The sequence below is a fragment of the Rhinichthys klamathensis genome, unplaced genomic scaffold (assembly GCF_029890125.1).
Source record: "Rhinichthys klamathensis goyatoka isolate OS25496 unplaced genomic scaffold, OSU_Roscu_1.1 h1tg000412l_1, whole genome shotgun sequence".
Taxonomy (NCBI): Eukaryota; Metazoa; Chordata; class Actinopteri; order Cypriniformes; family Leuciscidae; genus Rhinichthys; species Rhinichthys klamathensis.
In genome coordinates this window covers 3,541,573-3,613,661 of record NW_026606912.1, presented here as the reverse complement: position 1 = coordinate 3,613,661, position 72,089 = coordinate 3,541,573, and the positions used below count along the sequence as shown (strand labels likewise).

General features: G+C 38.6%; 3 protein-coding genes across 3 annotated transcripts; 2 read left to right on the top strand and 1 right to left on the bottom strand.

The window, feature by feature from the left end:
• Nucleotides 1-30,318: 30,318 nt before the first annotated feature.
• Nucleotides 30,319-45,232, bottom strand: vrk1 (VRK serine/threonine kinase 1). The gene is made up of 13 exons (XM_056234984.1): nucleotides 45,124-45,232; nucleotides 41,942-42,111; nucleotides 41,794-41,849; nucleotides 41,193-41,262; nucleotides 40,546-40,633; nucleotides 40,256-40,364; nucleotides 39,705-39,797; nucleotides 36,613-36,745; nucleotides 34,866-34,986; nucleotides 34,579-34,637; nucleotides 32,826-32,998; nucleotides 30,697-30,790; nucleotides 30,319-30,600 (listed from the first exon to the last, which is right to left on the bottom strand). The coding sequence occupies exons 2-13, from the start codon at nucleotides 42,105-42,107 to the stop codon at nucleotides 30,482-30,484; spliced, it is 1,281 nt and encodes a 426-aa protein (XP_056090959.1). The 5' UTR covers nucleotides 42,108-42,111; nucleotides 45,124-45,232; the 3' UTR covers nucleotides 30,319-30,481.
• A 739-nt stretch (nucleotides 45,233-45,971) lies between these two features.
• LOC130070573 (protein phosphatase 1 regulatory subunit 37-like) lies at nucleotides 45,972-52,689 on the top strand. The gene is made up of 5 exons (XM_056234995.1): nucleotides 45,972-46,375; nucleotides 46,982-47,079; nucleotides 50,326-50,371; nucleotides 52,421-52,521; nucleotides 52,609-52,689. Exons 1-5 carry the CDS (start codon nucleotides 46,246-46,248, stop codon nucleotides 52,687-52,689), a joined length of 456 nt encoding a protein of 151 aa, XP_056090970.1. The 5' UTR covers nucleotides 45,972-46,245.
• Nucleotides 52,690-56,798: 4,109 nt separating this feature from the next.
• si:dkey-288a3.2 (protein phosphatase 1 regulatory subunit 37) lies at nucleotides 56,799-64,169 on the top strand. The gene is made up of 6 exons (XM_056234994.1): nucleotides 56,799-56,835; nucleotides 58,493-58,648; nucleotides 58,771-58,883; nucleotides 61,663-61,804; nucleotides 61,938-62,104; nucleotides 64,131-64,169. Exons 1-6 carry the CDS (start codon nucleotides 56,799-56,801, stop codon nucleotides 64,167-64,169), a joined length of 654 nt encoding a protein of 217 aa, XP_056090969.1.
• Nucleotides 64,170-72,089: the final 7,920 nt, after the last annotated feature.

The following is a 72,089-nucleotide window of genomic DNA, read 5'->3' as shown; positions in this document are numbered from 1 at the left end:
TATTGGATATGATCGGTTATGATTGGATATGATCACCGTGAATTATGTATGGGCGCGATAAGTCCATCCTCTTTTTTTCGTGCGTGTTCTCGAATCGGCCTGAATGAAGACAATGATGACGTTAATGGGAAGACTAATTAAAAAGTAAATAAACAACTCACCCATTTAGATATCAACACTGTCACGTCAAAATCAAACTTGAAATGGCCTGAAAACATGAATGTGGGTTTTTTTAGTGAGCAATCAGCTTGGGGAACAATAAAATTGTGATTTTTTACAAATACATTTGTTGCCTAGAATCAAGTATTGTGATCTGTGGAGGGCTACTCCTGCCTTAAAGGAACACTCCGACGTTTTGGGACTTTAGCCTATTCACCTTATCCCCCAGAGTTAGATAAGTCCATACATACCTTTTTCATCTCCGTGCGTGCTATAAGTCTGTTTGACGCACCCACCGCTAGCCTAGCTTAGCACAAAGACTGGATGTAAATGGTTGCAGCTAGCATACTAATCCAAATAAGTGACAAAATAACGCAAACATTTTCCTATTTACATGTTGTGATTTGTATAGTCACAGAGTGTACAAAAAACTAAGTCACATGAGACACAGACATATTTTAACCGTATAAATACTGGGAACTATATTCTCTGAAGGCGAAGCACTGCTACTTGGACGGAGTGATAACCGCAGCACCTGAGACGCGCTCTCTGCTCCTCACCACGGCTCGTCTCAGGTGCTGCGGTTATCACTCCGCCCAAGTAGCAGTGCTTCGCCTTCAGAGAATATAGTTCCCAGTATTTATACAGTTAAAATATGTCTGTGTCTCATATGACCTTGTTATTTTTACACTCCGTGACTATACAAATCACAACATGTAAATAGGAAAATGTTTGCGTTATTTTGTCACTTATTTGGATTAGTATGCTAGCTGCAACCATTTACATCCAGTCTTTGTGCTAAGCTAGGCTAGCGGTGGGTGCGTCAAACAGACTTATAGCACGCACGGAGATGAAAAAGGTATGTATGGACTTATCTAACTCTGGGGGATAGGGTGAATAGGCTAAAGTCCCAAAAAGTCGGAGTGTTCCTTTAAATAAAGTGGCGGCGTAGTCAGCTTATATTTCCTACATACACTTCTTTTAGCGTTAGGTATGTGCCTATTACCAACATAATCCAATCTGAATTTAATTAATACATCGTTCGACCGGACCTAACCGTTTAATATATAAAAAATATAGGTTATGTGTGTTTGCGCACATGATAAGCAACGTAATACGCACACGACGACAGGAAGGTGACGTGACGGCAGTGCGTAAATCGAGTTACCCCTCCCACTTCTGATAGTTTTACTATCCCACGTCCTTATTACGACGTCCTGTGGTAAAATTACTTTACTCCATCTACCCTTGTAAAACTAATCCCGTCCGAAATACGAATAGGGCTAAATGCAAACAGATAGATGTGAATAAACACTTATACATAGTTTCATAGTACAATTAAATACAGGAAAATTATTATTGTAATTATTATTTAAAGAGTTTTACCTAAACAGGAATATCAAATAAAAGTAAAACACTGCTGATGATTTGATTTGGCATTAGTGCCATAAACAGACACCTTGAATGACATATCGAGAGAGGAATATAATTCTGTCTGATGTCACATGATCAGTCAATCACACCAGTGGATGGTTCCAGCAGCAGCACATCATGTATGGAATAACATTATAATTGCACCAGGTGTAGGAGCATGTACCCGTTTGTTAAATATATATGCATGATTGCATGCACTTTTGGTCTCCAAAGCAGTATATCAAATCGACCATTAATTTTTGAACAAATTAATCCACTTCACTGTTACATAATTATTGGAGATAACAGTCAAGGCTGTTAACATATCAGTCATGACCATATACTGACTCATGGATAATGACACATATTATTAGTGCTAGACTCAGGGGAATGAAGCATAGATTAGTGCACTGGGATAAAAAAAATATATATATGTGCGATTACGCAGAGTCTTTTGTTTTGGAGCCATTGTGTTGTGGTCTGTTGTTTCTCTCCATGCAATTCCCCCCAAAAAGAAAAAGAACAACACATTTGTTTCTTCTATTGAAGTAGAAAAAGCAAAGTAACTGAATGGAAACAAACACATTCCTCCCAAAAGTCAGTGATGAAAAAATGCTTTTCTCGTTTGTCTATGCCTCATGCACTTATAATAGCCCAATTAAGGAAAGAAAATGCTTGTTTTCTTTAGGTGTGTCAGAAATTGATTATCTCACCATGCACAGACACCCCAATGTTCAAAGATTACTGCTGTTAAGCCAAATCAGGCCGTTTATTCACACTGTCAAGGACTCTCGAGCCTAAATTGCTCTAATAAGTGATCGTTTTCACACTTGTTTAGTTTTTAAAGTGCTCATGCAAAATACAATAAAAGGGAAAAAAAAGGAATTGGGGGGTTGGTTATGGAGAGCATGCTGCTGTTCCTTTTAATAAGGGTGAACATGTCATCCATGGCAGTCATTTTTCTGATGGTGTTCCTTCTCAAACGTGCCTATGCAGCTCTGCATGAGCTCTAACGTCATTTAAAAAGATTAGCAGATTTGTCCCTCACTGCCGTCTGATGATGCATCAGCCAATCGCAGCCTTGAAAAGATAAGCCCGACAGGGTGTGTGGAGCACTTGTTCGCCCATTACGCATAAAAAGAAGTTAAGGAGAGGAAAGGAACTGACCAGAAAAGGAGAAAGTAGCTCATATATGAGGATCCCAGAAAAGGTCATCTCCGATGCTGGCCCATCATGCCCTGTCTGCATCCGAGTCTCTGACAGATGAGCAACAAAAGGGTCCCTGCGTTTCTGATTGACAGCTTCTCTAATTGTATCCAGTCATTCATGACAATTTGATTAAAATATTACGCCAAAGTCTCGCCCCCTGTTTGTTCCGTTGCTCCAAATCTAATTTTGATTTAAAAAAAGAGAGATTAGCACCACAAGCGTGACTGAGGATGCTGTTCACTTCTATGATCTTTGTCACCGATGTGATTTTAACATATGTATAACTTTCGTTTCGCTCTCTTTGTTTTTTTGTTTTTTTTTCCACCTATGAAATTTTCTGGGAGTAGAAAAAGGCAGAACAAAGATCTATTTTCAGAAAAAATGCAAAGAATATGACATCACTATAAGTTCAAATCACTAATATAGAGTGGTCATTCTATCAAGATCCTGCTCATACCATCAAAACTTTGTCTAGTTAGGGACCTAAAATAGAGGTACAACCAGCTGAGGTGTGACCGTTAACACCGCAGTGACCTTTTCTCCAGGAAACTTGAATCATCGTGTTGAAAACCACATTAAGGTCATATCCATTTTTGCCCAATCTAGATTTTATTGCAATTAGGTGCACTGAGTAAGGCATCAAAAAGAGAAGGGATCCTTGGATCAGTAACTCAATGTTTTACCTCAACCCCAGTGCTAACCTATGGTACGATGAATGAAATATGGCTCTCAATCTTTCTGATAGAGTGATCTCAGCAAAATAGAAATTGTTCGTCCTTGTTTTAGGTCATCAATTCAATTAGTTCATCCACCGCTAAGACTACAATAAATCTGAGCAATTCAACCTCTTCCTCCAGTTAGAACACCTCCTATTACCCTCCCTCAGCCCTTGTGGCTCCTGCCCTTCCCCTGAAAGAAAAATAAATCCATTGTAATATGATAGCAGTGAGCGGGGGCTGATTGGGGGGGGGTTAGGCTAACAGCTAGGAGGATTTCGGAGAGGAAAAAATACATGTATCATTCACCTGATTTGAATTGTAGCTCCCTTTTTTGAACCTCTGCCAATTCATTTTGTACATTAAAAATTGGTCAGGGTTGATAAGATTCCATTTTCACGGTTGGCAATGCAGAACTGGAGAAAGAATACAATTACAGACCCCAGAGTAAACTCTCCGAATGTCAACTTGATGTAAATGATCAAGAGCGGCTGCACAAAAGAACAGGCTTCAACTTCCACGTCAACCCCCCCCCCCCAAACTCTCCCTTTCTCTCTTTTCTCTCACAGGGACCTTTTCACCCCAGTGATCTTGCCCCCGCATAGCCAGTTATGTAAACCAAAGCTCTAGTTCAGTCTGTTCTGGAAACGTTGATAGAAAAACAGCCATTTTAAAGTAGGTTAATTGACTTACAATGTTGACACCAAAAATCAGGGGTTCCCAAACTTTTTGTCAGCTGAACCCCATAGGTGTAAAGTTTTTACTTGAAGTACCCCCTGAAATTTTAAGTTAATATTTCAATCATTTCACGATGATGTCTGTTAATGGTCACATGATATGGAAGTAAAGAGATGCGTCATGCCCTGTTCCCATTCCCCCAGTACTTTCTTGTTCCCTATATCAATAAAAAGCAATTAAGAAATATTCACTCATTGCATTTATTTTGCATTTCAACAGTAAAAAAAAAAAGTCAATGTGAACTCTTTGTGTGTTGTCTGAAAGTACAGCCAAGGATAAATGTCTGGTAATGAGAGCAGTATGTAAATGTCTCTGGGCACATCAGAATTCAAATGTCAACCCCTTTGACACTAAGGCTGTTTGGAGAGACCTCCGTGCTATATTTCGCTCTGGTGTCATCACCCAATGCCAGCCAGGGCGGAAGCAGCTGCATGGGGCGACACCTCATAATTACAGAGCCGTGCTACCGCCATATTATCAGACAATATTGGCCTTTCTCTACAGTCATCTCCATCTAACCTTTACAGACAGCTGCCCTCTTTCTTTATCACGATTTATGCATATGTCCCCTCAACCAAACAGATTAGATTTCGATAATGACCGGCATGGCCCCATTAACAGGAGCTACATGTGCGGACATCGAGAAATAGGATGGAAATCAAAAGCAGGTCAGTCGTGCACAACCTGTGTACAAAGCAAGCATTATCATAGGTGGTCCTGATGAATAAATGCACAAACTACATGATAATGCCTAAATGGCACAGATTTCTGCCCCATGGATCATTGTCATACTGCTGACATAGTGCTTTGGCAACACAAATGTAATCTAATAAACGTACTGTAAGTGTTGTTTTGTCTGTAAGAGTATAATTCATGCAAATTTATTTAGCAGTTCACTATTACTGTTCACTTTTTGTAATCAGAACAACAAATATGTTATTTACTCGCCCTCATGTTGTTCCAAATTTGTATCTTACTTTCTTCAGTGGAACACGAGGAGAAGATTTGTAATGGTTGTTCTTTCCATTTAACGAATATTTTTTTTAAGCTTCAAAAGAACACAAAAATACCATTACATACCAAGTATACAAACCAAGTATCAGAAAAGTGGTCCATACAGTTTTTCCATTAACCTTTAAATGCATGAATGTTTCGCCAATCATTATTACATATTCGGGTCTTTAGCAACCCGATCTATCTCTAACACGGATGGATCTAACTGCCGCAATAGTATAAAATTCTTCAAATTTTTTTTAATAACAATTACAAAATAATAAAATAAGGCATATTTTGTTACCTTTCGAAACATGGAAGGGTTCATTTTGAGCAGATGCTTTTTATCGTCATAATTTTCAGATGTCATTTCCCCAGTACATTCAGCATCTGGCTAATGTTCACGATCTTAACCACATTCACAAAACATCTCATTATTATTGTGTATCAGACATTGCCACCTTGAGGAATAAAGGTGAATTCTGCTAACTGAGTCATCAGAGATTCAATTATTAATGCGGAGACAAAAATATACTTACATTATTACATACCTCGGGTCTCTAGGGACCCTATAAACTTAGAAAACAGACATTCTTTTATACTTTTTTCTTGTTATATTGTTTATAATGAATAGATTGAGGAATACTAAGAAGTTTGATGTCTAACTTAAAAAAAAATGAATGAGGGAGAGGGTAGTGAATGACATCCTGGGTCACTAAAGACCCGAGGTATGCGTTTAAGTGTTAAATTTAGTGAGTTATAGTTATTTACTGATTTTTTTTTAATCTGCTGTGACTGAATCATTGAATCAGTGAGTAGAACTTGAGAACTGGATCGGTTTAATTTGTAAATAATTCATTAAGATCAGTTTGATGAACCAGATCATCCGATTTATTGAAAAGATCAAACTCAAAAGAACACTGTAAAAAGTGATCAGTTGACTTAACTTAAAAAAAATTTGGAAACCTGTTGCCTTAATTTTTTTCGATTAAGCATGATGTTTATTTACTTAATAATTTTAAGTAATGTGGAATTGTCAAGTTCACATAAGTTATTTTTTTCAATTAAGCATTAAGTTTATTTACTTAATTTTAAGGCAACGGGTTTAGTAAAAAAAATTAATTAAGTGAACTGAACACTTTTTACAGTGAATAATTCATTATTGCAAATCAGATATTGCTACTTCTTAACTCTCATGAAGATGCCAAGGGGAACTAGTGTGGACATTACTTTTTTGTGTGTGTGTGAATAACTACTTCGTGAATAATGTCTGTTCCTCACATAAAGCCATCACATTGAAATATAGTGCTTGAGTCAATGGACCACTTTTGTTATACTTTTAAAGTGCTTCTGCATCATTTATTAAGTTTGATAGCCTCAAGTCCCCATTATTGCATGACAAACAGTGACCTGTAGAAATCTTTAAAACTTCTCTGATGTTCAACAGAATGAAAAAAGTCATACAGGTTTAGAACGACACAAAGGTGAGTAAGTATTTTTGGGTGAAATATCCCTTTAAGCATCACAATCAATTGAACACAAGGAGAATGCATATTTCGTAATTGTGCATGGTGCAGCATGGACATGAATACAGCAAAACATACCCCTGCGGACCCACTATCAAAGTCACAAGGAGACTAGATTAGAGGAAATAGACCCTATATCTGTTTGACTGCAGTAAAAGCACTGAAAAAGTGAGATTCAGAGGCGGCAAAATGGAAATATTGAGGAAAAACTGAGTCCAAACAATTGGCACACTCAGAGGACTCGTTTTCTAGTTATAGTCGTATCATCGTATCATAGTTTGGTGACTCACATCTGTTGCATTGCCAACAGAAAACATAAACAGCACTATAGAATACAAATTTTGCTGTTTGACAGGTGGTTTGGCAAGATGGAAAGTACTGAGATTTCTTCTTGTGTGGAGGAGAGGCAGACGGCTAATGGTCAAGCTCCCTATGAGCTTTGTTTCTATAAAGTTGGTGGCTTAGATCCTATAAACAGCCTAAATGTTTTCCCTAAAAAAGGAATAAGAATAAAACAAGATATTTAAAGAATGATTTAAGACAGTTCCCATCGCTCTATCCCATGCAATGTGGACTGAAGCTTTAAAGCTTAAAAACGGACACAAAAGCATCATAAAGTTATCATTAAAGTGGCCCATAATACTTGTGCTCTATATTCAAAGTCTTCTGAAGCCATACAATTGTTTTGTGTGAGAAGAAACCCAAAAATGTTATTATTTTTATGTTGTGAACAAATCATTCATATCAGTTTTGTGAACCAAATCAACTTTTTATTGACATGAACTGACTCAAAATAATGATTCGTTCACTGGAAATCAGCATGCGTGAATAAGTTTTCCTTCTGAAAAGAGACTTGGAACAACATGAACATTTTTGGGTAATCTATTGCTTTAAGTGTTGGCTCAAGCGTTTAACATGTCCACTCGTCCCTGACTGTATTTTAAAAGATTATCTGTCAAACAACAGAACCCTAAAACTTTAGCATAAAAGTTCCAAAGTGCCTCAGCGTGCGATGTGGCTTTGATGTGCTTTAAGTGGGCTGATGAATTTCAAGCATAACATCCTGCTTTCATGATGCTTAAGATCATCAATATTCATTCTGTTCTGACAGCCCCAGTCGACTTTGTGTAACAGTAAATGCTTTAAAGACCGCACGGAAAACATTTGAGGACGTCAGTACGTCTTTGAGATGTGCTCATCAACGAACGCTCATACGCAGTGTACACAACTCGTGCTGGACACAGGTCCTGAGTCTCTTCTGGAGTGGCTCGATGGAAATGGGAGTTGACACCACTTGCAAAGTGGAAATGAGGATAGGCATTGCGCATAGCTGGAGCGGATGCCAGGGAACTGACGATCTCTCACCCCGACTGGAGAAACAGCCTTTGACACCCGCGTGGCACCGCCATCTCTAATGACCACATGGCCATTTCAAAGAGATAAAGAAACACGCTCCGACAACCATCTGATGGGCCTAAAGCTGCATCGCAGGAAGAGGAAATGGATCGGAAGGGGTTACTTCATTATGCAGTAAATTAGAAAAATTCATAATTTATCATTACACCCAGCCGAAATGCCACCCGACTGAGCCTCACCCTGTGAAAAACATCACGCGGAAAGGGGGGAAAAAAAATTACTGTCAGAGGCCTGCAGCAGCCAACGGGCAAAATTAATATGCAAATGTATGCAAGAAATTAAAAAGCAGAATTACACAGGCAAATGAGGTAGCTACACTTGAATTGTTAGGATTATGAATAATTACTGCGAATTTCCTGCTCCTAATATAACTTGTTTTTTGATAAACAAAGACTTAATTATCGAGATGCGCTGGAGAATTTCCGCGGCACTCATTAATCTTGCAGAAAAAACAAGTCCCTGGTGGCCGGCGGTAATGAAGAGAGCGTGCCCTGAATCGGCAGAAAGATCAGAGGCACCAGGGTGCCAGGGTAGCAGGAATGAGATGACAGTGCCACTGTCCCTCACGCGTACCCAAGAGTGTCATAACTTCTTCCCCTAACTATCAAAGGGACTTATTTATGCTGGCAACCGAGCCATAAGTCCAATTTTACGAGGCCTGAAGCGCTTGAGGGATAGTATGTTGATGCGCTCTGGAAATGCCACTTTTGTCGGCTCTCCCAGCTTGGTCCCTACTGATAGCGAACGGTAATGGACCTGAAGGTTGCTGGCAGAGGAAGGGAGTTGGCACACCGTGGCGCCAACCTATGGGGGCCATCGGGGCCAGGCACTTTGGGGACACGTGCCATAGGTCTTTGGTAAGAAGCTGGAGTCCAGTGGAGCGGCGGGGGGAGGTTGGGGGGGGGGGGTAGGTCTTCCCCAAGGATGGGTGAGCAGATAAACATGGACGCACGCTACAGATGGCTTTAATGGGGCCTGCAGGTATCGTTTGTTCTTCAGGGAAATCAGCAATTTTCCAACCTTTCCAACCAGTCTAAGACAGACAGGACGTACACACAAAGCGGAACCTCCACATGATAAACAGAGGATGAGAGAGATGGAGAGAAACACACACACTAAAAAAAGGCACGAACAGAAGTCAAGGGCACACTCCTCCTTGGCTCACTTGGTGTCATCTGATCTGCTGCACTGGTCCCAAAAGTGAAATCTGAACCCAAAATGAAGATGAATCAAGGGCCCAAGTCTGGCAACAATATTTCATTTATTTATTTATTTATTTGACTGCTCGCTCTGAAATATATACCTACTTTATGTTTCTAAAGGCATATATGAGGCACTTCATGTGCAGAGTCAGGTGGGATGGTTGTCCATCTCCAAGACATCAAAACAAACCCAGAACAGCCTGAACAGTTAATAAAGGACAATGGATGATATAGGAAGATTGTGAAAATATTCTTGCTCTGTGGATCTGCTTCCGGCATGAAATATTGATATATTATAAAACAAATAGTTCTGGTCTTTGATCATAATTGGTTAACACAGTGGTCCACCAGTCATGCTTGAATAAACACTACAGTAACAGCTATAATTTGAAACACTTCATTTTCTGGTGTTCGCGCGGCAATTAACGAATTTGCTTTTAAGAGTAAAATAAAAAAATTTCTTTAATATTTAAATTTGTTGAAAAAAGTAAGCAAGAAGTTATTGTCAATATAGTAATGGCTGAATCAAGTGTGCCGCACATGTCCTAAAAAAAAAAGTGAAGCCAAACCATTTTGATTGCCCCCACTAGTAGTTGGTTGCAGTATAGGTCATAAACTCCGCCCTCTCAATGTAATCGAATGGGATATGAGCCAAACCAAAAAAAAAATTAAATTTCGGGAGCGGGAGAATGGGCAGGACCTTGATACCGCGTGGCTCCACATCAGGGTCGCTACTGCGCAGAATCGGGCTGCAAATGACGCAATTTGCACAAGATCTCAATTTCTTCTACTACAATGGAAGGACAGTTTCTCTAGAGTGGAAGGAAGTGGAGACACGTCGTCTATCTTTTTTACAGTCTATAGGCTGAATGGGCCCTTTAGTTGTGACTATATTATTTCTTACTTAATGTAGCTACATCAACATGACCAAACTACATTAAACATACTTATGCACTTAAAGGTGCAGTATATAATATTGACAGCTAGTGGTTGATATGGGTACTGCCATTCGAATTCGAAATATTGGAGAAGCTTGTTTCTCCTGCCCCCTCCTCCTCAGACTAGACACTTACGCTGGTTACCAGATTAAAGACACGCAATAGGAATGAGCGCAATGGACATGCGATCACTGACCTAGTTTTTTTTTTTTTTGGCTTCTGTGGCTACAATACGTTGTGTTTTCCGCCAAATGGCGAAATGGTGTCGAAATACTATTGTGTAAATTGTGGTGGGGATCAATCAATCAATCAAAATGTATTTATAGAGCACGTTCAAATCCAAAATGGACACAAAGTGCTGTACACTAAATACAACAAATGAATACATAACAAAACCCCTCTAAAATACAAAACTCACACGACCCATAAAAAACAAATAAAAACAATAACAACCATACAAAGAATGAATGAAATCAATATAACCAAAGCTGAATTGTCAATTTCAGTTATCAAAGGCCAAAGAATAAAGGTGGGTTTTAAGAAGAAGCCTGTCTAATGTGCAGAGGTAGATCGTTCCACAGTTTTGGAGCTGCTACAGCAAAGGCACGGTCCCCTTTTAGCTTGCGCTTTGTTTTGGGCACACTTAGGAGCAGTTGATCGGCTGACCTGAGAGAACGGGTGGGTCTATAGGGGTGTAGCAGCTCGGAGATGTAGGGTGGGGCAAGACCATTTTGGCCTTTAAAGGCAAATACAATAATCTTAAAATGGATCCTTTGATATATAGCCAGCCAATGGAGTGAGGATAAAGTTGGGAAATGTGCTCGTATTTACGTGTTCCAGTTAAAAGACGTGCAGCAGCGTTTTGCACCATCTGGAGACGAGCAATAGAGGACCCACTGACCCCCACGTACAGTGCATTACAGTAATCCAACCGAGTGGTAACAAAGCCGTGGATTACTGTCTCAAAGTGCTGCCTAGAAAGAAATGGCTTTATTTTGGCCAATTGCCTCAATTGAAAAAAACTAGTTTTAACCACTGACCTTATCTGTCTTTCAAGCTTAAGTTCAGGGTCAATTTTAACTACATTGACTCAAGGAACCCAGATCGGCACGGGGGGGGGGGGGGGGGGGGACTGGGTGTTCCCAGTGGTGCCACCAAAAAACATCCCTTCTGTCTTATTTTCATTAAAACTTAAAAAGTTAAGAGCCATCCAGGCCTTTATGTCATCAAGACACTTAAAGGTATTGTAGGTAGGATTTTTTTTTAAAACTTTTTGCCAAATTGGTTTAAACTTTCTATATATATCAATGCATAATTAAAATGTAAGTACTCTGGAAAAGAGAGTATAAAAATCGAGTGTCTGTAGTCCTCTCAGGGCTGTAATAAACACAGCTACTTATCTCCATTCACTTCCACCCCCTCCATTCTGGGCTCCTTCCAAAACCACGCCCCCAAAACACATGAACGCGCGATGCCGACAGCTCACAGCTGGAGGACGCGCTTACCAGCGCCCAGCGGAGAGGAGCAGTGCATGTAGTGACATCATGTCAGACTCACATGTAATAAAATACCTAACTTTATCATTATGAATATAAACAACTAACATGGCTGTTAGTACTCACTATCAAGCTAGCATATCGATACTGGTAAAGTTTAAAATATATTGAGTTTGATTCGTTAACGAGCTAGTAACATAAAGCAAAGCTAAAAACAGGTTGCATTGATACACGTTTTCCCATTACAATCAGTTACACTGTGATGAAGGTGAATTTCGTGCAAGATTCATTATATATACGCCGTGTTTTGCATGTAATTGTGTCTCTTACTAGTCTCTTACCCTCCTCGAGTCAAACGAGTGCGCGCATGTGGGCAGCGCATGTAGCAGCGGGGGTGTTGCCATGGTTGCGAGAGAGTGACAGTCGCCTAAGCCAATCCATTGTTTCGTCCCGGAAGGAAATAATGAGCTGTGTTTAGTGCAGATTAAACGGTCTAGAGTCACTCGATTTTTATACTCTTTTTATCAGAGTACTTACATTTTAATTATGCATTGATATATATAGAAAGTGTAAACAAATTTGGGAAAAAGTTTTTTAGACCAAAAACGACCTACCCTACCTTTAAGTAATGGACCAACATTTTCATTCTTTTTAAGATCACACAGATAAAAAAACAAACAAAAAAAAACGACATTCCATTTTCAGAGAACTTAGCATGTTTCCTAAATCTTTGCAAACATATTATGGTATTATTTATTTTATTTTTTTGCTTTAAGACAGTCAAAAAAATACATACAGCACCTTTAAAATACATTTAGAGGAAATATTATTAATTATATTAATATAAATATTATAAAAATAAACATAACTGGTGAAAAAAAAGGTAAAAGGCTAAAGATAGGAAAAGTATATGTGACCAAGGGAAAGGAAAGAAAGGAAATAAATAAAATAAATTTAAATAAAACAATTAAAATATAATAAAAATTAAAGAAAATTAAAAAAAAGAATAATGAAAAATAAAACATATACACTCACTCTTTACATGCCATAAGGTCTATCTACAAATATAAATATGTATAAAAAATAAAAATAAACATTCCCAGAAATTTTGTAGGTCAACATCAGATACGTTTGTATCAATTAGCCAACACTGCTGTCACACTGGCAGCTCCTGTCTGTTGTTTCAAAACAAAACCATCTATCCCAGTGATGTCTAGCTTTAAGCTGACAGGGGGCTTTGATGCTGCAATGCAGCTCTCCAATGGAACACTTCCACCCAACACTCACCTCTCACCACATAGCCAGCGCTGTCTGGAGCTGGCCTGATCGACATGAAAAGCAAAATATATCCTTTAAGGAAGCCCTGCCATGCCCAATAAATTACCTCTGAAAAATATGAAAACAAGCCTTTTGACACTTGTCAAAAGTATCATTTCAGAAAAAGGGAGTATGAAAATTAATAGGCAACAGTTCCTCACAGGAGATGGAGAGCAGGATGCAGACGAAAAAGAGTAGAGGTGGTTTTAATCTTCAAAGGCTGTTCTACCAACAAGCACTCCATAGGTGCTGTTAAATCCATCTAAAATCAGCACAGTGGACAATTTGACTACATAATTGTCAAGTCCTACTTCCTTAAAATGATCAAAACCTTTAATGCACCAGAGGACCAAAAGTTAGCCAGTGAGATCCCTCTTGTTTTGCAGAGCCTCGTGAACAATGAGAGTATATTGACTACAAAGTGGCCACAGGAGGTCATGGAACCTCAAACATTAAGAGACCACTAAGACCCAATTAGAAGAATGGCGACCCAGAGCAACACGGCCTTTTCCCTTCAACCGCCCTCTGTGGAGTTTCATTACAGGAAAGATGCATGGATCTGATCTCTAAGGACATTCTGGACAAACCAACAGGGCTCATCTTCCTCTAAACACATGCACACAAACACACCATTAATACAACACCCAAAAAAACGACAAAAAAACAACAACAACAAAGCAGGGTTTATGTCCACGATGAGTTGAGCATGCATGCAATTAGGCGCAGTGGGAAAAAGAAAAGACAACAGATGGTGAAGTGTTGAACATGCCATGATCTGGTCAAGCAAGGACATGGCAAGCTGGTGATTACACCAGCACCCAAAAACAACAACTGCATTAGAGCTGAAAATGAGGTGATAACTGTCGTGATATATGACAGGGTACAAGACCAGCTAGCGGGGAACAGATTACTGAACAACATGTTTTATCCTGGTCTATAATCAAAAAGGCACAATACTTGAGAGCAATTACTCACCCTTATGTTGTTCCAAACCCGTATGGCTTTCTTTCTTCTATTAGGGAGGACTGGGCAAAACACAAATTATGTGCAACACTTCATGTTTTCTTCAATCATATGATGGTTCTGTTTGAGAAACGAAACGAAACGAAATTTACATTGTTTTGTTTTGTTTTTTCACAGAAAATCGTGGCAAGAGGGGATTCAGATAAGAGAAGTGATTCATATTTACAGATTCACTCTTTTTGGTTGGATGTTTGCAAAACTGGTACAATTCAGTGTTTCAGTCTTGAAAGCTACAGTCCCCATTTATTGTAGCAGCAATTCAAAATTTAAACAAACTTTGTATGTTTTAAGGAGAAAAATTAATTCATACAAGTTTAAAACGAAAAGGGGAAGTAAATGATGCCATTTTTTGGGTGAATGAATTCTTTAAAAACAGCAAAATGGTATGTGTAAAATAGTACAGTACTTACCCATTGCATAAGTTAAGAGTCTTTAAAAGCGTTTCTGAGGCTGTATGAATAAATGTCGGCAGAATGCACTACTTTTGCCCAGGGCTTGCCAATAATGTCCATTTGTCCCTCAGCGTCTTATAGAAAGAACTGCCTTCTAACAGCTCGGGAGCCCTAAAGACATGGCTCTGGATGTCCTGGCAGAGAGATGGCAGTTAATGTGTTTGACCAAAGATCTGAGTCCCACAAGCCAGAAGTATCTTGTTTTAATTGAAACCCAGTCCAAACCAAAGCACCAGGATTTCTAACACATGGTTGGGAGTTATAAATGCAAATTTATAGCCCTCGTCTTGCCAGAAATGTGCCCCTCTTGATTTTTAAAAAGCAAAGATTTATATCCATGGTGCAGTGGACACTGTCTGATGCGATGCCAGTTACTGCAGGGCACAGGGGCATGTTTTTGGCACACACAGGAGGCAGGGGTGGGTTCTTGCGGGTTGGAGTCGTGCTCCATTTGCACAGAGAGCGTGAGGGTGGCTGTTAACGGATGTGATTGCGCTGTGAAGCGAGCGGTTTGTGTGAAGAGGTGATTAACATAGGTGGGAGATCGCACGTATACGTGTCATCAAGAGGAGCTGTTGATTCTAGCCTGGGGACCAGAGGCAGAGGTTTCTTAACTCATGTACTATATGTGTGCCAGAGAGAGAGAGAAAGGGTGTGTTTGATTGTTCTCAGCAGGCTAAGTAAAGAGCAAGAGTGCAAAATGCTTAGCCAGCCTTTCGGTTATCATTTGAAGCTGGCAACATTCTGATTTGTGCCTCATTATTCAAAGAATCAAAACAATTTAGCTCTTTCATGCTAAGCTTGTGCATGTCATCACACCAATTGAGCGGTGCAGGGATGATGTCAGGACCAAGAAGCCTAATTCGCCGCTGGTTCCTTCGAGATTTTCCTCTGGGTTTTTTCGATTTAGACTTCTGGGTTCTGACGTCATCTCTGCACTACTCTATTACGACGGAAAATAACTGACTCATCCCTTAAATTGTAAAAACAAAAACTATGTACTAACATCTATTTTTTACATTTAGATGACCTTTTCCGGTCATCTAATGCTTACTTACAGTTAATCTTCAAAAAGATAAGTAATTTAATAACACTTTTAAATGTAATCTTAAGCAAATACCAAAATTAATATCCATTTTTCAAATTGTATATTATAATAATGTGATGCCTAAATTCTCTTATACTGTAGCATTGGTTGATGAGAATTTTTAGTGTTTTACTTACAAAATGGTATGAAATGTTAATATCATTCATTTATCGGTACTTGGCCATAACATTAAAATAATTACTGGCTTATCAGTAAAAGGCTTTACAAAAATACAAGCTGCAAAGTGTCATTTTATTTATATATTTAACTTTTTTATATATTTTTTTAAATATGTCCAGTGTAAATAAGCTTTTATTTTTAGATTTTCATAAATTTTAGCACTTCATCATTTAGTACTTTCCATTTAAGTTTAAGTTCACATTCTCATTTAATATTATATTTTATTTCAGCTTTATTACAAAAAAAGACAATTATTTTCAATAGTTTTAGTTAACAATAACAAACCTGTTTTACCCATGCAGAACGCCCTGCCAATAGACTTCCAATGTTCTCTATAAATGCATAACTATTAATGCAATTGTCTGTTTTTACAGACTGCGGGACGAGTCAAAATTATATTCTGTGGTGATAAACAGCATGCTACCGATGTTGCTGACATCTTAACTTGTTTTGAACTTGAACAATCCTTTAAAATCTAAAAGGATAATGCGGTTAACTATTCCCCTTCCTTTGTGAAAATGTGCTTTCCGGCATTTTCACTTCATTAAAATTAAAACTGAGCCAATACACCCACTCGTATTTCTACCTACATTTCAGTGAAACGTCTTCCAAAGTGGTTAGCCAGGCTTGCGTAGTTGCTGGAAGCCGATTGGCTGATGTGGGGTGAAGGGAGGGAAGTTCAGTAGGCTCATGGCCTCCTCTGAGGAGTTCCCCTTAAGGCAGTCTTCAGGCAAGCTTCAGGACAACACCAACATGCTATCACCACCCTGTGGAAAAACAGTCTGGAGAAGACAGCACTATCCACAGCTAAGAACCCATTTAATTGTAAATTTATAGGTGCATTAAAAGTTAACGTTACCCTGATAACCATTTTCATGCCAACCACAGGGAACAACAACCATTCTGTTAATAGACATTTCAATACCCGTATAAAAGAGACTAAATAAGAGGAGGTTACCTCTCTGAGCATAGCACACATGGCTTTCCATCATTCAGTGAGGAATTTAACATTGCTATACACACAAACACAAAATTAAAATCTAGCAAGCTCTGATTCGCTTCACGCACACTGCCATCACTTTTAGCTGAAGCTTCCAGTCAAAATAAATAGCAACTGATTGGGGGGGTGGGCTGGTCTTTGTGATTAGCCTGTCTTTTATCCTGTGTGGCAGGAACATTAAAAAATCAACTTCATTACAGTATACAGCATGCTGTTTTGCGGCGGTGTCCGTGTCCTACTATCCCTAAAATGAAAAGACACTCGAGTCACAAATTGTTACGTGCAAACCTTGCGCCTGATGAATTTATGAGTAAACTACAACCCCGTTCTTGTGGAAAGAGACGGAGGGGGATGAGCGGTAAACAGGCGGACTGGTTTGAGGCCATCCACAGAGGGCAAATTCAAACATGCATTTAAAGGGATAGTTAACCTAAAAATGAAAATCCTGTCATCGTTTACTCAACCTCATGTCGTTTCAAACTTGTAGCACTTTCTTTCTTCTATGGATCACAAATACATTTTGATTAACGTTCCGTTTGCTCTTTTCCATGTAACAATGAATCTGCTTTAGAAATGATGTAAAGCACCAGAAAATACCCCATGCTACTTAAACTACATATTTATGTTAGAAATATCTTTGCAATGTTCCTCTTTCCATTCAGTAATTGCAACCAGATCAGTGAATCTGTGAGAACCATATCCACAAACGAAACAGGATCAAGTGAATCACTAAAAAGATCATTCAAATTTTAAACCATTTAAATTTTAGTTTTGTTCCTAATAGATGTTATTCGATCTGCGTCATCAATGTTTGCGGCGGCCATATTGTTGACATAGAAATCACGGCAACTGTCAGTCTGTCAATTGACAGGCGAGGCAGTGTCGGTATTATCCATGGTATTATCACTGTATTTTTTTTTTTTAAACAGCGTGATGGTGTGTTGTGTAATACACGTCTGTTCTAACAACAGCAATAAGAACCCCGGAGTTAGTTTTTATGATTTCGATAAGTTACCGACTGTCAGAAAACGTGAAGGGAAGGAGACAGAGTTGAGCCAGCGCAGGAGAGGCTAGCTAGGATAAATAGGCTAAACTTTCAGCCAACTCACCACAGAAAAGTCTGTTCCCATCCTTTTACCACAGGTTTCACACATAATCCGTGTGCAATGCGTGTGCGGTGCGTTGCGTATACGGTACAGAAGCAGGACGCGCTACAGTGCTTTAGTGCTATATGCTGCGTTTGCAGTGCGTATAGCTAACTGATCCGCGGCTGTAACGTTACCACAAACACCCCGTTACTCACTATTTTTATTTTAACACATACTCACTATTTCAACAACGTAAGCCAATTATTCCATGCATTACTTCTATATATTAAGTTGTTCAAGCAATTGGTCAAATATGTAACCATGTTAAACATTTACATGGAACGCACAAACATTTTAAATGAAAACTTAAAATTGACAAAAACAACCGACTCTCATGCCTTTTCTTTTGCATTTACATTTTAATACAACAAATCTTGCATGTCACAAAGAACTTGTTTTTCCACCTCCACGAATGAGACGAGTGTCGTTCATTATGTTGCCTTGTTGAGGTGCATTGTAGTTTGTATACGGATACTGTATGAACGAGATCGTTATAAATATCCGGATAAGTTACGGCTGGCAAAGTGGCAATAAGGACGGATCTTTACTTAAGCTTGATTGGTGTGGACCCACATCAAATAATAGCATTATCTTCTCTTGATACCGACGAGATGAAGCCAGGCTACTGCTCCCCTCAACTCAAATCTGCGCGCGGTTAGGGGCAGCAGGACAGATGTCATGTCAACAATATGGCCGCGGTTAGCTACTTCCGGTGTTTGCGAATAAGGTCTATACAAAGCAAATCATGTGACTTCTGAATACTTAGAACATGCAACACATTCTCATACATATATATATAGCCTATATATATATATAGTGTGGAGACATTTTTGAAAGAAATGGCATTCCTAGTTCTTTCGATATAGCAACACCTTCAAAGTGAGAATGGGTTGCAACATAGCAGAGTCATGTGAACCACTATTATATCATTAGGGTTGGGTATCGTTTGAATTTGAACGATTCCAATTCCGATTCCGATTCCTTGTTTAGATTCCGGTTCCTAACGATTCTCGATTCCGATTCTTTTAAGAGGCGGGGTCAAAAAAGTTAAGTAAATTTTAAATGAGCTAGCTAACCAACAGTCTTTCTGAAGGAAATAGTCTGACCTTCTCCATCAATTTTAATGAACTTTAACTATGAACTTTTTACTTTTTATGAACTTCACTATGAATTTCTCACAGGGCTGTTTTCAACTACAATATAAATATCAAATCTATAAACTTGAATATAAATATTATAAATTATTAATATATTATCACAGGGGTACACTTTCCTCAAGAGAGCTTTATTTTTGAAAACCTCATGAAAACACATTTACACATGAGTGTATGATGCTGCAGGTACTTGAACATGTTACCATGCTCCCACTGAAGGGCTAACCTAGGGCTGTCAAAATTGCGCTGACGTATTGCGCATTACGTCAATAACAGGACAAATTAATACAAAGAGACATAACTACTTGTATAGGTAGTTTAAGTTTAAACATATTTGACAACGTATTAACTTACACAAAAACAAGTAAATCAACTAATGGCGAAGACCGCAGACCTCACTCTCGCTCAACCGCAGGCTCTCTCTCTCTCTCTCGCCCTCACGCTCTCTGCGCATAACGGTTTAAATGAACAACAATAAACAAATGTTGAGTGCTGGATCAAGAGTTTTGTGCAAGCAATTTAAGATCACGACTCTTGTCCTAAATATAGCAGGCTTCATTCAGTGATTGAAACAAATATTATTAACATTAATTGAAGTTTTACAGTATATATAACCGACATTGATCGCTCCGAGCGAGCTGTGGTAAACTGCTGCTATAATGGCTATTTTTTAGGGGGCGTCGGGCCACGCCCCCTTGGCGGGCTCTGACGTGTATGATGTAATGCTAGCTCATTGGCACACACGTTGGAGGCGCCCGCACCATTGGATGTGCAGTTGCCGCAGCACAGCCAATGAGTGAGCCAGACACTCACAGTGCTAGCTGTGCAGCTGGAAAATGCGTTTTGCCACTCGCAAAGCAGACAGCCGCGCTTCTGCTACCGCGGGCGTGTCCGGTCGGCGGACTGTGAATCGAAACTTAAACTTTTGAACGATTCCGGGAAAATCGAAAAGCTTGTCCCGGTTCCAATCGATACTCGATACCCAAGCCTAATTATCATTGCCTATTATTATGTCTTTTATGGTCCATTTTGGTGCTTTAAAAAGTTATCCAGTCCTCATTCACTTGCATTATATTGAAAATAGTAAAAAATATCACTTGTGTTCCACAGAGGATAGAAAGTCTTCGAAGGTAATGAGGGTGCATGAGTAAACGATTCAAATCTTTGTATTTATTCGAACAACACATACTCTATGTTTCTGCGTGGATATCGAATGCATATTGATTTTGCTAATGAATTCCAAATATTTCAGGCGAGTGAGAAACACACAGTGTGTGTAATTAACTTCTCTCCAGCCTCACTCTCCCAACGCTCCAGCCCCTTCACTCCAGCTTTGTCATCGGGCTATTGTGTTTACCGTGCGAGAGTGTGTGCGTGCGTACGACACTGTCCTCTCTCTCTCCCTAAGGATGTTGCAGCAGTAGCCGTCTAATGAAGTCCCACAGAAGGGAGCTAAACCTGTCTTGTTTTTTCATGCTCTCCTTTTGGGCCAAGAACTTAATTGGGGACTGAGTAACCAATTAACGCTGAACGATTGAGGGGACTCATGTGGAGAGCATAAGGTGGCTCGGCTAATATTGTTTGGTGCTGCCTTGTACCGGAGCAGAAGACGGTGGAGGCGGGGGCTTTAAGTGGGTAGGAGGGAGCTTTGGGGAGGGTCTAAATGGAACCATCGTTTAGCCTAGTGGCCGGAGGGACGTTTAATATCGAGGGACACTGATCGTTTACTGTAAGTGCTCGCTCCTTCTCCACCCCTGTCCAGCTGCCGCTGTGAAAAACCCATTAGTGTGTTTATGAGCAAGGAGGACACTGGATGTTCACGCAAACAAAGCCGGATGTCCTTTCCGGAGACCAGCACAACTAGGTCACAAACAAATGCGAGGACAGGCAAGCGCTTCTTTGGAGGGGGGGGGAATCACATTAATGCCACCGGGACAGGGAGTCCCTCAATCCCTTCTTCATTAAAACTAAATAAAAAAGCCAGGTCATTTATCTCTTTTCCTCTAAAGCCATAAACACAAATAGGTTCACTCTCCTATTTTTCTCTCACTCAGTTCTACGACATATATCATTGACAATAAAAGTCCGCTTCTCAGGATTTACTGTACTAAATTGGAATGTAAAGAAAGAGAGAGATAACAGGGGTAATTGGAAGAAATATGGTAAGGATAATAACACCAGGGTTGCCATTAAGTTGTCCCCTTTGAAGAAGTGAGACGCACTGAGGGCCACTGGCATTGCAGCCTAGCATTGGCCGCTAGTCAATGGATTTAATCAAAACTAGCCTTGCATACTGAGTAAGCCAACAATGGTGGGCGAACCCTGGGGGGCATGAACCCTCAAAAGCGTTTCAGCTGGGTCCTCAAATAACAAACGGATGCTAGATCATTGTGTCTGTTATTAATTGGATTACAATTAGCCAGATTTAACCCTTATTAATGGGGCTCCCATATAGATGACGTGGCAGTCTCCGCTGGTACAGCCCAGCCAGAGAGGGGACCAGCGCTGGTCTCAGGATACAGCGGGAACCTGGAGGATGACAGTGACAAATCATCACTAAATTACAATAACTTCACGCCATCCCATGCAAGGTGCAGAGAGAGGGAGGAAGAGGAGGAAAGAGAGAGCATGACTACATAAATCATGACAATCATCCACAAAAGGAGCATATAAGGTGGAGGTACTTATGTAAAGAAAACATATTAAAGAATGGGAAAACGGCTATTTTAAAGAGGGGAAAAAAACTTTTGGCATTATAAAATAAATCATACCATTAATTGTTCATGTTTGTGAACTAAAATTGGGAAGGTCAGTAAATTTTTTTTTTTTTTAAATGCTAGGGTACATTTCTAAGGAAGCCAGTTTATGTCTTAAGAGTAAAATATCAAAATTTATTTTTTGTTTTTTAAACAAGTTTTCTTAGAAGCGATATCTTTATGAACACTCAATAAAAGTTATATCTTTCACATTACAATAATCAGATTGATTTTCCATTGCGATAATGAGAAGTGGGGAGTAAATGCTGCCATGAAAAAAGCACAGTCCATCATTTTTATGGTCCAAAAAGCTTCTTTTATTTTTTTATTGATATTGGTGTGAAACAAGAACTGGAGATTCACTCATGTGTATATCATGACACAATATTCTGTATACATTTATCTTATAAACAAAACTTTTGATATTATTTAATTAGTTGCTTCTTACCAACACGAGTGCAAGTGTGTATGAAAGGTTTTCTAAATGTGTGCATGTTACCAAGGGGACAGTAACCAGGGCACGCTCAGGAGCACCATGGGAGAAGGGGAACATTATTACTGTGTATTCGGCTCAAAGCCACCACAGGAGGCCACCGTACCACATGCGGGCAGTCTTATCATCAAAAGTGTTCGAAATGGCTCATTCATTACATTTGGTGATGGGGTTAGTCGATCACACAAAGCAATTTTTCCTTTATGTTTTTTTTTGTTGCACAATACCTTTACAAACTCCAGATAGCAAATGGACAGCAATGAGACGAGACATATGAATGGCTTTGTAGCTTATCTTACTCGCTCTCGACCCACATACGACAGGAAAAACCTTTGAAACCGAATCTATTCGCTGACACTGCTCATGTTCCCAAAGCAAGCCTCTTCCGACCTCCGGCCTCTCCCACCGTGCCCCCGGTATGTATAAATGGTTTACGTCTTCACCCTCAGCAGCGCACCATATGTTTAACTGCTCTTTTGCTTCCACTTTTTGTCCTCCCAGCAAAGAACCAGTAATGTTAAGGACGTCCTATTTGAATGACACCTCTATTGTATCAGCGGAGGCAGGGACAGCGGTCCTTTGGACTTGAACTTCAACTTGACCTTCTCGCCTGGATCGGATATCAAAACACGGTGCCATCTGGCCCAAGTTCTGCCCCCAGTGTGGGCTCAGGAGCGCAAGGTTAATATCATACGGTTAGGGAGCGGAATAGAGACTGCAATTATCTTCAATTCCAGGACAGAAAATCCTATTATTTGATCCTCGGTCTGACAGATGGAGCGGCAGACACATCCTCTCCCATTCCTGAGCAAACCAATCTGGTGGCTGGAGCCACAGCAACAGAGAAAGAACACAATGGTGGGAGAGGGCAGAGGGTCAGAAAGGTTGGCCCTTTTTTGTGTCAAGGAGGAGTGGTGCTTCATGAAACCTGAGCTGCTCGTTTCTTCTCCTCCCCACAAGCCGGACATCACAATAGAACCCGCAGGGCTGTTTGAAGCCCTCAAGCATTAGCTCTGCTGCTGGGAGCTGGAGAAGCTGATGACGTTATCTTATGGGAACCACTCTCTCAGAGGGGTCTCGCAACCTCATGGTTCATCATCATCATCATCATCATGCTGCTGCAAAAATGTAGTTTTTATAATTGCAAAAGATTATAAAATATTTGCACTATATATTAGGGCTGTCAGCATTAATGTGTGCGATTAATTCAAAATCCTTAACGCGTTCAAATAATTTAACACAAATAAATGACTGGAGCATGTGAAATTGCGTCATTAACGTTCTATGATCTTAGAAGTCTGGAGATTATCACCTTGAGCATCTACAAAGCACCTGTGACCCTCGTAGGTGGAAATTTCTATCCTTTTTCTATCTATTTTGCTTCTTTATTTGCGATAAGATCATTTTAAGTTGCTAAACTCAGGGAAAGTTTTCAGTCCTATGATCCAGTAGGCCTAAGTGAATTCATTCTGATCGCAAATTATATTCATATTTCAACACTCAGGATAATGTTTTGATTTGTCATGTGTATGTTGTTTCTGTGTTTGAATGGCTTCGTATAGGTTACTGTATTAGGTACATTCAGGTCAAGGGTGGCGGTTGATTTGTTGTTTTTTTGGCATCTCCATGTGGTCCGGTTCGGTGTCGCAACTTGACTTGTCTAAAATGTAAACAAGCTCTTTGGCTGTTGTACTGTACTCACGACAGACTGTGAATTCTTTACTTTTTTCTGTAATGTTAGTTTTTTTTCGTGTGTGCTTTGGTGTGCATAAATGTATGAATTATGCTATCGATTCCTTATATCATTTGGTTAATTGGTGTCCTTTTGGAGTCTCCAAGTGTTCTTATTTGGAAAGAAACCTAAATTTACTTTGAAAAAAGCTTGCAGAAAACAGTTATGTGAGAATCACCTTATAAATCTGATGGTTTACTTTGCTAGATAGCTGTGGCGAGCAGGACGAGGGCCTTGAGAGCGGCGCGAGGCCGGTGGCGTGATTACTAATGAAGAACGAGAGAGATTTATGTTGTGTTTTATTTTGTTATATGTGACAGCAGTCGTCCGGGAGAGGCTGCTGTCTTTACTTTTGTTTAGTATTTGTTTCATTTATTGTATTAAAGTCTGTGAACGTTCGCCGGTTCCCGCCGCCTCCTTCCCACAACAACGAACTGCGTTACATTGGTGCCGAAACCCGGGAGGAAGGAGGGACACGCTGTCGGAGAGCCTTCGCTGCTGAGGGGGATCGCGGTGCTGAGGAGGTCAGGCAGCCCGAAGGAGCAGTGACCGCTGATGGCTGCCCGAGGCGGTGGTGCTGGAGCGATTGAACAGCAGGTGGGACGGAGAGCTCACTGCCGTGCTCCTGGGTCGAGGAGGGGTGGCTGCCGTCCGAGAGGGAGCGGAGTCGCCGCTCCCATTCGCCGTGGGCCGGAGCCTGCTGCGGTATGCCAGGATGGGGGCGGAGCAGGGAACGGACGACTCGCTGATGGCTGCCCTTGACCGGAGGAGCCATCGCCGTCCGCCAGGAGGCGGAGGGGCGTCGAGCTGTCCCCCAACGGATGTCCAGTACTATCACATGGCACCACGAGTGAGTCTCTCAGCTGGCTGAGGACCGAGCGGCAGTGTGTCCGGGAACCGGACCAATAATTTTTTTCCCTCTCTCCCCTCTCGTCTCTGTCGTTCCTCATGCTTCCATCTCCTTTTCTCTCGCCTCGTCTATCTGTACCCCCAGGTGCCGCAGCCGCTGTGTCCCGTCCCCCCGGAGGAGGGGTGTGTGTGTGGGGAGGGCTTAGAGCACATTCTCGGGTGTACCCCCCGGCCTGCGAGGGGCGATGGGGGTATGTGGCGAGCAGGACGAGGACGTGATTACTAGTGAGCGACATCAGCGCGACGCACTAGTCTCATATCTCTCACGGAGGGGCGAAAGGATAAAAGGAGGAGGGACGACAGTGAAGAACGAGAGAGGCCAGGCCTGGATTTATGTTGCGTTTTATTTTGTTATATTTGTCAGCAGTCGCCCGTGAGGGGCTGCTCTCTTTACTTTCGTTTTGTATTTGTTTAATTTATTGTATTTAAGTCTGTGAACGTTTGCCGGTTCCCGCCTCCTCCTTCCCACATCGACGAACTGCGTTACAATAGCAAATAATGACTAAATTAACGTTAAACAAGATAAATGGTGTATGTTTAATTTCACGACAAAGATGAAAAAGGCGATTAACCGTGAATCTATTGACAGCCCTAATATATATTAAGATAGATAGATAGATAGATGATAGATGGTTAGCATATCCTTGCAAAAAATAATTAAAACAATTATTGCTGCTTCTTTCCTTAGCCATGATTCTAAGAAGGGCATTTTCTTATTTTAACAACTGAAAATGACAATCTTGATAAGGGGCTGCAAAAGTCATTCAAGAGAGTTACTAAAATGCCATGACAAATCTAGCCACAAAATGACCACAATAGTGGTGTTCGATTGCCCCCAAATAGGCACGCCATGTTCCATAAGCCACATGCAAGACCTTGCCCCGGGCATCCCATGGGCCTTGTGTTCAAGGAAAGATCTCAGCTCCCTGCTGAACGTTGCCTACAGTTACTGTAGCAACACTGATGGTCCAGGACAAAACTACTAAGGTGGACTGAACGCATTAATTGCACTTGGGCAACCAAACCCTATCACTGAGCATTGATAGTATCATAGCAAACATTTCCATCAGTGCAGCCATCTATCAAGAAAGATAATTGACTCCCTGTTAATAAAATTATGTTCAGTGTCCCATAAATTGCTTAGATAAATTCATTTTGTTTCTTTAAACGACACACCCAGCGTGAAGACCATTAGACAGTGAGACCTAATCGAAGACCCGTAGCTCACAAGCAAGCATCCAGGCATATTTTTTTAAGCAGTGTGATTTTGATATCGCTGAGAGACAGCGATCACGGGCTAACGGGGCGGAACGCAAGTTTGAACATCCTCTTTAGGACCCCTTCAGAGTTCATTAGAACATCTACCAGCACTTCATTAGAAATCTTTCAGTGGGCATGAGATACGTGTCCATGTCACATTAATTAAGTCTCCTGCCTCTTCTATTTTCTCGCCGATGTCACCAGCAGTTATTGGGCCTGGGCTTGGCACTCGTCACTTGTCTGAGACATGGAGAGGTTGAGGGAGTCGTCTGAGAGAGCCCTGATGAACGCCACGGACAGTTCGGAGTAAGAGAGCTCGCCTCACGCTGATGAACATGTCTTTTTGATGACCACTAAACCCACTCAATGCCGCTGCCAAGGGTAAATCGAATTAAAGATTGCAATTTGGCCCGCAGACTTGGACTTGGCACTTTCGTTTTGGACAAGTCTTTCGCCTGGAGGATCAACGGCTTACGAGGCACAGCTTTTTCAACTTACAAAGAGTAAAAGCACACACTACACTGGCTGAATCCAGCTCATATATGGAAAAGAAAGAGAAAAATCTGTTCATTTTTTTAGTTTCTCTCCTGTTTCCTCAAAAACAGAAATTAAGCGTGTATCTACATTTTATCATGTGTAGTATCACCTTTGAAAATTGCAGGTAGTGGAGTGTTTAACATTCTCTTGTCAAGCATACCCCTGCTGGGACAATAAATGCCTGTCCAGTTTTGCTCACAGCGGCGGCGGCAGATTAGAAACAGCAGGAGGACGGTGTAGTGTGAATACAATACCGATAAGAACGCGCGTCTTAGCCCCATTGCTATGCCTTTCCTCGGTGAATGTGAGAACCTGCTGTTTTCTAATATTTACACACAACTAGAATAGCAAATGTACCATAACTGCATTGAAAGAGCTCTATCTCTCTCTGCCATGTAAAATCAGTATATTTCTTTTTTCCATGTGTGGGTATTTTGGAATGGGGGCACATGGGGACGGGAATAAATACAAAACACAATAACAGTGAAATTTATTTCATCTTAAGGAGGAGAGAAAGATAGAAAAAAAAAACAGAGGTGGTGTTGATAAATCACACATAAGAATCTATTCTTTTATGCCCCCAAAACACAAATGAAGATACGAGATGGATACATTTATCAGATGCCCTAACAGAGAAGAAATGACCACAACAAAGTAAAAAGAATGAAGTCTGTGATTATAATTAGCTTGGAACCATCATTGAAGACCTTTAATTTTTACATTCTATCCCTGCCAACTACCCCCTCCCCTTATTCTGATACTAACCTGTGGCTCTGAATGTTGGAATTGCAGGACAGAAAATGCCACTGTCCCTAAAAATATAAAATAAGCATGAATGTAGTTTGTATTCCAACATGCAGTCAAAAGCTCCCAAAATCTCTTGGCAACAGAATAATTTACATGCTTCCGTAAAAACACTCCCATTCAAGAGTTTGGAGTCGGCAATTTTTAGAGTATCTTATGCTCACCAAGGCTACTTTGGTTTTTAGTTAAAAAAAAAATAATCCAGTTAAAACATTAATATTGTGAAATATTGTTACACTTTTTTTTTATATATAGTTTATTTTTTAATGGAAAAGCTGAATTTTCAGCAGTCATTAACTCTAGTCCTTAGTGTCACATGATCCTTTTATAACATTATAAACGTATTTTGATAAAGTTAATGCCACCTTGCTGAATAACATTTTTAAAAATACAAATACATATCTTAATGACCACAAACTTTTGAACAGTAGTGTAGCCCTAATAATGAATTAAAATAATTTCCCTCTTTTAGAGTATGGAGAACCATCTTGCCATTCCCTAATTCACAAAGTTTCATGAGTGCAGCAAGTCGATAAAAGCCAAAGTTTCGAAACAAGAACACTAGTTACCGTTAATAACAACCAACCCCCTTCCGAAACATTGAGGAAAGCAGAGAGCCAGTGAAACCTCTGTGAGGAGAAATTATTTTCCAGCATGCAGCCCTCCAGCAAACCCCAACAGCCCAAGACAAACTCTTAGAAACTAAGAGAGTGGATATAAACACAGGTCAATCAATGGCCACAGTCAGGACCATCAGAGCAGCATGTCCTCCGGTGAGGTACAGGTGGTAATGTTGCGTTTAAGGTTTGCCTCACCCACCCTCCTCCCCCCAGCTGTGCAATCATTATGTACTACTGCCCCCTACTGCGGAGCAATGGCTGTGCGCCCTGAAGGTCAGTGGTGAGGAAGGGGAAGAAAGCGCACAGGGGTGCACTTTAGTCCTCACTGTTGGAACAATCGATGCCGGCATCAGCTCAGGGCTCACGCGGTTCCGCTCTGAAAACAAACATTAGGAGAAACATCTTCCCCCTTCACTGTTCTTGCTGGGCCAACTGAGTCTAACTAGAGTTAACAAGGCAACCAAGGCCGTGGTCCCCCCTCAGCAAGGAAACCAGAGAGGGCGAAAGGTGGGAGATTGGCCTCAGAGGAGCTATGAAATGGGCAAATTGGGTATAACAGCATCAACGATGGTTTTTGTGTACATGAGAGAGAATCGCTAAATCTGCCCTAGGGTAGATGATGATGGACAACTGCAATCAGTTTAGTGTTGAAAGAAAACACAACTCAGGGTTTTTGGGAACTACACAAGTTGCAATGGTTTGGAAACTTAAGTGCATCAATTTACCGTGGCTTACCCAGGTTTTGTATACTTTGTGTTTTGACTTTACACGTCTAATTTCATAGAACACGCTGGAGCATTGAGAAATCAAATTCAAAATTTCAGATTCATCTAGGGCTAGGTAAAACTATCCTTTTTTCCAATTAACAATACAATTTACACTTCATTTCTAATTAATTGGGATCTTCATTCCATAATAACATCACCTCTTATTTAAAAGGGTATATCTTTTGCTTAATGCCTATTTTCAGTAACACACAAAACAAAAATGCAACGTGACTAATGTAGTCCAACTCAAAAACAAATGGCTCTTGTGAGCCTGTTTTTAAATCAATAGTTCAAAACAAAAGTTACCTGTTTGAATCAGTCTGAAATGCATTAACAGAATGACAATTTCTATTTGTATGCAAAATGGACATTCTAACTGAAAGGTAACCAAATAAATCAGAATTTGAAAATCAAATCAGTATTAAATATAAACCAGACCCTGTGAATCAGAATTGAATCAGCAGATCTGTTTTGATACAGTGCATTGATTCTTTCTTAGATTGTGGCAGCAACATTCTTGTGCCCCCAAAAAATACACGCCTGAGTTTGGTTTTATTACAAGTGCATTTCCCCAAACTCCTGGAAAACATAACTCTGCTCTTCCAGTCACGACCCTGTATACATGGCATATCTATTATTCATGTATTCTAACCTGTCCTCATCAAATTATTCCTGTCCCCTCAATGTCATATCAAATTTACTGCGATTACAAAGCAAACAATTCAAGATGACATTTGGACCTAAAAATACGCCTGCGAATGCTGCCGTGCTTTATCAAAACCAGCGATAAAGTTACAATGCATAACAAGTGGTGCAGCCACAACTAACTTTTAATGATAGCTCTTTGAAGCCATTTCCTAGCGGAGAACAGGAAGTTAAGAAAGACTCAAGTGAGAGTGACATGGAAAGTAGGACCCAAGTGCTAGTCTTTTGTCTCCACCTGATCAAATGGCAGCCGAGCAGAAAGACGCAGAGCCCCCTTCTCCAAACGCACGTACGGGGCTCAGTGGCGTCTGCCACACGTTCGCCTGCCTCGATGCAGGTATCAAAGACCAGCTCGCCTCTCCCACAGATGTCGAAGTGCCAGCCGCATGGTGGCTTTCATAGCACAACAACAAGGGGAAAATGTGGCGGGGGAAGAGTCGGGACTCTGAGCTCCTTCAGGGATTTCCTTATCGGGGGCAAAGCAATCCCCTCTGGACCTCATCCGCATAGGCTTGATTATTCAAGGCGTTACAAAGGAATGAAAATAACTCACAACTCAAAGCCACTGTCGTTTTTTTTTTTTACCTCTTATTTATTATCATTTCACTGCGAGAGAGTGTGCCCAACACCCTGCTAAAGTTTAAGAAAATGAAACCACAGAGAACAAATACAGACCAGACAATTTAAAAGATACAAAAAAGGAAACAACTTGAACTAGAGTTCGAAGAGGATTAAGAGTTCTTCTTGGGCCTTCCTCTGGTTTTCTTCACCGCTGGCTCAGAGGAGGCCTGAGCTTCTTTTCTCGCCGGCCGCTTTGCAGGAGTCGCCGCCTTTTTAGCTCCATTCACGTCTAAACAGGTTACATGTTCATATTGTTACTAAATTTGATGAAGATTGCAAAAGGGTAAAGCTAGAGATTACTCTAATGTCCATTAACATGGCTTACCCTTTTTCTGTGGAGCTCGCCTCTTCTTTGCAGGGGCGCCTTCGGTTTCATCAGCAGACTGGCCTTTTTCCTCTGCTTTCTTTCGCTTCGGAGTCTTTCCATCAAAAATAAAGATACGAACATGAGGATGGAAAAGATGGAAGAACAGTGGTCAATTCACTTGCCAACAGCAACCTTGGAGGAAGTTCAAATCAAATATTAAGCAGGGACCCTTTGCTCTATATTCACATGGAAACCATTGCATGCACCTTCAGCGTTGTGAACGCTTGAGGAAATGTGATTATGATTCAGCTATCCAGTAAATCCGGAAAGAACAAATAAAATCATTTGAATTTCAAACGCAATACATGTATACTACCATTCACAAATCGATGGTCAGTTAATAATAAATGTTTCTTGAGCACAAAATCAGCATATCAGAATGATTTCTGTAAGATCATGTGACACTGAAGACTGGAGTAATAGTGCTGAAAATTCAGCTGTCCCATCACAGGAATACATTAAACATTAAAATATATTAAAACAGAAAATGTATTTGTAATAATATAAAAATTGTAATAATATTTTATCAAATAAATGCAGCCTAGGTGAGCATAAAAGACTTCTTTCAAAAACCTACCGAACCCAAACTTTTGAATTCAATATTGAGAATTTTTCTCAGAACTCCAAACAATAAACTTACTATGAGTTAATCTATTTTAACAATTTCATCAATCAAAAATCCTTGGGTTTTTTTCCTCCTCAAATGAAAACTCTAGCATTGAAGCTCAAGTCCTCAATTCAAGGAAATCGTGCTAACCGAACCAGGGGTTATGAAGAAGATGCACTTAACGACAGCAATCAAATTCTCCCTTTTCTTCACTCAGACTGCATAATGAATGCTCGCCCCTCTCTCGGACTTGAACTATCATCCTTACTAGCCCCCCCACACCCCCTCACATTTCCCTTCCATTTTGCCAATTGCTGCCTCATGATTACCATCCAGACCCTGCTGAGCTGAACAGATTGGCTCGATAATTACATACAATAACGGCAGTGGGCAGGTAACCCTCAGCTGGCATGGGCCAGCTCCCTGGTGGCACCTTCCATATGCAAACTGCATTGTGGGAAGTGAGGAGAGTCCGTCCCCTCCCGTTGTAAGTGCGGCTCGCTGATTGCCGGCCCGCGCCGACTCCAAGGTTACCGTGTCAGCAAATTTGTGATACATTAGCAGGGAATAAACACAGGCACTCAGGACCTGTCTGTGGGAGGAAGAGGAGGGGCCACTGGGATAAACACCCGGGCGCTGGAGAGAACCTGAGATGCAGACGGCTTTGTTGCCAAGAGCTCTTTGTGCCGGACCCCATGAATGAAGCCACAGTCTTATCATTTTCACAAAGTATATGCCATCAAGGGCATCTTTGCGGGCTCGGACAGTTTGTTTTACACAAAATACACATGACGGCTGCAGAATTCACTTCTAAAGATCATATCGCTTGAAATCCAGATAAAACGATTCAGTGATTAACAAGATCTTTTGCAAGTATTCAGAGATGAGGTATTCAGAGTGAGCTCTCATACCAGCTGACACCTTGAGGGTGTTGACTGCAATATAGGATAAGAAACTAAGGTCAAATTACGTTCTTCCATTTGAAATGCAGAGATAAATACTAAAAATTAAGATATTAAACAAACCATTCATAAAAATATTAACATCATGACACCGAGTTAAAATGAGGTGCAGAGATAAATACTTAAAATTAAGATATTAAACAAACCATTCATAAAAATATTAACATCATGACACCGAGTTAAAATGAGGTGAGCAAAGAGCATGTTTGTGTGTCGGCTGCAAAATCCAAATAAGCTCAAGAAACGTTTGTTAAAAGCATTGCACGTTAATCGTATTTGAAAATCAATGCGCTCGACCGCATTTCCTACTAACCTGAGCAATTAGTCTTGGATCGTGTGTGAGCATTTTCAAATTTGAATCTGCTTTCAAAAGGTAAACAAATTATAGGATGTTGAATTGGCTTTTTTTTTTCAACGCCGGGCTTCAAAAAGGGACTGTCAGAGCATTTTCAATGTGCCGGGAATGAGGGAGTGCCACAGAGGTCGTTTTTTGATGTTCTACTGAAGGTGGCTCTCACCTTGACAGAGGGCGGACCCATGCCGTTAGTCGACACGGTGAAGTCCAGCTTTTTGTCATCCGTCACCCCGATGGTCTTCAGGCCTTGCAGCAAAATACCTCGCAATTTTGCATAATCTGGCTTGTCTGTGTATCCGAGAGCCTTGACCTCTTGCATGAACTTCCCCATTTCCTCTGGAAATGGAAAAAGACATTAAGCACAACATTTAAATCTTAATGCAGATGGATTTATTTATTCAGACATAGCGATACAGCTGCACAATGTTAAAGACACTTCTGGGTCAATAAACAAACGAAGAGCATTTATGTGTGTGATTAAGCGCAAATTACTTGGACCTCTGTCTCAAAGAAGTCCGACGTTAATAAGTTGCAAGTGCACGTATGTTTGTGCGTTTAGCATAGACAGAACAGTCCCTGTAGGGCAGTGTCTTCACAGCAGACGCTCACACTTTAACCTTCAGGCTAAGTTTAGAGGAGAGGGGCTGACATTTGTCACTTTGTTCCTTATACTTCTCCGCTCACAAACTGTTGTTTACTGTCGGCTGCTAAAATAGTCACACCAAACAGAATTAGTCGTGATGGCCGTGCTAACAGTGCCGCCTCCCATCACCTCGGTGTTGTGATGCGCCGTGTACGCACAAGACAACAGCCTGAGGAGGGATCTCGCCGTCTGCCGCGCGGCTGTCACACGGCTTAAGAACTGCCATCACATCAGCGACTGAGCAAAGGGAGCCAATGACATCTTTGATTTTTAAATGACACAAAGAAAGAACGCCCTAAAGTTCTGCAAAAGTACAGACTGCCACATACTGACTGCAAAACTAGGCAATGCAGGGGTCGAGAACGGAGAAGGGTGAAAAACAAGTTTGTTTAAAAACTTCATCTTTTATTTATGTCACTGCTTTTTGGTCGAGCGGGGTAGCTGACACAATGGTTATGTGCATTTTTTTTGTTAGATTTACTAAATATTTCACTAAAATATTTGTCAACAGAAAATGTGTATCTGCATATGTATAAAAAGTGGAAAGTGATCACACTCCAGTTTAAAGTTAGTGTGAGAAGTTGCGAGAATTAGCACTATATATGATAGATTAGCTCTAATTAAGGCTAAATCAGCAGGTCGACACTCATTATCACGAGAAGAGGCCCTCATGCTCTTGTTTGCGCATCAGAGCTCGAAAGTGCGTCTATCCAATTACCGCTTGGCAGACAAACAAAAAGTACTACTGCAGAATTCACAGGTGCTTCTGCGGTCGCGACCCAGTTAAAAAATAAATATGCTTAAATGCCATTTAGTTGCGAGAAACTGCTTAAAGGGGATGTCTAATGCTATTTCATGCATTCTGACTTATTTACACTGTTAAAGAGTTGGGATTCTCATGCTTAACATGGCCAAAGTTTCAAAAAACGAGTTGGACATATGACAAATACACCAAACACACTCCCTCAGGGTTTGTACAAGTTTCGAGTATGGCCCTGTATGACGCCATAAAGGGTGGAATTCCTTGTATGGGCACTTCTCCCAGAAGAGCGCGTGCACACATCAACCAAAGCGAGAGCAATAGAACGCCCATCAACGTGCTTCAATCGGGTTACGGAAGCCGTCAGCAGCGCTGTCATTTTGTTTTTAGACCACGGAATCAGTGTGTTTTGGTTGTGAGGGAAAGATAACCTTGTTCGGCTTCCCAAAGAACCCAGCATTAGGGGAACAGTGGATGCAGTTAGTTTTTCCAGGGCAGCACCTTTTTTCTCACCTGGTTTATTTTCGGAAGTGAAACAGCTTTTCAAGAACTCATCAATATTGTCTCTACACCTGAGGAGGAGAATATTTAAAAATGGATCATACAAAATCTTGAAAATGTATCTATTAAAATTTATTAAATCTAACCCATTATCATTTGTATCCAGAAATTAGTTTGAAGGCAAATTAAGGAATCAAATGAATTAGTCATATAGCATTTTTTTATGCATTAATATTCATTGGCCAATGGCAAAAAATAAGCATGGCCAAAATGCTACAAGTGAGGTTTAAGCTACTCACCTGAGTTTGGAGTCTTTGACATACAATGGGTCCTGAAGTTTGTCCTCCCACGGCAGACGGCCACAAAGCCACTGGATCATGCAGTAGCCCATGATTTCCAGGTCTGCTCTTCTTGAAGGGGCTGAAATGTAATATTTTCCCCCACACTTAATAAAACATTAACTTAAGAGGCCATTTTTAAGGGGTTGCCCACTTTTGTAGTATTTGATACAAAGTATCAATACATCAACATTTAAAAACATTATTTCCAGGGTTTTTCCTGCATTGAAAAATTTTTGGCGGCCGCCAAACCGAATTTTTGTCCAGCCAAAGCCTTATTTGATCGGTGAGTGACGTAGATGCGCACTCTCACCGTCTTCAAACTAAGCGCGTCTTGCTCTCTCTCTCTCCCTATTGACAGTTTTTTGACACTATGGTAACAGGTCGGAAGACCGAAGTTTCACATGGACGTTCAGAGATTGTTTTCCTGAATTACCGCTGGGTGTGAATTGTGCTAAAAAAACGTTGCCTTATCTTCGCTGAAAAGCGTTTCACACATTCAGCTGACATAAACCACACTTTCAATAAATGAAAAATGATGAATGATGAAATGTTTTCTGCATTGACACAAATCTTGTGCGATGTTCTAACTGTCGGATAATCACACAACGCGTGCCGTACACGTCCGCCAATGACACGTCCAATTCGCAAACTAATGACTCCTTTGAACCAATTCACTTTAATGAATGGTTAATGATCTGTCCAACACTGAACTCACGAGATGTCTGAATCGGTGTATAACAAATCGGTAAAACTTTACAATAAGGTTCTATTTATTAAACTCTAGTAAACTACATTAGTTAACATTTACTATTAACAAACTGCGCTTCTACAGCATTTATTAATCTTTGTTAATGTTAATTTCACCATTTACCAGTCGCCTACAAAAGTTGTGTTTGTTAACATTAGTTAATGCACTGTGAAGTAACATGAACAATCAATGAACAGCTGTATTTTGTATTAACTAAGATTAACAAAGATTAATAAATACAGTAAAAATTGCTCATGGTTAGTTCATGTTAGTTAGCCGAATACATTTACAATATGGTTTGATTTTAACATTAGTTAAGGGTTACAAACAAATAATTTACTCAGAACATCTAATAAAATTAGAATGTAAGTGTGCTTACCCCATTTTTTTAGTAAGAGTGGATACCAAGATTTAACCTTAATAAACTACAGTTTTTTTCAGGTCATTCATATGACAATGTGTAGAAACATTACCAAAAAAATCATTTAGTTTAGACTGGAGTGAGGTGAAACCAGAAAAAAAAGTGCAAAGCAAGTTGTTGTTAGCTAGCTGCTAATTTTATTCAATTATATATGATAGAAAATTAGACTATTAGTTAAAAATAAACTTTTTAATGCTACTTTTTTATTCTACTCTTTGATATTGATATGATTATATACCAAAATAATTATCAGTTCTAGCAAAGAAGGATTTTATCTTAAAAACCTAAGAAATCCAGTGGTAAAATCACAGCTTTTTTTTAAAGGAGGGCAAGAAAGGATGACAGTGTCTGTCGGCCACCACCGAAGACCCAGGAAAAACCCTGATTTCTCTTCATAATTTTGTCATCGCAAGCTTTACAAAAAACTTGTATGATGTCCTGCAGGGGTAAAAAAAAATATCTAGTTTTCAGGCCATAGGGATTCGCCTAGTCTAAACTTAAAAGTGACGATAGACCTGATTGTTCCAATTTCTTACCGACTCCTTTGTGCGCATCAATACTAGTGAACTCAATGGTCCCGTCATGACACCTCTTTGGGTCTTCTTTGTATTCCTTTGGCACTCCTTCAGGAGAGTATCTATAGGCCAATCCATAATCCACTAAATATACCTGGGTTAAAAAAAAAAATCAGAATCAAATTTTTCCTGTGCAACAAAAATGTAAATCACTGCTAAAATAATTACAGAAAATTAAAAAGACTTGTAAATGAAATAAGGTTACTACAAATAAATCACATATGCAGCTGCAAATAGACTGATTGCCAATTAGCAGTGTCACATATAAAAGAGGCCTGACAATTAGCACTTTGATAGAAGAGTTTTCAAAGCAACAGGAAGCAGCTAACAGGGTTCCAAAGATACTAAAACAGTCAGTGCACAAATTGCAGGTGCACCTATTACCCCCCCAAAAGTGCAAAATTATTTGATGTGTCCAGGTAAAGTGTCTCAAAAATAACTGTATACACCAATTTGCAACAGTAAAGATTAACAGCTCGACAGTGACAAACATCACTAACTTTTAAGAAAAACTACTTAAACTATAACTTTGTCATGCAGTGTACAAAACTGCATGACAAACGCACAGAAATATAATCAAGAACAAAAGTGTCCTCCCTAGGCACCTGAAAATGTATGTAGTCTGAAGAGTCACTTTTTACCCTGCGTTTTACACCTGGACATGTTTATGTTTAGAGATCAAAATGTCTTCAACCCACATTTGCCAACTGTTAAACAGTTTGTAGGATGGTCATCTATCTCAAAGTAGTCATTATTCCTCTACAAGTTTGTAGAAATGGTTGTACAAAAATAACACCATTTTACTAGACCATGTGAATGCTACAAGGTTAACATTCTTCCTTAATGATGTTCCAATACTGCACAAACAGCAAAACACATTAAAGAGCAGCTTGATTTATACTAAGATAGAGCTGTACGATTAATACGTAGCAACCATATTCGCATTAAAACTATGTAGCGTACGCCAATTTTAATCGCAATAAACAGGCATGTAAACACCTTAATCACATTATTACCACTCTGACCAAAGTACGCATGTGTTGTGCACGGATGTACACTAATGTCGTGTGTTGTTCACACAACTTCATGAATAAACTCCATGACATTATTCTGAATTTTTCTCTTCTCCAAATCACTAAACTCTGTCAACAACTTGCAGTGTATGCAAACCCGGCATTGCGATGTTCATCACAGCGCCGAATAATATCCAGTACGTCCATATAAATGTTTTTTGAATTTGATGCGAGTAGATTTAAACAATGGCCAGCAACATGCATACTGTATGCCTATCTGAGTGTGGTATAACCATACTTATAGCAGATCATAAGAATAATGAAAATTGCATGTTAACTGGAGTAAAGAGTTCTGTTCGTGTCTTACTGCGATTGACCTTGATTATTAGAAATAATCGCATTATTGGTGCACATGTAAACAGTCACTGATGTCTACGGTAGTGATCAAAACAGAGCAAATTACCTTATGAAAGTAACTTGGCGCTTCAAATAACGATTGTATCGATTGCATCGTTACATTGTTACAATCGGCACCTGGCGACTGTTAAAAAATTTATTTGTCATTGAATCATTCATTCAAGAGACTTGAAAAAACGCTGATTCATCCAGTAATGAAATAAGTGAAGAATTTATAATTCAGTCCTTGAATCATTCATTCAAAAAAGTTTTTTTTATTTTTTATTTTTATAATTTATTCAGATTAATTAAATGTTTTAAATAGACTGCAGCAATTAACATTTTGTCAGAATCTCTAGTAAATCATTTTTAGTTGCACGTACCAAATCGTGGTAACATTGAAAAAATATATATATTCTCATTTTAACCAGATTCATGCAGCTGTATACTAGGATGAGTCAAACCTTTTCATTTCCAGTCTAATCTAAAGATCTGCATTTGATTGATCTTTTCAGGATATTCTGGACAAAGTGAACTCAAAGTGAACTCAAAGTGAACTCAAAGTGAACTCAAAGTGAACAAAGTGAACAAAGTGAACAAAGTGAACAAAGTGAACAAAGTGAACAAAGTGAACAAAGTGAACAAAGTGAACAAAGTGAACAAAGTGAACTCTGTTTTTGCACCCTCGTCCATCCTTCACTTATAAAGTGTATGCATAATACATTTACAAAATTACATTTATTTTTTTTAAAAGCTGCAAATGTGTCTTTAACTACACGTTTACTTTGTAAAAGAAACTTGAATCCATTCAAGCGGTTACTGATTGATCACCTTACTAAAATGTATGTTAACATTACTTTCAGATGTTAATATAGTAACCACTAGCTTGTGATTTTACTCTGTAAAAGATTTGTCCGACTGATTTTAACTGGAACTCATGAGTTTGAGTCTTTTGGAATCATTTGTTATAAGAACCAGTTCATAAGAGTAATTTACGTTCAGTTCAGAAAGCATTCTTATGTTCCTATCATACAATAACACTTCAAATCATTCCTATATCTGATTGAAATGAAAATATAACTAGGCATTTGTCTTATTTAGTTTACAACCGGTGCATTTCAGTGTCTGTGTACTTAACACACATTTATAAAACACAGAAATACATATATTCAGAAGCAAAGAAAAGACCCAAGTAATTTAAAAAAAAAAGGATGCTCAGACTCACCAAGTAAGCAGTGACTAATCCCAAGAGGCCGAGTTTTAAATTGCGACTTTAAAAATAGCATCTTAATAATACACCACTGATACATTATTAATCTTCAAATTAAATATTTGCCCCTGCCCAGGCCCCCCAACCTTATTTGCTAGAGACAGCTTCAATACTGTCTCTAATCTCTCCAGTTTATGAGCCGCATTAAAGGCTTAAATTGTTTTGCTTTTTTCCCACCCAAATCTCATTAACAGATGGAAAAAAAAAATAAGACAAGTAGTTTCTTACATTGCAAATCACTGGTACTCCAATTAAAAGAAGTATTAGCTCTGTATAGTCCTGCAGTTTACACACCCTGTCTATGTCTCTACAGTTAGAGCTGTACAGCCATGGCAACAGAGATCTGTTAAACATGTGGAAGGCTTGAAACAAACCTGATTGGGGTTGGTGTAGGACAGAAGAAGGTTGGAGGCTTTGATGTCTGCATGCACATATTCATGGTCATGGATGTACTCCAGAATGTCAAGCTAGAGATGAAAGATTTGTTAGAATATGAGATTTTATAATAATACTGGAATAGAAGATTCTCTCTCACTGCATGCAATGCCACAAACAGTCATGTTGAAGATTTCTGTGCATCTTTAAAAGGTTTTTAACAAAGTTTAATAGTTATAAAAATTAATTGCGCTTATTGACATGTTAAATAATTATTTGTATATTATTCTATAGAAGAGTGGCCTCCCTCATTGCTTATTTTATTTTAGTAACCCCACCTATTATTGGAAATTTTGGTTGTGAAATAAATTAATCACGAGTGACATATGTGAAGGGTATTACAATGACATGAAATATTTGCTTTGTCAAGATGTCAATATGAAGTACAATGTCATACCTGTCAGCAAAACAAACAAAACATAACTTGATGCACCATTAAACTTTCAGCAGTTTACTTATTCTGATAGAAGTACACTTAGAAGAAACCTACAAGTCTGAGACCCAGTTGAAGAACCAGTTTCCTTGGAAATTTCTTATCATTTCCCTCAAATTTCTTCTGTAGATCTGTTCCAAATCGATCCATGACCATAAATCTGTACCTGTCATGAAGATTAATGTGAAATCATTACATTTAAGCGGCATTCTTGTGTGTTCAAACGATCAAAGACATTTGTAACTTCCTAAAAATTTTATTAATAAGAAAAAGAAAAAAAAATGTTGAAAAATTAAAGATTTGTTCATTATGTAATACTTTTGAAAATTGTGATTTTTTTCCCCTACCTCTTACCACCTTTCTCATGAAAACCTGAGCCCCAATATTTTGGAACTCCCAAATACTCAATTTTCCTTGACTTCATCCAAGCCCCAACTGAATCAAAATATAAAACATTCTGTCACAAACATGATTCACATTACTATTCCACTTCCCAGTGAAAAGAAGAACAGTGAGACATCAGTCCTAAAACTGAACTAAGACGATCACACTAACAGTTAAATGCAATCACATGATCAATTCATAAAGGCAAATTATTAAAAACTTATTATATAAACTTGTTGGTGCTCAAAGTAATATACGAGTATTCCCCTGGGACCAAACTGTGAGTGTGCCGCAAGGTAATCTGCTGGTGGGACAAATATTTACCAACATTACAATATTCCATTGAATAAAACATGAGCATCCCTTAGTAATATAGCAGTTAATTGTCAAGGGAGACTGACATTTGGATTGTTATTAAATAAAGCGCAAGACTGTGGCCTTGGGGCAGCCATAAGAGCCACCAAAAGCAGAGAGTTGTGGTTTGTCTGTCTCCATAAGGCCCTCAATGGTGAGCTCAGAACTTTCTTTAATTAAAAGAGTTGCTCTTCGACTTTTTTTCAGCCTGGCTCATCATGCATATGAGAGTGTGTTTGCAGTCACAAGGGCATACTTAGATCAGGTTTGGCAGCTCGCATGTAGAACTTCAGTTCAGAGAAGAGAGGGCCATTGTCACTTGGCTCCTGCAAGACAGTAAAATAAGCACCAAAAATAAATGACATTTAGAAAAGAAAAAAAGAAAAAGGAAAAAACGTGAACCCTCATACATTTAAAAAAAAAAAAAAAAACCTGTAGAGGGAAAGTGTACTTCCATTATCACATATCCATGCCATTTTAACAAAGCACAAAATCTTATTTGGAATGCTTGTAAAATGTAAACATTTGTACATTTTCCTCAAGAAAATGTGATTGGTACATGCTCATGCAAAAGTTGCTTGGAAGCTAGGTGGTTGCTTCTCTATGATATTACGGTCTCTGGCACTTTTTTTGTTTATTTAATAATAAATGTAATGACTGTCGAAAATTGCAATTTTTATTTAATTCTTTATTTTCTGTTGTATTCTATTTTTTTCTTCTAGTTACGGGCACAGAAATTATTCTATTGATAAATAACATTACATTAAAACTAATTCTGACCACCCAAACATCACAGGCATTCGAAGAAATTCAAACTCTGGACATATACACACAAAAAGATACACACTGTCCCTTACCACTTTAATGACATAAGGTGCATCAGTGCCAACAGATCCTGAAGAGTCCTCATTAGCTAAAAGGATATATGACAAATTTACATTTGAACAACTGATAAATAAATCCAAATAAAGCATTAGAACTTCATACTTTTAAAACAAATATTACCGAGATACAGCAGGCCAAAACCTCCCTGCCCAACAGCAGATCCAAGCTTCCATTTTTTCTTTGCGTTATCTGTGAGGACTTCTCCAGGTGGGAATTCTTCAGCCAGTTTCCTCTTGGGTGGAGCTCTCGCTTTCTTCACCCCACCTGCCTTGGACTTAGGTGGCATTTTTCTTAAATGTATCAAACAAGAGAAACCCAAGCATCATTACAACTGAATTTGGGACCACTACTAGGGTTTAGGACTAGGCGTTGTATGGAGTTTGTTGTGATATATCGATATATTCTTATAAATGATATAGGATGAGATGAGGCAATACAGTTTCTATATACAGTAGTCTGATATTACGAGCGCATCTGAAAAAGAGTGGAGGACACTGAGTGAGCTGCTGTGGGGAAAGTGCCAATTTGTCCTAAACATGACATGCTTTATATTAAGGGCTTCAAAATAACTCGTAAGATATACACTCACCGGCCACTTTATTAGGTACACCTGTCCAACTGCTCGTTAACACTTAATTTCTAAGCAGCCAATCACATGGCGGCAACTCAGTGCATTTAGGCATGTAGACATGGTCAAGACAATCTCCTGCAGTTCAAACCGAGCATCAGTATGGGGAAGAAAGTTGATTTGAGTGACTTTGAACGTGGCATGATTGTTGATGCCAGAAGGGCTGGTCTGAGTATTTCAGAAACTGCTAATCTACTGGGATTTTCACGCACAACCATCTCTAGGGTTTACAGAGAATGGTCCGAAAAAGAAAAAACATCCAGTGAGCGGCAGTTCTGTGGGCGGAAATGCCTTGTTGATGCCAGAGGTCAGAGGAGAATGGCCAGACTGGTTCGAGCTGATAGAAGGGCAACAGTGACTGAAATAACCACTCGTTACAACCGAGGTATGCAGCAAAGCATTTGTGAAGCCACAACACGCACAACCTTGAGGCGGATGGGCTACAACAGCAGAAGACTCCACCGGGTACCACTCATCTCCACTACAAATAGGAAAAAGAGGCTACAATTTGCAAGAGCTCACCAAAATTGAACAGTTGAAGACTGGAAAAATGTTGCCTGGTCTGATGAGTCTCGATTTCTGTTGAGACATTCAGATGTTAGAGTCAGAATTTGGCGTAAACAGAATGAGAACATGGAACCATCATGCCTTGTTACCACTGTGCAGGCTGGTGGTGGTGGTGTAATGGTGTGGGGGATGTTTTCCTGGCACACTTTAGGCCCCTTAGTGCCAATTGGGCATCGTTTAAATGCCACGGCCTACCTGAGCATTGTTTCTGACCATGTCCATCCCTTTATGGCCACCATGTACCCATCCTCTGATGGCTACTTCCACCATGTCACAAAGCTCTAATCATTTCAAATTGGTTTCTTGAACATGACAATGAGTTCACTGTACTAAAATGGCCTCCACAGTCACCAGATCTCAACCCAATAGAGCATCTTTGGGATGTGGTGGAACGGGAGATTCGCATCATGGATGTGCAGCCGACAAATCTGCGGCAACTGTGTGATGCCATCATGTCAATATGGACCAAACTCCCTGAGGAATGCTTCCAGCACCTTGTTGAATCTATGCCACGAAGAATTGAGGCAGTTCTGAAGGCAAAAGGGGGTCCAACCCGTTACTAGCATGGGGTACCTAATAAAGTGGCCGGTGAGTGTAGTTAACACGTATAGTTTAAAGTGGCTTGCTCTGACAGATACTTGGCTTGTTTAATGCGTTTGATATTAGGTGTCTGTCTTAGTGCATAACTTACTTTTCACAGGTATATTTTCTATCTATAAATATTACCATTTTGCTGTCAGGAGTGGACAATCCTTATGCAAGCGAGTCTCTGCTAAATTTCACAGACTTCAGGGAACAAGCGCCATCTTACACATTGCATCAGCCTACATGGTTACAATCACTATTTTCATTTTCATAGCCTTTAATATGAGGACAACATTGGGCAGGATGGGAAATAACAGTTTTTTTTTTTTTAAAGCAGAATTTTGTTATTTAAATAGAAAAAAAGTAGACAATACAGAGATATATACTGTATATCGGCACTCAAGCCAACAAAAACCGAGATATTTTTTGTCCATTTTGCCCAGCCCTCCTAGGGATAATACTTTTATTTTCCATTATTTCTAGTTATATACAACATTTTTTTCATTACATTATATATAGAGAGTGAATAGTTTAACTGAAAACTTTACTTAAATTCAGAATGTCTAAATACATTTTTACAAATTATTATTTTTTATTTACAGACCTGGAAATCACACTTTTGAAAATGCATGTCGAGATTTTCTATGACTATGGCAACCCTCTCAGTGTCAAATATTTGCTTACATTTGGTTAGTGGCCTACAATTAATATATATATATATTTTTTTTTAAATAATAATAATACTTTTTTTTTTTAAACAGGGTAGAATGAAAAGAATTTTCATTCTGCTTTCATTCATGAAAGTCCTCCTTTCATTCACTTTATCAGAGCAGGGTAGAATGAAAAGAATTTTCATTCTGGAAGGCCTGACCATCAGATGTAGTCTAAGTCTATATTCATATATCTGATTATGGACATAACTTGTCACAGCTACACTGCACTGAACACATGTGCTTTTTCAGAGATACAGGCCTACTAACGTTAATACACTAGCAGTACCTGTACAAACAAGACTAGGGTGTGACTGACATGAAGGTGAGTGTTCTGTCATAATTATTGACATATAAACTTTGATATATTGAATAGCCAGACTTTCAACATGAGAGATGTATTCGTATAAGCACTACAATTAATGAGGTCAGTGACGATGACATTTAGGGATATAGTTTCAATTTGCAGTCCTGCCAATGATGCTGTTTGTTTCACTTTTATATTTAAAATAAAAACAGACATTAATAGCTTTTCATTGCTTTACTTTGTTTAGGAATGATACAAGTATTTAGGAGAGATCAACATGCGGTTAATGTCACATGATATTATCAATGAAAGTGACGCTGAGTTATTTATATTGTATTTGGGGGGAAACTGCGACTCAACTATTTCAACTCGCTATGCTAGCAGAGTTAGCTGCCTTATGCCGGCTTTGTATCACAACAGAGCCGATAATTTGTACTCATAATCCGCTAGTAAACATATTTGGACATGACACTTTATCGAAGCAGATCGAGAATATTCTACTAACCTTTCCGCGCGTAAGTGGCAGGTTGTAACAGCTCTTCCTCTCCAAAGTTCCCGCAAAACGGCTCTTCAGAGTGAAGCTCAGCGAACGCGATTGGTTAGAAAGAGGGCTGCGTGGTTCCTGGTTTTGCAATGCCTTATGGGATATGTATTTTTCATTTGTTTTTCCACAAACACTTAGTAAAATTACGTTGTTTTAATATCATAATAAATAGGCCAATTTGAAAAAATGCTGCAAAATATTTTTTTTCTATTTTGCAGAACATTTCAAGATTAGTAAATGTATTGCAGTGTTTCTTTACCGAATTACTGCATGATATTGTATTTGGTTATGTTTTTGGAGGGGGTGGAACTCCAAAATCTGTAATATGAACATAAATAAATATGAATTTAACAGAAATGATTTCTCATAAATTTTTAAAAACTAACATTACTGGTGGGTAGAGAAAATACAACATTTTGTCAACTTAATACATACAATTTTAAATTGATATTTTAAGGCATTTACTAGGCATTTACAATTATATATATGTAGGCCTATATATATACAAAATTGTTTATTAGTATTAGTTTATTAAAACATCTTATAGAGCACTATTCATATATTTGAGTCCAATTTGTGTAGTGTAAACTTTGAGTTTGTCATACTCTCTCATACTGTTACACATTTAATCTAAAGTATTTACAACCGCAAGTAATCCTCAAAAAATATATTAGGCTCTGTTTCCCCCTGTGCATATTTGATGTTGACTTATATAGTTCTACTAGCTTTGAGAGGCACATAATTCATGAATAATTAAGTGTGTAATGTGGTATCCTGTAACTGTTTTGTACAAGTGCTATGCTGCGAGTTTAGGTTTTCTTTTGCGTAGTGACTAGGCCACAGAATAACGACACAATAATTGACAGAAGCAGATTTTGGAGGACATTTAATGGTTTGGTTTCTGTAGCAAAAAGGGAAACATGATGTGTCCAGAGATGTTATCTTATATGATGGATTTTATAGTTCAAAGGACTGACGTCTGAGCTAATGGGATGTCTGACATAGAAGTACATGACATCAGAGCTACATATTGATGGAAATTTTGGTTAGTCAACTTCGTGAGACATCGCTCAATCCAGAAGAATGACAGGGCACTCAGAGGAAGAAACAACATCTCTGTCCATGAAGGAGGGCAGAGAAAAACGTGTATCATTTCCCCCAGATGAGGAGATGGTGTCTGACTTTGTGGAGAGCAGGGTTAAACTTCAAGAGGGTGAGATGGCATTGATGTTATGCTGACGGCCTCTTCAGATCGGTTGTGCTTGTCTTTGTTCATGTCACATCATACATTTGACACAAAAGCAACATAAATAGTTATAATATGGTAGGGGGTTTTTTATGTTCTTGAAAGAAATCTCTTATGCTCACCAAGGCTAAATATATATTAAAATTTTCAATATATTATAGGTAAAATATAATTTATTCCTGTGATGGCAAAGCTGAATTTTCAGCATCATTACTCCAGTCTTCTGTGTCACATGATCCTTCAGAAATCATTATAATATTTTGATTTATTGTTCAAGAAAGATTTATTATCATTTCTTATTATTATCAGTGTTGAAAAAAGTCTTTATATGGTCACTTTTGATCAATTTACTATCACAATTGATCAATTATTGTTTTTTAAAAATACTGGGCTTCTTAACCTGAATCATAAGGTAAAGAAAAAGAAAATAAATGAATGTACAAGAAAAATATTTTAATGCATGAATTTTCTAATTCCTGAATCCTATATCTCATGGAGCTGATTAATTTCCTTTTTTTAGGATTAAAAATGGAATATTCTTGTTGTGACTCTAATACGTTTGTTCTGTTTTAGCTGACAGTCTCAGTCTGACAGATATAATTCTGGCCTACAAGCAGAGCTGTGAAAAGCACCAGGTGAAACCAAACACAAAGGCTCTTGATCAATTAAAGGTACAGTGGAATAATGTGCATTAAAACACACGGCACTTCTCACGCTTTCATTCCCTGCTAATATTAGTTTATTTGTGCAGATGATTTGGTTTGAAATAGCTATGTGTAATGAACATTATTTGGTGAAAATAACTTTGAAATGAAAGAAAGAGGATGAAAAGAAAAATAAACACATTTTAATCCCTCTTAGGGAGCAGGTTAATTAGCCAACCACGTTTCATTGAACTAAAAAAGCAAGACAATAACAAACAGGTAAATGAAAGGAAATGAGAAGCGCACGCACAAACACACACACATACACACACACAAGCATGCATGCATAATTCAAGCTCCGCACTTATTTTACATTGACCAGCAACGTTAAGAGCATCAGTTTTCTCTTCTGCATAAATTTACGATTAGATCAAGGAGAATTATTTGTGGAAAATGAGGGACTTAGCAGTGCTTACATTAAACACACTCTCGGCATTATCTCCACGCCGCTAATGAACCCCACTGCATTTGAAAGGAATGTAGGTGGTCCCCCTAAAAGGGTGAAATATGTATGCTTAAGCAGAAGCTAAAAGGAAGGATATTTAGTTGAGAACTGCGTGTGAATTTCTAATAAGAGAATGCTAAATGAAATTTGCTGCTTAAAGAGCATATTTATCAAATTAGGTGCTTTTTTTTTCCCAGGCAGGATCATCCCAAGAGGATGGCTGCAGAAATCTATTTAAAGCTGTTATTGTACCCGTGGGCTTTCTCTATTCTTTGATTTTTTTTTATAAAGTGGGTAAAACAGTATTGCTTTTGGTTACGTCTTCATAGAAGAGGTAAACAAACAAAAGGCCTGTGTGAAGGACCCCAGGCCCTCTTAGTTCAACACAAGCTTAAATGCTTAATAATTTTTTTCACCCTCACCCTCATATATAGGCTACCCCGTTTTCTTTGTTTAGCGTCATAAGCTAGTGTCTTGAAGTTTCTCACTCGAAGTTTTCCGTGTCCACTCCGTCTCAGAACACACAGAAACTTCTTGATATGAGTTACTATCCCAGGGGCTTGTAAATGAGTAACGTTTCTTGAAGTGTCACCGCCACTGAAGTGCAAATCCTGTCGGAGGTGGTGGCAATTGTAGTAACAGAAAATAACAAAGAGAAAAGACTTACAGAAGCGCCCCATACAGTATGAGTGCTCGCCTCAGAAGCCGAGGAAGCATCATCAAACGATTCAGCATTTCACATCTCCCTGCAGGATAAGGCGTAGATTTTGTGAAAAGTTTGTATTTCAGACTGAACCGTCCTCCCATTAGAGCGAATGCAGTGCTGCAGAGCTCCCCAAAAACATCCTTGCTCCCAGCCTAACTCTGTCGAGCTGCTTAGCTCTGAGCGATGAACATTCATCAGAAAGCCACAGAGTGTCTGAAGTGAAATAACTGTCCTCCCTCCCCCCCAGTACGGAGTAGAATTTCACATCTCTCACATCTAAACACCGTAGAGTATAAATAACTTTCACACTTTTAATCTTTAATGTCCATTGCACTCTCTAGACTGAGGATTCGCAATGATTTCTTTCTTTACCGCATGAAATGGGCATGTTTATTTCCTTCCCAGTTGTGTGAAGATGCAACGCTGCAGTCACCGTCCATGTAGCCAATCATGTTGCTTTTTAGGCTAGTTATTTATCATTTTCTATGACAAGCACCAAATTGTTCTATTAAATGTGTGTGTTTTTTTTTTCCCCGGCACTGCTGCTGATGAAGAGCCAGGGAGACAGCGTAACAATTTTAAAAATAAAAAAAATTGTGTACATTTTAATTTTGTTAATGATAAATTAAGTTATTAATTTGGTCTATGCTCTTTCTAGACACTGCAGGTTTAATTGCTAATTGTTAACTGGGAATGAATATATTTGCATATTAATTAGATCCCAATTTACATTTTTAATTTGCTGCCTTCAAAGGGTGTGAGATAAAAGGTCGTGTTATTTTAAATAATTTATCCTTTATTGCAGAAAAGATGCTGAAAGGAAAATGTGCGGCTGATTTGAATCCCTGAGAGCTTTTACTGTATAAAATGTTTCGAACTAATTTTTTCAACTAATTAAATGAAGAAAAAAAGGAGAAATATATGCTCTCAAACAGTTGCTAATACAAAGCCACCCAGACTGCCGAGCGCTGGAGTGGGTCTCCTGGAGTCTGAGTGAAGAATTGGAAATGCACTTGAGATGCCGTCTGTGGAAGTCAAGTTTATAAGCTGTGTCCCATTCTGCCTGGAGGAAGCAGAGCTCTTTTTATCACTTCATTTTGTCCTCTCCCTCCTGACACATCAATGCATTTTGTACTTTGTCATTTCATTTTCCTCAATACACAGCACAGAACCTTGCTTAGCAGCAATGGGCTTCAGAAGTTTCCACATTTATTAAGATGGAAAACATCAAACAAAGAAAGAGAGGTACAAATCAATGGCCTTAAGTCATCCTTGTTGAGACTTTTCTTTCAGAATGACATTAAACCGGGAGAGTGTTCGTTCGCACGTTGCGATGCTTAATTTGTTTTGCTCTAAACGCAAAATCCCATATGACGTCCTGTTCGTGTTTACAGCAGGTTGACTGAGGGACTTCATCAGTCCGTTGCCTGATAGATGCTAACTGCCATCTGCTAGCTACAGTCTAGCGGCTAGATTGCCAGATTGAGCTAAAATGATCTGTGCTGTGTGACGTACTAGAAATTTACATAAACTGTGCGATGTCACTTTCAAATGTTGATGATTACATTTTGTTTGAGGTATTATGGTGTCTGTATAAGCTTCACAAAATACTTTAGCATTAGCTCATTGGTAGCCTATCACACAAATACACAATAACAATTGAGACCTGTTTTCCCCCCCACATAGGCCTACAGGAAAAGTCCTGCATCATTTTTATCCTAGAGACCAATGCAATACATATGTTGACACTTTTATGTTTTTTTTTTTTAATGTTCTTTCTAAATTTGACTTTTGGTCAATGTAGTCAGGTTGATACAGTTTTGTTATATAATAAATATTTTATTTTAATTAATCCTTTTTTTTTAGATGACACTGTACGAATAATATTTTAAGTTAAATCCAAACATTTTACAGCGTACATGCTGTCATAAACATTTGTGACATTCATAATTCTTGCTTTCAATTTTGAAATATTCAATAATGGCAAATATTGAAACCCTGAAAATCTTTTCTGAGTACATAAATCTCTTGATTTTGATCCGTCTGTCTCTTTTTCATGCAGCAAATTACTTGTGTTACCGACAGAGCCAGGTGTTTTGACCTGTCAGGTAAGTTCAATAATTCACTATTTATTATTTTGCTATCCCTCTTGAACAGCATTATTGTTTTTTCAAAGCTATAAACACCGCCAGAAAAATCCCCCCAGTGCTATCATTTCACCTGAGATTTTCATCCCTTCATCCGTCCAAGTATTCCAGCATTATTCTTCTTTCCATCAGCACGTACTTGGAATCACTAGTCTGACCCGCTGTAAACGCTCTACCGCGCGATCCTAAAACAAACAGAGAATCTTTCAAATTCATAGACACAACTCTGGGAGGAGACGCACACCAACCGTGACAAAATAATGGAAGGTTCAAACATGCATTTTAGCAATCAGATGTTTTGTTTATCTTTTCTTCAGTTGTAAAACTCAGGTAATTTGCCCTTTTGTGCTGCACTAAAATGTGGAAGGCTATAAGTCTATTTGTTCTGGGAATCTATGGAAACTATGGGGCCATTAGAATATGTAGCCATAACTGCTTTTTTTCTTTCACAATTGTAAACACAATGAATCAGTAAAACACTGGCCCAAAAACCCTTCACTTTTGGAACTGAGACAAAACAAGGTATATGAGCATCCTGACAAAGTGACATTGTCTCAAACCAATGACGTAAGTTTGAGGCGGGACTATCGCAAAGTCCGAATAATAGTGCGCCCAAAACCCATGCCATTGGTTGACCCTAAATAATATGTAAAAGTATTTCAGAAATGAAATGCTGACTGACTGAGCTAAATTAAGCTTCCTCTAATAAAAATTCATAATAAAAAAAATTGTTCAACCCAATCTGATGAGAAAACGCATCTATATTAATGAGGTAGCCTAGTGATTTCGTTAGAATTCATACAATGTGATTTGTACGGAAACATACGATAAAAACATTTTTTTTTTTTAAATAAGCATTAAGATCCACCCCTAAATAACCGTCAGTGGGGCGTACGCGGATTGCATGAAAACGTGCAAATGAAATTGTACAAATTCATACGAATTAGTCAACAATTCAGCAAAATGTAAAATAGTTACGAATGTCCATTAGAGTTTCTTGAGTTTCAGCGGTCTGAAATATAGAATTATAGACATGGACGGCAGTGATTATTAGGAAATATTTTTCCGCTGAAAGCTCTGTAATATTGTCATATTGACAACCTAAACAAAATGTATGCTCCGTCTGTGTTTTTTATATTTACATGTGTATTTTAAACTATTTTGTATGTGTGTTTTAAGTTGCTTAGCTGTAAAGATAGCCTATTCCCATTATCCCTGAAGTGTGGTTTAAGTGAACAGCAACTACTTTTTAGCTACCACACTTTGATAAGATCAGAACTTTGACGAGCCTGTTAATTGAAATGTACATGCCGACGCTGAAGGGCAGTTTGGGATTAAAATGCGCTGTCCCTTTGATGACTGAAACAGCGGTTATTGATACCAGTAGACGTGAGCTTGATGTGCGGGTCAGCATGTTCTGGCTTCCTGCGCCCTAGTCGCACACTGATGGCATCTAACTCTAAGTCTCAGTGTCATTATCTGCACATGGCAGAGGGGATTAGAAAAATGGGATTTCTGATCCCCCCTTCCTGTGGTACAGTTAAGTGATTATTGTTAAAAAAAATTACAAATGATTATGCTAATGATGAATAAATTATTATCTCCCCAACATGCAGCTCTGAGCGATCTGGCTTCTCCCCGACCAGGAAGATAAGAGTTTATGAGGGGAAGGGGGCCTTTGCAACGCGTGTCTAATATAGACGGACTGCTGTGGCCATCAAAGTATTTCTCAGGGCTTTGTTTAAAAGTCATCTGTTCCTGCATAATCAGAAGCTCTTTGATTGTCTCCTCCACTGAAGGGAGGGGATCAGACGTGATCGTGTTATGTGTGTTAGTGTCTAATATGTCTCACTTGAAGGGGCAGATATTTTGTTCTCTAGGTGTATGCTAGTTTATCCAGTGCTGTACGAAATTTGTCACAGCAAATGCGCTTCACACTTTGTCCAGGCCAGGGTGATACCACTTTTTACAGTGTAAAAAGTGGTATCTCCATTCTGATTGCTTTTCCAGGTGAACGGTTAGATTATTGCTCCTGTGAATCTCTTGAAGAGATCCTGAAATCAGTGCAATTTGATTTTATCAGTCTGCAGGGGGCCGAGCTGGAGGAAAATGTAAGTATATGAACATTTGCTTTTAACTCTTTTGTCCGCCATTGACGGAAATTTTCGGCTTTCTGTGTTTTCACTGTTATACCGTAGGGGCCGCTATATAAATCTTCTGAAAGAGATTCTCCTGATCAAAACACAGGTGAAAAAGAAGCAGAAACTTATGTAAAATAACGTGATCATCAATATTAAACGCCACATAAGTCCAAACTCCCTAATGTTACCGAATGAAATGTCGACCCAGGAGTGTGGTTGGACTGTGAAGCTTTGGGAATGTTGATGGACTCGATCTAGCCTACTCCATCTATGTTTTGATCATCGTTCTGAATCCGATCTGGATCTTTGATAAAAACGCGATTTTCTCAGCTTTTTGCTCAAAATGTTGCTTTTTTTTTAATGAAACTTACCCATATTCAAGTTTTGCTAAAAAGGGTGGTACAACTGTTTTTTGGTTTGTATTTGATTTGTCACAATGTCTTTCTGTGTTGTTACCATTGAATATAATAAAAAATGAGTAGCCTACTAAAAAGTTTTGCTAAAAAGGAATGCAGGAGCTATAATAAAATGTTTTTTGTTTTTTTAAGCAGAGGTTCTGGTCTTTCTTTTGACATAATTGCATGTTCAGACATTCATATAGGCCTATAGGCTACAACAAAGTATTCTGGAGGTCATGAAACTCTGGTGAATAAATGCTGACTTGTGGCAACTTTTTTCAAAAACGCTAGTGGGGGAAGAGTTAAAGCTTTTTTTCACACTTGGTTCAATTGTTGGGTCACGGACACGGTCACTAGTCAATTTCAATTTTCAAAAAGTTTTCCGAACCGCGTGGTAGGGTCAGCCTGCAACATCTTTAAACAAATAAATAAATAGATGGCTAATATATTAATAAATTATTTTGATGTATTTTGTTTAACGTATATTTACAATTTATCGTTGAAAGAAATAACTTGATTTGATAATGATTCCAATATTTCTTCTTGAGTCCAGCTCCCATGAGTCTTTTTGGAAGGATTCATTGAAAGAGCCAGGCCGACATCCGACTCGTCATTTGTTGTGAATACCTTAGTCGAGCGTTATTTATTGGGCGCAACAGGAAGTGTTTTCGTTCCATTATTTCGCGCTAGACGATAAATGTATCTCCTTACATTAAATTAGGATTTCACACTCTGGTAAAATATGACTTTTGACGTGGCGATGTTTATTTATCAGTAGTCGCGATCAAGCGATGATGTGCCCTGCAGAATTCGCGCCGCCGACAACCAAACTCTGACGCCAGATTAATGTCAGTCCGCCCCAAAAGCTTTGTCCAAAATATAATTTTTTTATGTCAGGATTCTTTTTACTTGTTGATACTAATTTATTTTCTCTCATATAAGGGAGCATCATCTTTGCTGGATATGTTTTTGTACTACGAATCAGCTACGCACCTCAACGTGTCCTCAAACTCAGGAATGGGATTCTCAGGTTGGCTTTCACTGTCACACCTCCTCCGACGGGTAAGATTTACTGCACATCTAATCCTACTGCCCAATGGGTCGTGAAATATGTAATTCAGTTATAATATGTAATGCTAAAACGTTTTAAAATTTTATTAGTAGGCTACACTACAATATAAAAATTATTCTTTAATTAAATAATTCAGTGGAAGTGAACGATTCTTACACTGAAAAGAGTCTTATTTGTTCATAAACAAAATAAACTGAACAATATAAACCATGTAATATAACGATTTGCATTTCTGACTCCTTTTTAAAAAATATTCTTTTAAACATTACATTTATTTAATCCTAAAATTATGGCAGATATAACACGTTATGGCAACTTGACATTTTAAATTGACATTTTATTTTAAAACACACATTAACACACATAAAAAAAAAAAAAAAACGAAACGTTGCCTTCATTTTTTTTAAAGTTCAGAAACACACCTTGTGTTTTAAAAGTGTCATTAAGTGTGAACCAATACCTCACAGTGGTATTCAGATTGAATTGGAAGCAATGAATCGCATGCATCAAAGATGAAAATGTTCGCACTGCTGAATAAAGCCTCATTCACACTTTGATTTTAATGGACATCATTATAGTCCTCATAAAACCCCTGACAATATGTGTTCATTTAGGAACAGCTCTAGATGAAAGACAGCATCACCTTACGGTGATGAGGACTTCAATGGTAAAAACCAAAGGCACGCTCTCAGGCAGTATTATATGAGATCAATCAAAATCTCCCAAGAAAGGGAAAGAAGAAAAAAATCTGGACACTTTTGAAGTGGTGGACTATAGGATGAAACTCCGGAATGGCCTGCAGATCTTTGGGAACCTCCCGTCAGAATTGTTTTCCGGTTTTGACGTTTCTGCTTCTGTAGACAGGGTGGTTTTTGATGAGAAAGGGTGAGACAGAGAGGCCAGTCCGCAGCGAGGGCAAAACCAGGCCTCTGAGTCTCTCTGTCTCTCTCTCTGATGGTTTGCTGTCTGGTCTCTTCAGAGTGGATGCCTGTGGAGGCTGGATGCTTGCAACATGCCTATGGTGGACTACGCCGCACAGGCCTTGTCAAAAGCCCTTCTCACCAGCAGGCTGACAGTGCTACACCTTGAAAACACCTGCCTGAGCGGCAAACCTCTCTTCACACTTGGTATGCCCAGCACACACCATTCAATTGAAGTGTATGCGAGCTAACAATGGAAGAAAGTTTGGGTGCTTGCTGCCTGAGAATATGACCCTGTGCTGTGAAATGCAAATTATGCTAACAGGTGCATTGTGGGTTATGGGGTTAACTACATAATTTGACTCTTTATGTGTTTGCTCTCAATTAAAGTTGGCATGGAATGAAAGTTGCAATGGTATTTACTTCTCTATTGCGACCAGGGCTTGATATTAACACCTGCCAATTACGCTTAATTGGACTCATTCCGCAGATTTTGTGCTCACACCCAAAGTGCGTGCACATAAAGCTACATCTCAGTACTAAATTGAGTTATTTTTAACTGCTTATTGCACTTAAACGGTCAAATACACACACAATAATGTCAAAATGCCGGTCTTGGCGAGTATTCATGTAAAGTTATGTTTTAAGTGAATGTAAACGGTTGAGAAAGAAAACGCATGTGTAACAGTGTAATGGATCCGTGCGTCAGGCCTTAAAGTGACAGCAGCCTAATTTACCTGCTGCCAAATTCTGAGATAATATTAAATATATCTATATGGCAGTTTTTCCCCATGGTATCGATGTCAAAATCGTGGCCAGTGAAAATGCTGAGTGGCTAGTAACTTTGGAAACCACTAGCCACAGTGGCCGGTGAGCAAAAAAGTTTGTCAAGCCTCGATTGTGGCTAAATCATGAAGAACACAGCAAACTGCATCAGTGCTAATATAAACTCCTATTAGGGAGGGCCTTTTTGTGACATTTGGCTTGGTTTTGGTCTAGCGAGTGCTGTGCAAAATTTCCCACTGCATAAGTACATTTACTCAAGGGTAGGCAGAGTTCTATCACGACAGCACAACATACAGTCCCAAAGGGCGCGTTATCTTCAAAAATAACACCTAATGTTCTTAAAGTTTTTTTTTTTTACAATGCAGAAAGTGCTAATATGTAAAACCTACAAGTTGCAAGTTGCTTTACCTGCTCTAGTGTGAATACTGCAATATACTAAAGTACAGATAGCATGTGTTTGAAATGAGCGTTCTCCATGAGCGGCCCTGGCCAGCAGGAACAGATGAAGCAGGACAAGGGGAGGAGTGGCAGATTTTGGCCCAGTGACCCTAACAGCTAGACTGGGCTTGGATTAGATGTCGTAATCTTCTTCCTGTCACTTTACACATTGCTGCACCGATCCGTTCAGGACACTTCGGCCAGCTCACTGTGAGATGGAGTCTTTCCCACGGCACTATAGAGCTTGTCTCCTAAAAAGGACACAGGACTACAGACACAGCTTTTACAGACATGTGGCGGCCCTTCAAGCCTGTGAAGGACACTGTCATAAGGACATGTATTATTAAAACATGTAAAACCTATGGAAGCCTGTTTTCACCTCAGAAAAATAAGAAAGGTAATTGTGAATGTATTGTATTTGCGATCTCACAATTAGTTTGATCACAGTTGTGAATATCTAATATGTATAAATTTGGCTTTTCCCCTTATTTCCTTAAGATTGTGACATTGTATTTTGTAGGTCAAAATCGTATTTTTTACTGACGAGGCAGTAAAAAATACATGAAAACTTCCCCATAGTCCTATGCATTGTGTGTGACTGACTGCAATGGCGCTAAATAACAGAGCTAGATCATGGAGCTGTCTACATTGCAAGTGGTGTGTGACCGAGGTATTGTCTGCAAAAAAAAAAAAAACTACAAACACATGCAAGCAATGCATTCTGGTTAAACTTGAATACATTCCATTAAAAATAGCACTTTAAAATAAGCTATTTTTGTAGTGTAGTACTTTCTTACAACTTGAATTCTGTGCAGAACACTGTGTTTTCTGCATTGCTTCGAACATTGCTCAATCACCACGGCCAGGGCAAACAAATCATATTTACTCCAGTTCTGAATGAGAGTTTACAATCTGAATTGAATTTGAAGAGATAAAAAGACAACACAGCAAAATATTGCAACAAAACACATCTTTCTTGAGTTTTCCTCATGAATGGCATGCAGAAACATACTGTGTAGTTCAGTGTAGTCTGATTCATGAACAAATTACTCTTAAGAACTGTATCTTTTTATTGAATAATTCAAAAGACCAATTTCAATCAGTCTGCGGATTGTTCATTAGTTGGTCAAATTGCGTCTTGTTAAAGATACATTTTGATTGAGTTTTTTTTTATTTTTTATAAATACGATATTTTAATAAAACATCAAAACTTGCAAATACTTTTTTAGTATATTTTCTTTTATATTTTGTATTAAATTTGATTGTTTTTAAGTTACTGAATTTTTTTTTATTAAATAGTTTTTTTCTTCAATTAAACATTAACATTATACACAAATTAAACGGCTTTTTTTTGCATTTTGATCCAATTCTAGAATGAAAAACTGAAAGAAAAAGAGAAAAATTGTGGCTAAATTCATTTATCACGATGAATGGTCAATCCACTTTAAAATTTGGTCCCGTATTGTGGGATACCGTATTATATGATGCAGTATATAGCCTAAGCATATTATATTTGGTCATCAAACAACAGTTTGCTGTCACTGCTGTATCATCACGCTAATGTCTGAATGGAAATGGCAGCCCCCGAAAATGACTGGGTAAAAGAAAGATAAAGAAAGTGATGTTGTAGACATAGGCCATTAACAGAACCCAAGTGAAATGACCTTAAATGAGACAGAGGAGTGGAGTGGCACATCCTATGTCTTCATGGCTCTGTCTCTTTAAGCGGCAAGTGGATCCATTTGATATTTTGGGGCCGTTCGGCCGCCCCCCTCATTCTTCCCAGCGGGACGCCCAGCTTCTGATCATTGCTATCGATCGGTGGGGCCCTGATTGCGGGACTCGCTGACTCGCACAGTGGAGTCCCTCCGATCAATTCAACGATCCCCCTGTTTGGTTCCTACTGTGTATGATGACGATGTTGGCATTCCACATGCAACCGAAAGGGTCTGATCAAATCTGCCGCATTGATTTGGACAGACAGCTCTGTGAGGCCACAGACAAAAGCCCATGAAAGCTTCTCTGGCCCTAAAAGGGACACGTAATGATGTTGACGATTAAAATGATGACCGTGATAATCACAGCGATGTAAATAAAAATGATAATGGAGTTAGTCCTATACAACCTCAAAGTTTTCAATAAGCCTTTGTTGTCATTTGGGTGAACCGCTGTGGGCATTCTTAGAAATTCGTTCTTCTTTTTTCTTCCAGATTGTCTTACATGACATCTTTTTGTTGTTGCACTGTGACAGAGTTCTTTGGCACACATATCTCGGCGAAGGACAAAGCACCCTGCTTATCGAAGATTTTTCTCAATTCTTGCCCTAGTCGGTGCTCTGAAAAGGAACGTCGCTTTGCAGGAGCTTTACCTCTCTGAAAACAAGCTCAACGGCTACCAGGACTCCATGCAACTTGCAGACCTCCTTAAATACAACAACACTCTTAGAGCCTTGGACCTAAGCAACAATACCACGTCTGACTCAGGTACACACATTTTGTTTGAGGCTGTATTTTGCACTTCCAATAGCACGGTTGAAACCCCTTTTTGTGGTTCAACTATACAATTGGTTTCAGCTCTTGTGTAGTCATTTCTCTTTGTTCCACAGGTTTGGAGGAGATTTGTGATGCTTTGAGCTTTCAGAAGACTGGTTTGAGAACGCTGATACTGAGTAACAATCACATCACTCATCGTGGCATGAGCCATCTACAGAATGTTCTGGTGAGATTTTCTCTCGGGCAAGATAATAGAGATATGTGCAATTTTAATCATTACAACAGCACGTCTAGACTTACGAAGTGTGATTAAAAAAAGCAGAGGAAGTAAAAAATAAGTAACACATCTGTAGATTGTGCATCAGTAATTTGCGTTTTCACAAATGCTTTTCACAGTTTTATTTAAAGAAAAAAGGTTCCCCAAGAATACACACTCCCTTGTCATTCCAAACCTGTATGGAACAGAAAAAGAGAAATTTGGAAGAAATCTAAAATCCACTCTTTTCTATTTAAGTAGTATGAATGGGGACTGGAAGATTAAAAAAAGATGCAAAAGCACCATAATAGCATCAAAACATAGTTTTTTGACTTGTGTTTTGTAGTCACTTGAAGCCATACAGTAGCTATTTGTGACTTACAAACTGAAATTATTATTCACTGATAATTTTGTGTAGCGGGTCACTTAGCCAGTGAACCAAATCAGTCGGATTCATTCACACTGGGTTTGTGAACTGGATCAGTTGAATCATTGAAAAGATTCATTCATGAACGATTTTCACTGTTTAATGATTCAATTTCAATCTGTTCCTTACAAAAAAGCTATCATGTGGCTTTGGAAATCTCGACAGGCCTATTCCTGATTTACTTTCATTACATGGAAAAGAGTGGGATGTTCACCTAAAAATTCACCTTTCGTGTTTTTGAGTGGGTCTATATAGAATAAACTGCGGGTTGCACATAATACTAAATACAATGATTTTCACTCGGTACGTTTTTCAGCTATTTATTCATTCCTGTTTTATCCGAGTGTGGCTTTGGTTAAAGATGAAATGTAACACTGCATGTGGCCTCTGCTGGGCTTTGGAGAGGAAGTACCCAAACCGTCAACACGACAGCTACTGGATATATCTTCTTTTTTTGTGTGTGTGGTCTACTATGGCGGAGTTTGACACACAGAGAGAAAAGAGAAGAGAACAAAAGGAAATGGCTTGTCTCATCCTCACTAGAAAGCTCATCTCTAATCCTTAATAATATCTATTCCTCTTCAGCAGCTCTGATTGTCAGAATAAACTGTACCTTTCTGTCATCTGAATGGCGATTTAAATCAAAAGCTACAAATTAAAGGCCTGCTTTCTCTTCTCTCGGCCTTTGGCGTGTTCACAGAGAATTCATTCAGGCCAAAAATAAAGCCTGCTCATTCCATTTTGCCTGTACCAAATGGGAACAGTTTGATTAAATAATAGATATGTGTTTAGAGGGCTTTTTCATGTGGTCTGTCATTAAGAAGGATAAGTAGACATCCATGCGGCCATAATGAATATAATTAGTCCGATGGCTGGTCGTGTCGAATATGACACAGGAAGGGTTGTTATTAACCTTTCTTTCTTTTTTTCCCCTGGGGTTTCTTTAAAGGCAGAAGAAGAGAGAGAGCGAATAAATGGGTTATTTGGGCAGACACAGAACTCTCTGATGTCAGCGGAACATAATTAAATCACAATGTTATCCACATTTTACAGGGGATCCTTGTCTGACCAATTGGAAATCGGATGACTGAAGTTGTCAACCATAGGCTGTTAGAATGACGCTACTTCAGTAAACTTGAAACGTTTATTATGTTAACAATAATTTGCGGTATTTGTAGTAGTTAACTGGACTTTAAATAACTAAATGTTTATTCATTAATTTATTAATGAATACGTTTTTATATAGTTTGCTTTTTTAAACATCCATTTATTTTTCAGCCTCACTTGATTGTTTTTGTATTATTAATTATTATTGTTTCTATTATTGCTTTTGTTCCTTTGATTTTAATAATAGTGCATTTTATATACAGATATATATACAGTGTATATATATATATATATATATTTACACATGTATTTTTTATATTGTTCTCCCAAAAATTAGTTTTCATGTCTTTCTAAACCTGAATGACTTTCTTTTTTCTGCGCAACACAAAATACAACATTTGGAAGAATCTTGATAACCAAACAGTTTTGAAGCCTATTGACTTCCATTGCAATGCAAATAAACCACTGCAACATTTCTCAAAATATCTTCTTTTATCTTTCACAGTTGAATAAAAAGAGTCCGATTTGGAACGACATGAAGGTGGGCAAATGATGACAGAATTTTTGGGTGAACTATCCCGTAAAGTTGTTTGTATTTACGGATAAAGAAATATACCCGATAACATAAAACCAATACTTGACAAAAATTCTTTTGAATTTTTAAGTGTTTTGCATTTGAAATGGCATTTTCTTTATTTTATTTTTTTCTTTCTCTTAATATTTCATTGGGCTTGTTGGTTGTGTCTGTATACATATACTGTATATGTCGATGTGTGGGTGTTTACATGTTGAGTATTGTAACAGTGACGCAAATGAACTGTCAGTTGATCTCTGAGCTTGTTTTTTTTAGCTGTCTGTAGTTTTTCATTTAAAGCAGGAGACTAAGTGAGAATAATGAGTGTAGCGAGCTGGCCTGGTGTATGTTCTGTTACGCAACATGGCTTTTCCCTCATGTGCTCCGCTATCTCCTGCTTTATATGGCTGCTAATCGTGCTTCATAAATGACGCGGCTAATATGCTCTTGAGAGTCAATCTATTGCCACGCCACGGTGTGTGACACTTAAAGCTCTCAAAGTGACACAAATTCACCATCCATAATTGGATTCAAATGCACAGAAAAAAAGGACACTTTTGAATTCTAAAAAGTGATTTAAAAACAAGCTCATCAGTGCATGTTTTCTTAAACATCCTGTTTTGTCTGTTTTTTTTTTTCAGCCCCACTTAAAAACCCTCGAAACATTAAACCTTGGCAAAAACAACCTTGAGAACAGAGGCATTCACACGCTAAAGGAGTCCCTCATGATCAATCGCTCTTTATTGCAACTTGGCCTAGCTGCCACAGGAATAACATGCGAGGGTAGGGTTCGTAATATTGTTTTTCTGAATTTCTACCTCTTTGGCACATCCTCTCTTTATAGATTTCCTTTTTTCTGGAGTTTATTTCTGTTTCACCTTATAACTAAGCCTGCATTTTCTACCCATGGTGCCAGGTGCTGTGACTTTGGCTGAGATCCTTGCAGAAAGTCGACAGATCCAGCGGTTGGACGTACGGCAGAATCAGGTGCTTGCTGGGGGCCTCATGGCTCTCTCATTGGCCTTAAAGATCAACCGTTCACTCATCAGACTGGATCTGGACCAACACATGAAAGAGGAAAAGGTGAGATGTCTAATTATAATTCTGACTATCTCAGTGTGTAGAAAAGTAATTTTGAATACAGATGGTCCTTGGGTCCGAATTGAAAATAACAGAGACTTTTTGAAATTGTAGATTTTAGGACTGGAGTATCATGAAAAAAAAACCTTTTTTTTATAGTGTGTATATATTTTAGGGTTTTATTGGAGACATCTAACTATTAACTAATACCAATTTACATAATAACTATAGATGTTAAATGAATTCAAAAGATTTGTATCTGACAAATTAAAATCTGCCCAGTAAATCCTATAGAAAGATGAAATCATTCATTGGTCCACTGGTCACAAAGTATAGGAACATTGTTGTTTAGGGCTGTAAAAGAGTATTGGCAATTCATTTTGTATACTTTTGTATGATCTATTGATGACCCAAAAACAAAAGACAAACTTAATTTTCTGCACTTTCTTTACCCATCCAAAAAAATTGGCGGCTACCCAGCCCAAGTCTAACGATGAAAATCCATTGACTTTGGGGCATATTGTGGATTTTACAATCACAATTAATACTGTAAAGATGTTTAAGCAAACTCTTCAAAATGTTCTAATTTTTGCCATTGCGTGTTTCTGTATCAGTGAAGTTCAACTGAAAAGACAGAAGTTACCGTCCAAGTTAGGCAAAGATACAAGTTGTTGCTGATCACTTAGAGCTGCTGCTTCACACATCGTTGCAAAAGCCCTGAAAAAAGGATATTGCAACTTAAGAACATGCCAGAACAGAAAAAGTTCACTTGCCATCTGTTTGTCATGATTTTATCTCCTCTATCTTATTTGCATATTAAAGCGTTAATTAAAATCATGAAAGGACAGAATGCTCTCTTTAAAACAGATTCTAAAGCTTGAAACAGAACTTGATTAATTTTTTTATATCAGTCATTTGTTTGGATTCTGATGTTTTTACCTTGTCAATCAGTTACACCTCGAAATATATTTTCATCGATAAACGGCCCGAAAACATGCCATCTGCCTTAAATGTGTATAAATGTGTCATATTTAAGCTCAGCTGAAACAGAGGACAATGTTATTAACATTTCCACCATGATAGATTACAGCAGGGTGGTATTTAACCGATGGAGAATGAGACATTTCACTGTGGCAGTACAAGAAGACACACTGCTGGGATTTGTCTGGGCCACGCACAACGTGGCAGAACGACTGACGATTGTATTAAAAAGCAAATCTTTCCATCAGAAATCAGTGGGTGGTCAGATCAAGTGTTCTGATTCAGTTTCGTAAAATTCCCTGGGACTGAGAAAAGCGAAAATTTCATTCTTCAAAAGAAAAGTGTGCGTGTGTGTGCGTGTGTGTGTGTGTGTGTGTGTGGCACAATTTTACATGCGCATATTTAAAGAGAGGAAGGTGGTAGGGAGGGAATGTAGGTCCTTGGGTCTTTGTTTACAAAATCTGATTTGGCGTGTCTGTTGAAGCTCAAATCCATTTGATCATTGGCCTATATGGTGTTAATTTTTGATTATTTGCTGATCTAAAATATTTATTGTGGGAGTCTTAGGAAATTCAGAAAGTTGGGACCATCTCTTTATCAAGGTGCTTATAGTTATTTATCTTAAGGTCATACTTTGCACATTCATGAACTTTGTTAGAAGTAACAAGATTTCTCATCAAATTATTACAAGACCTGATCTGTATATGCTTATTATATGCCAACAATGATCTATTTATGTCCATAAGAAATTTTAAGAAGAAAAAAAATTCTTACAAAATACGTTCTTGTCTTAAAGCTACAGTTTACTCAAAAATGTCAATTTTGCCTTATGGAACACAAAATAAGATTATCTTGAAGAACTGTTTGTACAATGAAATTTTGTATATACCGGTACAATGAAAGTCAATATGGTCCAGAACAACATTGGACCCCACTGAATTTCATTTATTTTGGGGTAAACTGTCTCTTTAAGACAATGATGTACAACAATGGCATCTTATTATTTTCTTTTCTGTTTGCCTAAAGTCACTGTTGTTGTGCATGGCAGAGTCAGGTTGCTGTGATGTCTCTCATTAAGGATCATTAGAGATGCAGGTAGGGCTGTAGAGGGGCAGGTGGTCTTGTGGGACAGACTCCAAGTGGAACTAAGAGTTGGTTAGTGTTTGTGGTCGGTCATGGTGTCTGACTCTATGATGGCTGGAGTTGAGTGAGTGAGCAGACAGAGAGCAGGTCCTGCTCATGGGACCTCTGATGAGCTGCTTATGATGAGCTTCACACACACACACACACACACACACATGTTGTGTTTTCATGTTTTATGGGGACTTTCCATAGACATAATGATTTTTATACTGTACAGACTGTATATTCTATTCCCTTACACTAACCCTATCCCTAAACCTACCCATCACAGGAAACATTCTGCATTTTTACATTTTCAAACAACATCACTTAGTATGATTTATAAGCTGATTTCCTCATGGGGACCAAAAAATGTCCCCACACGAACAAGGATTTCGGATATTGCCATCCTTGTGGGGACATTTTGTCCCCATAACGTAGGGTTTGCCAGGCCACACATACACACACACACACACACACACATGGCATTGCAGCTCAGTTTTTGAACTTTTGTGAATACAGTAGCCTATTTACAACCTTTGGCCCTAAATTGCTGTTTTCCGTTTTTTTCTTTTTCTTTTAAAGTTTTCCACAAAGTAAAGCCTGACACTCTTAAAATGATAGTTATTTTCTATTTCAATTATAAAACGTTTAGTTCCAGTCCTTGATTCTGATTGGTCAATAGTTGTGTTTTATTCACGATAAAATACGGCTATGACCGTTTCACCCAACGGTTCTGTGTATCACTGCACAACACGCTTAGCAACTACTCTTAGCCATGTAAACATATGTTTGTTCTCAATTAATATTGTTCATTGAAGCTTACTGTATTATGTAGAAGACTATTGTGAGACCACTCATGTGGTCGAATGCGTTCAAACAGCCACAAAAAGACCGCCTACTCTCCACCTACTGACCTAATGCGTAAACATTTTGGGAAGCGCGCTAGCCAGACTGGATTTAAACTTTGTCGGCTGAAGACCCAGGTTTGGTTTGAAGACAAAAAACATACCAAGCACAATGTACTCTCGCCATTCTTAACACGGTCTCACAGCATTCGGCGGGGTCTTGCGGCTGTCAGAGCAGAAACGAAAGCTGCTGCTCTCCGTATGTTTTTCTGTTGTCTCCGGCCGCGGTCACAGTGTAAAAGCTTATTTTGTCCAATAGAAGACCTGAAAAAACAACAACATGCGTTTACCTGCCCATAGACACTCCCCTCGGAGAAATCTGGACAGAAGTGGTTGAAAGTGGACAAAGGAGACGGATTAAAACACCAGTTGTAAAAGGGAATGTGTCTCCCTCGTCTACTTGTGATCCAATTGACAAAAACACATCTACCAGGTGTAAACAGGGCCTAAGAGTCACCGGACAGCAAACAAATGCTTGTCTCATCATTGTTTTCTTCTGCTCCTATGTCTTTTTTTGGATAACACTCAAAGCCTCTATGCGTTGGTGCTATCTCTGCTCCACAGCTTCATATTTATTTCTGCTTTTACCTCTCCATTGCCTTCCAGATTCAGTGCCATCAAAAAAAAAAAAAAAACATTTAAAGTTATTTGTGGCCTGAACTTTAATTAGAGAATTTGAGTTTGTGAGTATTGTAACATGTTCCATATTTTAGTGATACTTTCACAGTACCTTGGCTTCTCCCATCAACTTCACATGTTTGTAGGGCATGAAAATAACAGCCATATATAGCAAAGCAGTCAAGTGTCATATGTTTATCAAAGCTAAACCAAATCACACTCTCACATCTCTCTGTTTCTTTGCATCTGCTCTCACTGCCATGGAAAAAAATAGCACTTGTTGTCACCAATATCTTGTTGTAGAAGTCAGTCTGCTTAGAAACTAGACTCTATGTACTCACTAGACACTGTATAACTTGATGTGAACAAAAATGAGGTTATGAAGCATACAGTATGTTGCACTATTGTGTGAACTTTGTCGTAATTTATGTAACATCTAATCTTTAGCGGTCTTTAATAATGGTTTTTGAGTAATTTGTCAGATGTATGACATACTAAACAGACTATCTGCTTCCCTCACACACTTGTTTTCATTTGTGTTAAATTAAATACGGCATATAATTGATGTAGCATTCAAAGTGACCTTTCTACTGTCCTTAATTATTGCTGTCCATGATCCCGTCCGCTGTTAAAACTTGTTCAGAATTTGCAGATAAACTTTTACCCTTTCGCCATCCAAACTTTGAGGTGAAATCATCTTCGCGGTTTCGAAATAAACCTTCTGTCTCTTTGCATTCACAATCCACACGCAGTCTTGCTCATTTCCTGATGTAGTTTTGGGGGCAAAACAGGCATATTTGCCAGCTGTGTAATTTACTGTGGCACTCATTTGCATATTAAAGCATTAATTAGCTCCTCTGAGCGAGAGAGAGGGAATAGTGTAATCATTGGACGTGTAGTCGCGGGGGACGAGTCTGTGTTTGGGTCTGGGGGGAGGCCGAGAGGAGAGCGCGGGAGTCTCTGGGTGCTTGTGTTGACCATGCGGCGCGTGCTTGTCGGCTTTGTGTTTTTTTCCCCTCTCTTCCCCGCCGGAGGGTGGATGAGGAGGTTGCGCTGCTCAGTTTTCCAGCTTTTTCCAGACCCTTTGAAGTGTCACACATGATCTGTCTCCGTGTCATTTTAATGGCTTTACTCTCCCCCGTCACTGCAGTCAGAGGTGCGACCAACAGTTTCACAGGAAGTAGAGGTTGTTGTTGTTGTTTTTTTTCATCTTCTTTTCCATTTGAGGGTGAAAAAGGGGGGGGGGGGGGGGGTGTTTGGGGGGTTGAGGATTGTGGTTAGAGCATTATGAAAAACAAACTGACGAGATGCAAAGGCCTTTTTTGAGGTTGCGGTGGCAGAGTTTGTGGCGGCGGTACAAAATGGACACAAATCATGTGACGATATCAAATCATATGAAGTGACTTGGAACATAACACTTAATCTTATTAGTAATATTTCAATGAGTGAATATTCTAACTTTTGGACTTTTGGTCTGCAAACAGACACACACAGGGCTCAACAGTAAGTTGACAGAAAAGTCACTGAAAATTTTACATTGCAATCACTGCATTGTGATTGTCTTTAAAGTGTCAGTAAGAATGTTTTGAAAACTACAAAAGTAATCATATTCCATTGTGTTTCAGCAAAGGTGTGTTTATAAAGGAATAACATTTTGTAAAATAATAATAAATATATAAATAAAAAATATACACTAACATTGAGGTTGGTAATATTTTTAAATGTTCTGGAAAAGACTCACCAAGGCTGTTTATATATATATATATATATATATATATATATATATATATATATGATCAAAAATACAATAAAACTGTAATATTATAAAATATTATAATGCAACTTAAAATAACAGTTTAAATTGATTCATTTCTATTATTTATATCTGGAATGGCAAATTTTCAGCATCATTACTCCAGTCTTCAGTGTCACATGATCCTTCAGAAATCATTCCAATATGCTGATTTTGTGCTCAAGAAACATTTATTATTATCAATGTTGAAACCAATTTGTGCTGATTAATATATTTTTTTTTTTTTGCAAACGATATTTTTTTAATGCTGTGATGACTAGAAAGTCAAGTAAGAAAATAAACATAAGACAAAATATGTTTTTTGAAATATAAAACGTTTGTAACATTATGCATATCTTTACTGTTACTACAAAAAATAAAAATACACAGGTAAAAATAAACATTATTTTGTAGTGGTTCCAGTGAAAATTATGGCAGTAAATATCAGAACTACTGGCTTGACTGTCAAAACATCTTTATTGTTGAGCCTTGGCATAAATAATACAAATTATGTCATCAATTATTCACCTTTATGTTGATTCAAACTAGGGGTCGACCGATATGTGATTTTCAGGGCCGATGCCGATATCGATTATTACAGATCAAATAGACCGATAACCCATATTTTGAACCGATATATGTCTGGTGTAAAAATGTAAATTAATGTCAAAATTAAGAATAACAAAGGGTTTTGACAAATACTTTCTTTAAATGATTTTAAACATCTTTGAATCTGAGAACTGTTATTAATATTAATAATTATAATAACTTAAAAAGTGCAGGGAGCACCCAGCAGCATTCTGTAAACATTTTGTAAAACTTAAAGACTCTATTTTAATGTTTAAATTAAATTTTAGTAATCAAAAAGCATTTCTAATTACTTAAACTTATTCAATTTATTTACAGTTTAACAAAAATTACATTTGTAGGGCCCTATGAAAAAACCAAACTTTTATTTTGATGGGTTGCCGTGGAGATCTTTGAGTTTCTGTGTGTTTATGATATGATATGATATGATATGATATGACGATAACTTTTCTCAGTTGAAGCATTAAAAAGCTCATGAAGTGACTAAGCGACTCTGGAGGTGTTTATGCAATCATGTCCTCATATAATGATGCGGCTGAGTGTGAAACAGCGTAAGCGTCACGCGTGCTCCAGTGAGTGTGTGTGGTAAATGAAATCACGCGTCTGCGCCATTCATTTAGAGACACGCAGGATTCACATTTAAATAGCCTTTTTGCGGTTTGAAATTCGATTTGATTTGTACTGACCTGCTTTTATTAATTCATCAAGAAGTTGACACATTCCGTGATATTCCGCTTTATACAGTAAATTCCGTTTTTATGACTGGATTTCCTCTGTTTTCTGCATCGCGGAAATCACAGGGCTCTATTATATTGAGGTATTTTGCAACTTCAGTGTAGTAATGTATTGCTTCTTCAGCAAAGTCTGCTGCTGCCTTAAGAGACAACTGATGATCAGTGAAGCAGCTCCAGTCAGCAAGTGCTTTCGGTATGAGAGTGCAAAACTTTCAGTGCCTTCAGCTTTCCGCGTTGATCAGCCGGACTCTGACTGCCAACAATTAATCAGATGGGTCATGGGTGGGAACATTAGTCTAGTCTACAGAGTGGTGAGTTCGACAGATGTGGATGTGTTAGAGACAAATATTGCGCATTTCAAAATAAAATTATTTTATCGGCAAATCGGTTTTGAAAATGGCCGATACCGATAACCATAAAAATGCTTAATATCGGGGCGATAATCCAACCCGATCTCACGACCAATTCGTCCGAATTTGACGAGTGATTAAAAGATGGCTAATTCGTAACAATTTGTACGACCTCACTCGTACGAATTAGTAAGATTTTTGCTAAATCGTACATATTTGACGAGTTGCCCAATTCGTATGAATTCGTACGAATGACCTACCCCTGACCCCGCCCCTAAACCTACCCATCACGTGGGTTTAGACAAATCGTACAAATTCGTACGAGTGAGGTCGTACGAATTGTTACGAATTAGCCATCTTTTAATCACTCGTCAAATTCGGACGAATTGGTCGTGAGATAGCGTTGGATAATCGGTCGACCCCTATTTCAAACCCATAAGTCTTTCCTCAAAGAGATAACGTATCACCATATCTGAACCGAATACAAATTCTTTACAGCTCTGTCGGAGAGGAAAACATTAATTTTAGGGTGAACTATCCGTTTGAATCGCTATACTAATGTATAAGGTCACCACTGTACGTGTCCATATAGACAGGTGGGGTAAACGTACAGTAGAGTTTGAGAAGCCCTTGCTTCAGTGGTTCTTTGTTGAGCTGTCTCAGAAGCCTTTGCCTGGAACACATTGGCTCATATTTTGATGGGACTGGATGCTATCTTTTCCCTCTACTCCACTAGAAATGGCCCATTGGATGAGTTGGTCCATCAGAATTTCAGAATCTCCCTCTGGGCATGTCCACCAACTCCATGCTCAAGCGCCCTGTGTCACCAGTCACCCACATTGAAGGCTCATCTGAATATCATGAAACCCGTGAGTCACTGCCTTTATCAGAAGGGCTTTGGCCTGGAGAATATTCTTTTCCCTTTCAAATAAACAGTACAGCAGTGCCATGGCCTGCATATGAATATGGATGATCTATTAGTTCTTTGTTGGTGTGCAGCACTCCGCTCTTTCTATTTTCTGTTTACAGCTTCAACGGTTGAGTGTTGTAACCAATCACAGACTTTTTTGTTTTGCACATGAATGAAGCTTTTAAACTTTTGACAACCAGTCCTAAATCATGAGAGATTAAAGGTTAACAAGGTAAGGTTAACAGTTTTGTTTTTCACGCTGCCCTCATGGCCAATGTGTCTTATTGTCTTGTAGTGATGTGTTGTATAAAGTCAAGTGGTCTGGCTGATATTGCCATTTAAACAACAGTATAATAATAAACATTCATTTAATATTGAGCAACTTATTACAATATTGAGTAACTAACTTATGCACTTTGTCTATTTTTGCTCCGCAAATGAAAATAGTATCAATCGAGTCCCAGCGAAACACAGCAACACACAGCACTGGCATTTAGTGAATGGATCAGTGTTTTTTAACAAATCATTTGAATGAACGGTTCATGACTCACCGACCAGCCTTTTTAAGTCTACAAGCAAAACACATTTGTATTGTTTAGGTCATGAATGAATCGGTGTTTTAGAACGAATCATTTGAATGAATGGTTTTAATAACTCTCCAAAGCACGACCAGCCGTTGCATGTCTACAGCCAAGACATATTAATGGTGTTTAATTCATAAATGAATCAGTCTTTTTCAATGAATCATGACTCACCTAAGCCAGAACAATCTCAGATATGTCTCTAAGTAACACATAAAAGTGTTTCATTCCGGAATGCATCTGTGTTGTAAATCAGTTGAGTAATTGATTCAATTACTCATCTAAGGATGATAAACTGTTTCTCGTATCAGTGTTTTTTTTTGTTCCTAAACCGATCAATGTTTTGAATGAATTGGTGGATGATTCACTCATAGGGTACTTTTACACGACAACGATATGCTTAAAAAGGAGAAGTTTTTCCTTTCAGTTTTCCGCGTACAGACGACACCATTGTCAAAAAGATCACCATTCACATGGATCCGCGAAAACAACTAAAAACGCTGTATTCTGCTGTCAGGCCATTAGATGGCGATGAAACACTAGACTGAACACATAATACGCATGTGCATGACATCATCGTCTTCAGAGATTCGCGTTTTTGGCGTTTTTGTTGTGTTTGTTTTGTTTTGTTTGTGAAAATGGTGTTGTGTTAACAGCCTCATGTGGACGCTTGTTGCCACCTACAGTTGTAACGATGTAACTTGCATCACTGAATAATACCCATTACTCACCAATGTACAACCTAACAACAAAGCATTTTAATGGCAATTGTGATTTTCAAAAATAATAATAATGATTACAGTCTCAAGAAAAATAATCAGTTTTGTTATAACTGTACTGTGCAGCCCTAGCTCTGCATACTAGTGTAAACGTCTTGTAGTGCCCTCCTTCTCACTCTATCTTACCCTCTCTGGCTAATCATCAGAGGTGAAGATGACCTATAAACACTGATAAACAATCAATATTTTTTTTCTTTAATATGCATTTAACACACCTCTAATGCTTCCAGTAAAGCTCAATTTGTATATGGATATTTAATTGGTTTATACAGGTGAACTCAGGGCGTGTCACAAAAAAACACTCATCACAAATCAAGTTTTCTGGCTAATGTCTTTATATACATTATATATCTCCATGTGGTGGGACATTTGTGTCAATGACAAGCCACCATGACTGACAGCAGGATTACAACAGGATTATGGTCGACCAATTTATCATGCTGTGCTCAAAACAATATAATATAATATAATGAAATGAATTTCTTTAATTATTATTAAATTCAATTTAATTCAATTAGTGTATGTATGTATGTTGTTTTTTCATGCAGTTACAATGAAAAAACTGAGTCAAAAAACGAAAAAATATGTCTGTCTATCTATCTATCTATCTATCTATCTATCTATC

Coding starts and splice junctions, on each gene's coding strand:
- LOC130070573 (XM_056234995.1), top strand. CDS start 46,246: ATGACAGGGCACTCAGAGGAAGAAACAACATCTCTGTCCATGAAGGAG. Junction 50,372..52,420: donor CAGGTGTTTTGACCTGTCAG/GTAAGTTCAATA, acceptor TTGCTTTTCCAG/GTGAACGGTTAGATTATTGC. Junction 52,522..52,608: donor GGGCCGAGCTGGAGGAAAAT/GTAAGTATATGA, acceptor GTTATACCGTAG/GGGCCGCTATATAAATCTTC.
- vrk1 (XM_056234984.1), bottom strand. CDS start 42,107: ATGCCACCTAAGTCCAAGGCAGGTGGGGTGAAGAAAGCGAGAGCTCCA. Junction 41,263..41,793: donor CACCTTATGTCATTAAAGTG/GTAAGGGACAGT, acceptor ACTGTCTTGCAG/GAGCCAAGTGACAATGGCCC. Junction 36,746..39,704: donor CCTACACCAACCCCAATCAG/GTTTGTTTCAAG, acceptor TTTTTAACCCAG/GTATATTTAGTGGATTATGG.
- si:dkey-288a3.2 (XM_056234994.1), top strand. CDS start 56,799: ATGGAGCTGTCTACATTGCAAGTGGTGTGTGACCGAG. Junction 61,805..61,937: donor CACAGGAATAACATGCGAGG/GTAGGGTTCGTA, acceptor CCATGGTGCCAG/GTGCTGTGACTTTGGCTGAG. Junction 62,105..64,130: donor AACACATGAAAGAGGAAAAG/GTGAGATGTCTA, acceptor TGTGCATGGCAG/AGTCAGGTTGCTGTGATGTC.